The sequence below is a fragment of the Chionomys nivalis genome, chromosome 13 (assembly GCF_950005125.1).
Source record: "Chionomys nivalis chromosome 13, mChiNiv1.1, whole genome shotgun sequence".
Taxonomy (NCBI): domain Eukaryota; kingdom Metazoa; phylum Chordata; class Mammalia; order Rodentia; family Cricetidae; genus Chionomys; species Chionomys nivalis.
The window spans coordinates 326,666-398,754 of record NC_080098.1 but is presented as its reverse complement, the minus strand read 5'-3'; the positions used below and the strand labels follow the sequence as shown (position 1 = coordinate 398,754).

Genomic DNA, 72,089 nt, shown 5'->3' with positions numbered 1-72,089 from the left:
CAAGTAACTCAGCTGCTCACTTTGTGTGGGGCCTGGAACAGGAGAAGGCTCCTCAACAGGTCCAGGCTGCTCTGCAGGCTTCACTATCACTTGGACCATATGATCCAGCTGACCCTATGATACTTATGGTATCAGTGGCAGATGGGGATGCTATTTGGAGCCTTTGGCAAGTCCTTACATATGGAGCACAGAAGAGACCTTTGGAATTTTGGAGCAAGACTCTACCATCACCTGCAGACAACTATTCTTGCCCTGCTATAGGCTTTAGTGGAAACTGAACATTTTAACAATGGGCTGCCATGCAGTCTGAGCTGTCTATTATAAACTGAGTATTATCAGATCCACCAAGCTCTAAAATAGGACATGCACATCAGTAATGCAGTATCAAATAGGTGTGTGTGTGTGTGTGTGTGTGTGTGTGTGTGTGAAAGAGTCCAGGGAGGTCTTAAGGGCACATGGAAGTTACATGAAGAAGTTTCCAAAATGCCTATTGTTTCTGCTCCCATTACAATGCTGTCTGCTGCCAAGCATGCACATGTAACCCCTTTGGCTTGTCCTATGATCAGTTGACTAAGGAAGAGACGATTAGAGCACAGTTACTACTGGTTCTGCACATTATGTGGATACCACCAAGAAATGGACAGTTGGCTGGACAGTGATGGCACATGCCTTTAATCCCAGCACTTAGGAGGCAGAGGCAGGTGGATCTCTATGAGTTCAAGGCTAACCTGGTCTACAAAGCAAGTTCCAGGACTGTCTCCATAGCTACTGGGAAACCCTGTCTCAAAAAACAAGAACAACAAAAAAACAAAAAAAAAAGAAAGAAAAAGAAATGGGCAGCTGCAGAATTACAACTGCTTTCTGGGACAACCCTGAAAGACAACAGCGAAGGAAAATCTTCATAGAAGGCAGAACTTTGGGCAGTACACATGGTCATACACTTTGTTTGGGAGGAAAAATGGGCAGATGGCTGATTGTACACTGACTCACGGTCTATAGCCAGTGAACTGGATGGATGGTCAGGAACTTAGAAAGAGCATGATTGTAAACTGGGAGAGAAAGACATTTGGAGAGGTTTGTGGCAGGATCTCTCCAAACGGGCGAAGGATGTAAAGACACTATGTGTCGTGTAAATGTGCACCAGATGGTAACTTTAGCAGAGGGGTAGATCTGATGGACTGTTTTATGCACCATCAACCTCTTTCCCTGGCCATCCCTGTCATTACCCAATGGGCCCATGTACTAAGAGGCCATGGTGAAAGAGATGAAGGTTGGCTATTCATGAACTCAACAACATGGATTTCCACTCACCAAAGTTGACCTGACCACAGCTGTTGCTGAATGTTACATCTGCCAGCAGGAGAAACCAACACTGAGGCACCAATATGGCACATTCCCCCAGATGATGAGTCAGTAACCTCGTGGCAGATCACCTACATTAGACTACTTCCTCCATAGAAAGAATAAGGTTTTGTCCTTACTGGAGTAGAACTTATTCTGGTTATGAATTTGCCTTTGCTGCACATAATGCTTCTGCCAAAACCATCATCCATGGACTTGCCAGAATGCCTGATCCACTGACATGCTATAACATGCAGCATTGCTTCTGACCAGGAAACTCACTTCACAGCCAGAGAAGTGGACAGTGGGCCCATAATCATGGGATCCACTGGTCTTACCATGTTCCCCATCATCCTGAGGCAGCTGGCCTAAAAGAATGACAAAAAGGCCTTTGGAAGACAAAGTTACAATATCAAGGATGACATTAGCCTAGAAGGCTAAAACAGGATTCTCCAGAAGGTGGCATATACTTTGAATAATGACAGATATATGATATGGTGTTCTGGGATATTTCACACTGTATGAAAATGTATTGCTGTGATTAGTGTAATAAAAAGCTGAATGATCAATAGCTGGCAGGAGAAATAGGTAGGACTTCCAGATAGAGAACTGTGGGAAGAAGAAAGGTGAAGTCCTTGGTTAGACTCAGAGGAAGTAGTATGGGCAATAAGGAAATGAGTGTGTTGTAGGAAGTCTTACAGCTTGTGGTTACCCACCTACTGGGGCATGGCCTCTTTTACTACATACGCTGATGCAGAGCCTGAGTCCACCCATTCTTCCCTGGCTGCTCTTTCAGATTGCTGGATGGCTGGATTCAATCTCTGTTCTCCGTTCAAGCAGAGAATTCTGATTTGTGACTTTACCCTCAAATAAATAACCATCTATTTCTCAATTCTAAGCTAGTGTGGGATTTCTTTTAAGCATCTGTTCCACATAAGTGAATAAACCATGTGCCAGAATGTAGATTGAAAAATATGGGTTAATTTAAATTGTTTCTTATTTTTTATTTTTTATTTATTTATTGAGCTATACTTTTTCTCTGTTCCTCCCTTCCCTCCCCTTCTGCCCTCTCCCATGGTCCCTATGCTCCTAATTTACTCAGGAGATCTTGTCTTTTTCTACTACCAATGTAGATAAGATCTATGTATGTCTCTCTTAGGGTCCTCATTTTTGTCTAGGTTCTCTGGGATTGTGAATTGTAGGTTGGTTTTCTTTGCCTTATGTCTAAAAGCCACTTATGAGTGAGTATATATAATAATTGTCTTTCTGGTTCTGGGTTACCTCACTCAATATGATGTTTTCTAGATCCACCCATTTGCACCCAAAATTCAAGATGTTGCTACTTTTTCTGCTGTGTAGTACTCCATTGTGTAAATGTACCACATTTTCTTTATTCATTCTTCAGTCGAGAGGCATATAGGTTGTTTCCAGGTTCTGGCAATGACAAACAATGCTTCTATGAATGTAGTTGACCACATGTCCTTGGGGTATGGTTGAGCATCCTTCGGGTATATATCCAAAAGTGGTATTACTGGGTCTTGAAGAAGGTTGTTTCATAATTTTCTGAGAAATTCCCATACTAATATCCAAAGTGGATGTACTTGTTTGCACTCCCACCAGCAATGCAGAAGTGTTCCCTTTACCCCACATCCTCTCCAGTGTAAGTTGTCATCAGTGTTTTTAATTTTGGCCATTCGTACATGTGTAAGATGGAATCTCAGAGTTGTTTTCATTTGCATTTCTCTGATGGCTATGGATGCTGAGCATTTTCTTAAGTGACTTTCAGCTTCCTCTGTGAGAGTTCTTTGTTTAAGTCTATACCCCATTTTTAAAATTGGATTATTTGTTCTTTTGATGAGCAATTTCTTGAGTTCTTTGTATATTTTGGAGATCAGACCTCTGTCTGATGTGGGCTTAGTGAAGAACTTTTCTCATTTTGTAGGCTGTCATTTTGTCTTGTTGACCATGTCCTTTGCTTTACAGAAGCTTTTCAGTTTCAGGAGGTCCCATTTATTAATTTTTTCTCTCAGTATCTGTGCTACTGGGGTTATATTTAGGAAGTGGTCTCCTGTGTCAATGCATTCAAGTGTATTTTCCACTTTCTCTTCTGTGAGGTTCAGTGTGGTTGGCTTTATGTTGAGGTCTTTGATCATTTTGTACTTGAGTTTTGGGCCTGGCAATAGATAGAGATCTATTTTCAATCTTTTCATGTTGATATCCAGTTATGTCAGCACCATTTGTTAAATGTGCTTTCTTTTTCCATTTGATATTTTTTGCTTCATTGTCAAAAATCAAGTGCTTGTAGGTGTGTGGATTAATATCCGTGTCTTTGATTTGGTTCTATTGGTCCTTCTGTCTATTTTTATATCAGTCCCAGGCTGTTTTCAGTACTGTAGCTCTGTAGTAGAGTTTGAAGTCAGGGATTGTGATGCATCCAGAAGTTTTTTTATCATACAGGATTGTTTTGGCTATCCTGGGATTTTTGCTTTTCCTTATGAAGATAAGTACCATTCTTTCAAGGTCTGTGAAGAATTTGCTGAGATTTTTGATAAGCATTGCATTGAACCTGTAGACTGCTTTTGGTAAGATTGCCATTTTGCTATGTTAATTCTACTGACCAAAGAGAACAGGGGATTGTTCTATCTTCTGACGTCTTATTCAATTTCTTTCTTCAAAGATTTAAAGTTCTTGCCATACAAGTCTTCCACTTGTTTGGTTAGAGTTACTCTGAGATATTTTATGCTATTTGTGGCTATTGTGAAGGGTAATGTTTCTCTGCTCTCTTTTTAACCCCATTTATCATCTCTGTACAGGAGGGCTACTGAGGTTTTTGAGTTTATCTTGTATCCTGCTACATTACTGAAAATGTTTATTAGTTCTAGAAGTTCCTTGATAGAATTTTTTGGGTTACTTATGTAAAGTATCATGTCATCAGCAAACAGTGAGAGTCTGACTTCTTTTTCAATTTGTATACCCTTGATCTTTGTTTATTGTCTTATTGCTCTAGTTAGAACCTCAAGAACTATATTGAATAGGTATGGAGAGAGTGGACAACTTTGTGTTATTCATGATTTCAGTGGGATCACTGTGAGTTTCTCTCCATTTAGTTTGATGTCAGCCGTTGGCTTACTGTATATTGCCTTTATTATGTTTAGGTATGTTCCTTGTATCCTTGCTTTCTCCAAGACCTTTATCATGAAGGGATGCTGTATTTTGTCGAAGGCTTTTTAAACATCTAATGAGATGATCACGTGGTTTTTATTTTTCAGTTTGTTTATATGATGGATCACATTGACAGATTTTCATATGTTGAACCATCCCTCCATCTCTCGGATGAAGCTGACTTGATCATGGTGGATGATGGTTCTGATGTGTTCTTGGATACAGTTTGCCACTATTTTATTTAGTACTTTTGCATCAATGTTTATGAATGAGATTGGTCTGTATTAGTAATGCTTTTACATGATTTGGGTATCAGAGTAATTGTAGCCTCATTGAAAGAATTTGGCAATGTTCCTTCTGTTTCAATTATGTGGAACAATTGAGTAGTATTGGTTTTAGTTCTTCTTTGAAAATCTTGTACAATTCTGAGCTGAAACCATCTGGTCCTGGGCATTTTTTTGGTTGGGAGACTTTTTATGACTGTTTCTATTTCTTTAACAGTAATGGATATATTTAATTTGGTTATCTCGTCTTGATTTAATTTTGGTAAGTGATATTTATCCAGAAAGTTGTCCATTTTTTTTAAGTTTTCCACTTTTGTGGAGTACAGATTTTCAAAATATGTCCTGATGAGTCTCTGGATTTCTTCCCTGTTTATTGTTATGTCCCCCTTTTCATTTATGATTTTGATAGTTTGGATAAAGGATTTTGTTGATTTTTTTCAAAGAACCAACTCTTATTCTCACTGATTCTTTGTATTGTTTTCTTTGTTTCTATTTTGCTGTTTCAGCTCTCAATTTGATTATTTCCTGCTGTCTTATTCTTCTAGGTGAGTTAGCTTCTTTTTGTTTCAGTGTTTACAAATGTTCTGTTAATTTACTAGTATGGGATTTTTCCAGCTTCTTTATGAAGGTATTTAGTACTATAAACTTTCCTCTTAACACTGCTTTCATTGTGTCCCATCAATTTGGGTACATTGTATAGTCATTTTCATTGAATTTTAGAAAGTCTTTAATTTTTCCCTTTATTTCTTCCTTGACCCATTGATGCTTCATGTGAGCATTGTTTAATTTCCATGTGCTTGTGGATTTTCTGGAATAAGTATTGCTGTTAAATTCTAATTTTAAGCAATGGTGACCCAATAAGATACATGGCATAATTCCAAATTTTCTATCTGTTGAGGTTTGCTTTGTTACCAAGTATGTGGTCAATTTTTGAGAAGGTTCCATGAGGTCCTAAGAAGAAGGTATATTCTTTTATGTTTGGATGGAATGTTCTATAGATGTCTGTTAAGTCCATTTGAGTCATAACATCTGTTAGTTCCTTTATTTCTCTGTTAAATTGTCTTTCTGACATACCTACCCAGTGGTGTGAGTGGGGTGTAGAAGTCTCTCATTATTAGTGTGTGGTGTTTAATGTGTGATTTAAACTTTAGAAGTGTTTCTTTTACATATGAGGGTGCCCTTATATTTGGGGCATAGATGTTCAGTATTGAGATTTCTTCTTGTGAATTTTTCCTATGATTATATGAAATGTCCTTCTTTGTCTCTTTCAATAGATATTAGACTATGACTATCTGAAATGTCCTTCTTTGTCTCTTTCAATTAATTTTAGATTGAAGCCTATTTTGTTAGATATTAGGATAGCTACATCAGCTTGTTTCTTAGGTCCATTTGATTGGAATTTTTTTCTCAACCCTTATCTGAAGCACTATCTATTTCTGAGGTTAAAGTGTGTTTCTTGTATGCAGCAGAGGATGGATTCCATTTTCATATCCAATCTGTGAGTCTGTGTCTTTTTATACGTGAGTGGGGTTCATTTATATTAAGGGATACAGGATATTAATGACCAGTGATTGCTAGCTCTAGTTATTTTAGTTTTTGTTGCCGGTGATGTTATTTTGTCTGTTTTCCTCTTCTTTGGGATTTTCTGCTGTGAGGTCATCCATTGTCTGTGTTTTTGTTGGTGTATTCAACTTCTTTGTGCTGGAGTTTTCCTTCTAGTACTCTGTGTAGGGCTGGGTTAGTAATATTGGATAATTCTGGATCTGTCATGGAACATTTTGTTTTGTCCTTCTATAGTGATTGAAAGTTTTGCTGGATATAGTAGTCTGGACATCTGTGGTCTCTTAATGTCTGCCTAAATGACCTTGTGGCTTTCATTGTTTCCATTGAGAAGACACATGTAATTCTGATAAGTCTGCCTTCATATGTTACTTGTCCTTTTTCCTTTGTAGCTCTTAATATTCTTTATTCTGTATGTTTAGTGTTTTGATTATTATATGCGATAGGGACTTTTTTTAAAATCCACTCTTTTTGGTGTTCTGTAAGCTTCTTGTATCTTTATAGGCATATTTTAGTTTAGGTTAGGAAAGTTTTTTTTTATGATTTTGTTGAATATATTTTCTGTGTTTTTGAGTTGGACTTCTCCATCTATCCCTGTTATTCTTAGGTTTGGTATTTTCATGGTGTCCCATATTTCCTGAGTATTTTGTGTTAAACCTTTGTTAGAATTAGTTTAGATTTTGTTTGCTTTGACCAATGAGTCTGTTTACTCTATTGTATCTTCAGCAGTTGAGATTCTCTCTTCCATCTCTTGTATTCTGCTATTTCTGCTATAAAGATAGATTCTACAGTTTAACTAAGAAAACAAACTCAAGATAAGGGTATGGGTGAGGATCTAGTGTAGTCTAGACCATGTAGGTAGCCCAAAGGTCACCAGGCTATTAATGACATCCATTCACACATTTCTGGGCATAAAACCAGTTATAGCCTATTGTTTTAAGGTCAATAGAAGTCCATAGTGGCCATGGGGAATTCTGAGCTTCCAGTTCAATTGAAGGTTTGCTGTGGCTCCTGGCAGGAGTGCTCCTCAATATGATGCCAATACTTCCAGGCCAGCAAAACTTAAGGGTGTGGGAACAGGAAGGAAAATTTTTTCCTAGGGAGTCACTAGGGGTGTAATGAGTATACATATTTCCTTTTCCATCCTGCCTTGTTTCCTGTACCCATGGATCCTCACTATGGGAAAAATTGTACCATATACTGGATGCTGATTCAAAGCATATAACACATTTTAGAGAACCTTGACCCATAACTCCTTGCTTCTGCCACCTAATTGACTCTGGAACTATGTCTTCAAAAGATCATTCTATCTTTAATCAGGCCTGCTACTTTGGGATATTGGAGAACATGGTAAGACCAGTGGATTCCATGATCATGGGCTCACTGTCATGAACTACACTTTCTACCTCCCCTTACCAGCCTACTATGCCTTAAGTCTGGTTATAGGTCTAGAGGCAACTATTGGTGGGCCCTGAGGGAAATCAGTATTGTGTTGCCTGACATTTCCTTCAAAGAAATCAGAGTTAGTTGAGAAGACAATGAAGAATAAATTTCCTCAATCACAGATGACAATGATAACATTCCAAGGGGGGAATGAGGACAGAGTGGTTACCACACCCAGGTGAGATTAACCTTTGAGTACCTGAGAGTTCACATTTCTGAGCCCTAATATAGTCCCCACCCACATCCCCATCTCAAGTCACAAGATTCCATTCTTTACCAATTAATGCCCTTGCCTTAACTGCAGACACTCTCTGAGGCTGGAACTTGAGTATTTGCTGTAGTTCAGCCAACTTTATAATGTGGGCTTCTCTTTAATTTTCTGTAACTTTGAGGTATATGGCTGCTGGAAAGATTATCTTCCAGGGCACACTTAGAAACTTTTATACTGTTTCCTTTTATGCTGGAGTCTGTTAGTCTTATCACTAAATTCATTTTTGTCCTTCAACAAATGCTGAGAAACTAGAAGTTGGTTAACACAAAGCTTATACCCATATTTTGTTAATTTATCCAAAGATGCTAAGAGCAACTGACCAGCATCATCACTTCCTTATTTTGCCACAAACTGTCCAAAGTTTCGTATACAGAGTCACCAGATGCATTCCTGCTCACAACTGCTGAATCAAGATAATGGATTGAATTTTTATTTGTAAGTTTGTAAAATATTCTCACCATGGGCTCTCAGTTCTCTCTGAGCTCCCAGGAGAGACTTCATTAGCTGTAGCTGTTGGCAAATGGGAAAGCCTAGGCCAGATACTTGAAAGAGTCACCCTTATCCTTCTGCTGCTCTGGAACCACTTCTGGTACCAAAATCTGCATTAGTCAGGTTCTCTATAGTTACAGAATGTATGGAATGAATAACTCTACACACACACACACACACACACACAAGGTATGTATGGTATATGGGAATTTATTAGAATGTCTTACAAGCTGTGGTTCAGCTAATCCAAATCTTGGTGTCTATGAATGGAAAGTCTAACAATCTAGTAGCTGCTCAGTCCACAAGCCTGAATGTCTCACTTGGTCTTCAGTATATGCAGGAATCCCGAAGAAATTGGTCCTAATGCCAGTGAAGAAATGAATCTGCCAACAAAGTGAGAGCAAGAAGGCAAAGAAGAAAATCTTTCTTTGTCCATGACATTTTGTAGGCTTCCAGAGGAAGTTGTGGCCCAGGTTAGATCAGGATTTAAGATCTGGATTAAAAATGTGTCTTCTTATCTCAAGCAATTTTCCACTTCAAATTAAGCAGAAATCTCTCACATTTGTGCCCTCCATTTTTAGGTTTTAGTTAATGCCAGATGTAGCCTAGTTCAGAACCAAAAATAAACATCATATTTCAATTAAGAAAATTCAATGCCAGAAAAATTATTATTGTTTTCCATAAAGGGATTGCTCATGTGGAATCCAGGTGGTGATGGGAAGAGAAATCCAGCTCCTGGCCCAGTTGTGTTCCACAAAATGCCCTTGAGCTCCTCAAGGAGAGAAGCTGGAGGCCCAGGGTTGACCTGTCCTGTTCTTTTTTTTTTTTAAATATTTATTTATTTATTTATTTATTTATTTATTTATTTATTTATTTATTATGTATACAATATTCTGTCTGTGTGTATACCTGCTGGCCAGAAGAGGGCACCAGACCCCATTACAGATGGTTGTGAGCCACCATGCGGTTGCTGGGAATTGAACTCAGGACCTTTGGTAGAGCAGGCAATGCTCTTAACCTCTGAGCCATCTCTCCAGCCCCCGAAATAATTGTCCTGTTCTTCAAAGTTATTCATGAACACACTGTATGCAACCCTAGAAACACAGGAATTTTAAGGAAGGGGAGAATCACAAGTTACAGCTGCAGAGACTGAAAATTCCAGTGCAAGGCAAGCTACAGAAGGAAGAAGACAGGGAGGGGATGGCTCAATTCCACTGAGAGGAAACCATTCCCTCTGCCTAAATCCAGGGTTTGTATAGATTCTTCTGTTGTTTTACATTTGGTCTAATTGATCATGTAACCTGATCTTTGCTCTAAAGCCTAGAACCTGATCTACATCTGCTCCTGCATGCACACAAGACTGTGACATCTAAGGAAGATCAAATGAGTGAGCATAGAGAGAGGCTTACAATTTAGTGCCAAAGACATACCAGTGCCCTACCTGCTAACATAGCCAGGTAGACACTGGGAGGCTTGAAGGTTTTGTGTTTTTTTATGTTTAAATTACTTTCCCAATTTTATTTCTTTTAAAAATTATTTTATTACTTTAAAAACACCAATCCAAATTTCCACTGCCTTCCCTTCTTTCACTCCCCTCCCACTCCCTCTACACACCCTCCCACACCACCCCTCCAATCCTAAGAGAAGGCTGTGCACCCTGATCTGTGGAAAGTCCAAGGCCCTCTCTACTACATCTAGGTTGAACAAGGTTTACGTACAAAGAGAATAGGATCCCAAGAAGCCAGTACATGCCGAGGAGACAAATCCCAGTGGCCGCTCAGTCTGCCCCAATTTTCAACCCCCTTCAGAGTTGACTCCCAGTCCAATTGGAGTTGGTGAGCTACCATTAGCTCAAGCAAACTATCTCAGTGGATGAACCCCTCATGATCTTGGATTCCTTGCTCATACTCTGACTCCTTCCACTCTTCAACTGGATTTTGGGACATCAATCCAGTGCTCTGATGTGGGTTATTGCTTCTGCTTCCATCTATTGTTGGACAATGGTTCTATGGTGATATTTAAGATAATCATTAGTCTGACTACAGGGTAAGGCCAGTTCAGATGCCCTCTCCTCTATTGCTTAGGGTCTTAGCTGGGGTCATCATTGTGGGTTCTTGGACATTATTCTAGAGCCAAGTTTCTTGCTAACTCCATAATGGCTCCCTCAATCAAGATATCTCTTTCCTTTCTCTCATATCTGTCCTTCCTTCATCTCAACTATCTTATTCCCTCAAGTTCTCCTCAACCCCCCTTCTCCCCTTTCTTCTATCCCCTGCCCCCATGCTCCTAAGTTTTTGTCTGTTTATAATTTACGAAGGGTCTATATATGTTTATCTTTGTGTTCACCTTATTTATTAGTTTCTCTAGGATCATGAACTATAGGCTCGATGCCCCCTTTCTTTATGCCTAATATCCACTTATGACTGAGTACATACTATATACACTTTTGGGGGTCTGAGTTACCTCACTCAGGATAGTGTTTTCTAATTCCATCCATTTGCATGCAAAATTCAAGATGTCATTATTTTTACCACTGGGTAGTACTCTAATGTGTAGATTGCCAAATTTCATTATACATTCTTCTGTTGAGGGGCATCTCGGTTGTTTCCAAATTTTAGCTATTACAAATAATGCTGCTATGAACATAGTTGAACAAATGCTTGTGTAGTATGATTGAGCATCTCTTGGGTATATTCCCAAGAGTAGTATTGCTGGATCCTGAGGTAGGTTGACTCCCAATTTTCTGAGAAACTGCCACACTGATTTCCAAAGTGGTTGCACATGTTTGCATTACCACTAGCAATGGTTCCCCTTGCTGCTCCACATCCTTTCCAGCATAAGCTACCATTAGTGTTTTTTATCTTAGCCTTTCTGACAGGAGTGAGATGGTATCACAGAGTTGTTTTGATTTGTATTTTCCTGATAGCCAAGGAAGTTGAACATGCCCTTAAGTATCTTTTGGCCATTTGAAATTCTTCTGTTGAGAATTCTCTGTTTACTTCAGTACACCACTTTTTAATTGGGTTAGTTAGAAATTTAATGTCTACTTTCTTGAGTTCTTTATAAATTTTGGAGATCAGTCCTTTGTCTGATGTGGGGTTGGTGAAATTTTTTTCCCATTCAGCAGGTTTCCTTTTTGTCTTATTGACTGTTTCTTTTGCTTTACAGAACGCACGCCTTTAATCCCAGCACTCGGGAGGCAGAGGCAGGCGGATCTCTTGTAAGTTTGAGGCCAGCCTGGTCTACAAAGGGAGTTACAGGACAGGCTACAAAGCTACAGAGAAACCCTGTCTTGAAAAACCAAAAAAAAAAAAAAAAAAAAAAAAGAAAGAAGCTCTTCAGTTTCAGGAGGCCCCATTTATTTACTGATGCTCTTATTGTCTGTGCTATTGAGGCTATATTTAGGAAGTGGTCACCTGTGTCCATGTATTGAAGGACTCTATCAGGTTCAGTGTGTTTGGAGTTATATTGAGGTCTTTAATCCATTTGGACTTGAATTTTGTGCATGGTGATAGATATGGATCTATTTTCATTCTTCTACAGGTTGACAACCAGTTTTGCCAGCACCATTTGTTAATGATGCTTTCTTTTTTCCATTGTATAATTTTTGCTTCTTTGTCAAAAATCAGGTGTTCATAGGTATGTGGATTAATATCCACTTCTTCAGTTCTATTGCATTGGTCAACATCTCCGTTTTTATGCCAATACCTAGCTGTTTTCATTACTGTAGCTCTGTAATAGAGTTTGATGTCAGGGATGGTAATGCCTCTGGCAGTTCCTTTATTGTACAGATTTTTTGGCTATCCTGGGATTTTTGAAGTTGATTATTGTTCTCTCAAGGTCTGTGAAGAATTGTGTTGGGATTTTGATAGGAATTGCATTGAATCTATAGGTTGCTTTTGGTAAAACCATTTTTACTATGTTGATACTTCCTATCCAAGAGCATGAGAGATCTTTCCATTTTCTGGTATCTTCTTCAATTTCTTTCCTCAGAGACTTAAAGTTCTTTTCAATAGGTCTGTCACATCCTTTGTTAGTGTTAAGCCAAGATATATTATGTGATTTGTGGCTATTGTGAAAGGTGATGTTTCTCTGATTTCCCTCTCTGCTTCTCTATCCTTTGTATATAGAAGGGCTACTGATTTTTTTGACTTGATCTTGTATCCTGCCACTTCACTGAACATATTTATCAGCTGTAGGAGTTCTCTGGTAGAGTTTTTGGGGTAACTTATATACACTGTCATATCATCTGCAAATAACAAAAGTTTGACCTCTTCATTTCCAATTTGAATCACTTTATCTCTTTATGTTATCTTATTGCTATTGCTAAAACTTCAAGAACTATGTTAAAGAGATGTGGACAGAGTGGACAGCCTTGTCTTGTTCCTGATTTTAGTGGAATTGCTTTGAGCTTTTCTCCATTTAATTTGATGTTAGCTGTCAGCTTGCTGTATATTGCTTTTACTATATTTAGATATGATCTTTTTATACCTAATCTCTCCAAGATCTTTATCATGAAGGGTGTTGAATTTTGTCAAATACTTTTTCAGCATCTAATGAAATGATCATATCGTTTCTTTCTTTCAGTTTATTCATACGATGGATTACATTGATAGATTTTCATGTGTTGAACCAGCCCTGCATCTCTGAGATGAAGTCTATTTGATCATGATGGATGATTTTTTTTTATGTGTTCTTGGATTTGGTTTGCCAGTATTTTATTGAGAATTTTTGCATTGATGTTCATAAGTGAGATTGGTTTGTAATTCTCTTTCTTGGCTGAGTCTTTGTGCAGTTTTGGTATCAGGGTAACTGTAGCTTCATAAAACGAGTTTGGCAATGACACTTCTGATTCTATTATGTGGAACACTTTGAGGAGTATAGGCATTAGCTCTGCACTAAAATCATCTGGTCCTGGGCTTTTTTGGTTGGGAGGTTTTTGATGACAGCTCCTATCTTCTTGTGACTTATAGGTCTATTTAAATAATTTCTCACCTGGTCTTGATTTAATTTGGGTATATGGTATCTATCTAAAAAATTGTCTATTTCTTTTACATTTTCCAATTTTGTAGAGTACAGGTTTTTCAGTAGAACTTAATTATTCTCTGATTTTTTCAGTGTCCATTGTTATGTCCCTCTTTTCATTTCTGATTTTATTAATTTGGGTGCTCTCTCTTTGCTTTTTGATTAGTTTGGATAAGGATTTGTCAATCTTATTGATTTTTCTCCAAGAACCAGCTCTTTGTTTCATTGATTTTTGTATGGTTTTCTGTGTTTTTATGTTGTTGATTTCAGTCCTCAGTTTGATTATTTTCAGTCCTTTACTCCCCCTGGGTGAGTCTGTGTCATTTTTTTTCTAGAGCTTTCAGGCATGCTGTTAGGTCACTGATGTGAGCTTTCTCCATTTTTTTTATGTGGACACTTAGTGCTATGAATTTTCCTCTTAGCACTGCTTTCATAGTGTCCCATAAGTTTGGATATGTAGTTCCTTCATTTTCATTGAATCCAAAGAAGGTTTTAATTTCTTTCTTTCTTTCTTCCTCAATCCAGGAGTGGTTCAGTAGTTGACTGTTTAGTTTCCATAAGTTTGTAGGCTTTCTGGGAGTAGTGTTGTTGAATTCTAACTTTATTCCATGGTGATGTGATAAGAAACAGTGGATTACTCCAATTTTCTTTTTGTATCTGTGGATGTTTGCTTTGTTACCGAGAATGTGATCAATTTTAGAGAAGGTTCCATGAGGTGCTGAGAAGAAAGATGTCTGTTAAGTCTATTTGATTCATTACATCTGTTAGTTCTCTTATTTCTCTGTTAAGTTTCTGTTTGTCAGAAAAGGAGTGTTGAACTCTCCTGCAATTAATGTGTGGGGTTTGATGTATGATTTAAGTTTTAATAATGTTTCTTTTACATATGTGGGTGCTCTTGTATTTGGGGCATAGATATTCAGGATTGAGACTTCATCTTGATGAATTGTTCCTGTTATGAGTCTAAAGTGTCATTCTCCACCTCTTCTGGTTGATTTTAATTTGAAATCAATTTTGTTAGATATTAGGATAACCACACCCACTTGTTTCTTAGGTCCATTTGATTGGAAAACCTTTTCCCAACCCTGTACTCTGAGGTACTGTCTGTCTTTATAGTTGAGGTGTGTTTCTTGTAAATGGCAGAATGTTGGATCCTGTTTTCTTATCTCTTAGCCTGTGTCTTTTCATAGGTGAGTTGAGACCATTGATATTAAGCGCTATTAATGACCAGTGGTTGTTAACTCCGGTTATCTTTTGGTGGTGGTGTTTGTGTGTTTCCCTTCTTTGTGTTATGCTGGTGGGGGGTTATGAGATGTCTGTGTTATTGTGGGTGTAGTTAGCTTCCTTGGGTTGAGGTTTTCCTTCTAGTACTTCCTGTAAGGCTGGGTTTGTGGATACGTATTGTTTAAATCTGTTTTTGTTATTGAACATATTGTTTTCTTCAAAACAATGAATGAAAACTTTGCTGGTGTAGTAGTCTGGGCTTGCATCCATGGTCTCTTAGCATCTGCTGCACATCTATCCAGGACCTTCTTGTTTTCATGGTTTTCATCGATAAGTCAGGTGTAATTCTGATAGGTTTACCTTTATATGTTACTTGAACTTTTTCCTTTGTAGCTCTTAATATTCTTTGTTCTGTGTTTTGTGTTTTGATTATTATATGGTGAGGGGATTTTTTTTGATCCAGTCTATTTGGCATTCTGTAAGCTTCTTGTACCATCATATGGATATCCTTCTGTAGGTTGGGAAAGATCTCTTCTATAATTTTGTTGAATATATTTTTTGTGCCTTTGAGCTGGAGTTCTTCTTCTTCTACTCCTTTTATTTTTAGGTTTGGTCTTTTCATAGTGTCCCATATTTCCTGGATGTTTTGTGTTAAGAATTTGTTGGATTTAGTGTTTTCTTTGTCCAATGAACCTATTTCCTCAATAGTATCTTCAGTGCCTGAGATTCTTTCTTCTATCTCTTGTTGGTTATACTTGTCTCTGTGGTTCCTGTTTGTTTACCCAGATTTTCCATTTCCCAAGTTTTATTGGTTTGTGTTTTCTTTATTACATCTATTTCAATCTCCAAGTCTTGAACTGTTTCCTTCACCTGCTTGATTGCTTTTTCTTGGTTTTCTTTGAGGGATTTATCCATTTCTTCCAGCTTTCTCTTTGTCTTCTTCTCTATTTCTTTAAGGGAGTTTTTCACTTCTTCTTTAAAGGTCTCTATCATTTTCATAAAGTTATGTTTAAAGTCATTTTCTTCTACATCTTCTGGCTTAGGATGATCAAGCCTTCCTGTTTTGTTTCCTCAGGGTTCTAGTGTTACCATATTGCTTTTTAGGATATTGGAGGAATTCTTACATTGGGGCCTACCCATCTCTTCTTTCAAATGAGGGCAGTAGTGTCTTGGCTTCTTGGTCCAATCTTTGCTGTGGCTCTCTCTTAAGTCCAGTCAGTATTGAAGCTGGTTCTTAGGTCCACTCAGGATTGGTGCCAGTTGTGTCACAGGGTTCTACGGAGCTTGCAGGGTTGGGGGAGGGTTGGGGGCCAGGTGGATTGAGGGCTAGCAGGAAAGCTCCCTGCTAGCAGCTCTTATGTCCACCAAGTATTGGCTCAGGATGTATTGCTCACAGGGAATGATGGGTTGGGGTTGGGGTGGATTGAGGGCTAGCAGGCAAGCTCCCTTGCTGGGGACTAGGAATACCAGGGGACCTGGAGAGGGGTTCCTGGCTTTTTCCCTTACCTCTTATGTCCCCCAAGTATTGGCACATGATGTGTGACCAGGTTCCATGGAGCAGGGCCCAAATATAGTTTCTAAACCCAATAGTAATAGTAATTTGGAGCAACTCCCCTGTTCTCCAGTGTGTCTTGCTCCCTCTGTGGTTGACTGGCCAGCTTGAAGGTTTTGATGAGGACCCCTTTCCTGGCATTGCAGGTCAGCTCTGGTTTCACTGGGCTCACTAGCAAAAGCAGCATCACAATTGCCTCCTTGAGATATAAAGTACTATGTGACAAGGTAGGGGTATTTTGGCTTTGGTGAGATCTGTGAATCCAAAGAATGGAAGCTGAGTTCTTATTTATGCTGGAATTACGAAGTACGATCTCCCTTAAATATTAGATCCTTACATATTATTGTGTCTCCTCCTTTAGACATTAATGTAATTGAGCCCATCAATGCCCTCCCCAGAATGCCTCTACTCAGAAAAGTGGATTCATTTGAAAACATGATAACTCATGGGAAGAATAATTGTCCCATTAATGAGACACTGGACTTACACTTCTTAGGAAGTCCTTCCTACATGTGGCAGTTTCTACATCATAGTCAAGCCTGCTTGCTTCCTGATCTCCAACTCAAACAAGAAAAATAAGGCATAGCTTTTACTTTTGCCATTCCCATTCTCTTATTCTTTTTTTTTTTCTTTTTGGTTATTCATGACAGGGTTTCTCTGTATAACAGTACTCATTGCCCTAAAACTCACTTTGCACACCAAGCTGGTCTCAAATGCACTGAGATCAGCCTGCCTCTGCCTCCACAGTGCTGGGATTGAAGGCATGTGCCACCACAATGGGCTCTTGTGGGAACTGCAGCCCCAAGTTGGTATGCCTGTCCCCATTTGAGGTGCTTATCTGCAAAGAAAACATGATAAATTCCCTCTGCTCCTGGAGCAGGGAAAGGAATTTTGAGTGCATGGTGACCATTCCTTGATCCCTGCCAGGGTCAGGCTACAGTCCCTTCACAGCCCCCTCCTCATTTGGTGCCATGTTATAAAGCCAGCCCAGCAGACAATAAAGAAGAAGCTGTTCTACTTCAACCTCATGCTCTGTGCATTCATTCAATCTGGACACCTTCCGCCAAGATTCTTGGTTCCAGCCTGTGCTGGCGCGGCAGGCTCTCATTCTTTTTTCATCTTCAAATGTTGGAAAAAATTCTTTAAATGCTTGGATGACCTGCTAAACTGTCTGACTGTTTCTCTGAAACACACACTCGTACACACACACATACACACTCACATAAGCACTGCAAAATCACTAATACTGGTCTTAGCATCAGGATTTCTTCATGAGGGAGTAGGAGTGTCCTGAGCTTTCCTCTGAAGATGCTGATGGAAAACTGGAGTTGGTCCTTAGTCTGTGGTGAAGGTTTAGAGAGACACAGAGGACAAGGGTGAAGAACAACACAAAGCCTGTGCAGATGACATCAGGACCCTCTGACATGCTGTGATTTGTACAAGAGGAGCTTGCTGTAGTGATCCACAGCTCAGGTGCTGTCATTTGCAGGACTGAGCCAGCCAACTTCAGGACTCCAGGACATCCTCAGGGAGCCTGGGATGGATGGATGTTTAGTATAAATCGTGTTATGTGCATACAGGGGCCATAATTTAATAAGGCCCTGTTTAATCTGGAAATAATCTGTTCATAGTATGTAGGTTGTGCTTTAAATGTGCGGGTCATACAACTCTTGCTCTCTCCTCTCAGTGCTCTCAAGGTTGTGGGAAAACAGGACTAAGGATGAGTGGTGTACCCTTCCTGAATCTGGCTCACATAAAATAAACACAGGACGTTGTATATTCCACATGCAGAATTGCTCTTTTCCAAGTTGAGGCTAGGGGAGTTACTGGATAAACATGACTACACAAGGATGCCTTGCCATTGTTAGGTGATGACAGCAGAATTCTTCATGACAGCCAGTAATGCATGTGCCTCACCTGCCCCAGGCTTGACAGGACACCCCCATTAGGACAGGACAAGCCTTCTAGAAAGGGGACCACAGTCACTTAGTTGCCACTGAGATGATACCTGTTGCTTTGTATTTGCTGACGATTTCCGGGTTAATATAGGGCATGAGACCCTGAATGAGCAAAGGCATTGATTATTTCTGGTTACTTTTGGAACTGGTTGACTGTGTACAAACCTGTGTTTATGATTATTAGCTAGATGTTTCATAGTGCAAGGATCCTAAACTCTAGTCAGATGAAAAGAAGACTCTGACTTAAGCAGATGAATTTATGTGTGACAAGTATGAACATGGATTCTGTGCTCAACTGGCCACTGGGACATAGTGTTTTGTACCTACAGTTCCATCCCGACCAGTTCCTGAAACCTTTTCAATTATGATTTGGGTTTTGTGGGTATGTGCGTGCACATGTGCGTGTGCGTGGTGCGTGTGTGCGTGCATGGGTGTGTGTTGCCTAGTTGCCTATGTCTTCATTTCTGAGTGTTCTTCTTGGATCCAGAATTCAACTTCATGTTTCTCTTCTCATTGGCCTTCTAATGTGATTTTTGAGAACAGTCTCTTCCCAATTCTGGAGCTCATCAGCTCTCCTAGACTCCTTCCTGAGAATCTCAAGAGTAGGGATTACCACTGTGTGCTAGCGCTGCTGACATTATATGCTGGTGCTGGAACACAAATCTAGGTCCCACTATTGTCTGACAAGTACTCTGCCAACTGAGGATCCCCCTAACACAATCCCTACTTCCAGTTTCTTAGTCCCAGTGGTCGCCATGAATGTCATTCTCTGTGTATCTCATAAACTGGATGTTCTTCAGAATGTGGAAGTCCATATCTCATTCACCAGGCTAGAGGTTAAGTGGTATCTGTCCATCTGTGTTGATGTGACTTTGGTCTGTACCCTGAAAAAGATGATGACCCAAGATGAAGAACAAAGAAGTTTTCTGCCTGTTGGCCAGAACTCTCACCATAATGCTGGAAGTAACCCTTGTAGACCAGGATGGCCTCGAACTTATGGATATCCACCTTCCTCTGCCTCCTGAGTGCTGGGATTAAAGGCATGGGCCACCACCTAGGGATTATTTAAAAGCTGATGCTGGATGGTACAGTTCAGAGAAACCTCCATTTCCAACCCCTCTCTATGAAATTTGTAAAATGGTTTCAGGAAATACCTTAGTCAGAGAGTGTTGCTCTAGCATGCTACAGTATCTGATATAGATTTGTAGCACTGGACAAATGGAAGAGGGGGCCCAATATCTGTAATGTCAGCAGTTGGTAGTAGAGGCAGAATGAGCAGATGTTTGAGGTCACTCTGAGACACATAGGGCCTTCATTGAACTTCAGAATGGCCACTAGCCCTGTCTCAAAGAATCAAAATTCAAAATACTTTTAGACACACCAATCAGTCCACAAAAGTCCAATTGATTCTTTATAATTCTTTCTCCATCCTATCTCTCTCCTGTCTTTCTCCCCCCCCATGTGAATGTGTGTGTGTATCTGTGATTCTTCGTATATGTATATGGGTACACTCGTGTCTGTGTACACATACATTCCTTTAGGTATATGCATGTGGAAGCCACAGGAAAACCTCATATTCACCTTGTTTATATGACACAGGTCACTCATTCACATTAGGTCTCATGGTTTCTGCTAGACTGGCTACATTCACCTTGTTTATTTGACACAGGTCACTCATTTATATCAGGTCTCAGTGATTCTGCTAGGTTGGCTTCCTTGCCAGTGGTGGGATTGCAAGCATATGTCACCATTCCTTTTTGTCAATGGAGAGGGGGAAGACAGGAAGTCAGAACTCATGCTTGCCTACTAAGCAGTGAATGGACATCACTTTTTCAAGCTTCCTTTGCTTTTTCAGGAGAGGGTTTCTCTGTATAACAGCTCTTGCTATCGTGGAACTCCCTTTGTGAACAAGGCCAATCTTGATCTCACAAAGATACTCCTGCCTCTGCCTCCTTAGTGTGCTTCCTTTGCTTTGGTTTTCTTGTTTCCCTAGTTGCTCTGATATGTTTTTGTGTCTCTGAATTTCCTGAGGTAGATCTGTGCTTATGGCTGAACAGATGAAGCAGGGACATCTGAACTGAAGGCACCTTCTTAAGCCTCTTTTTTCTTGACCTATAAACGCTCTCAAATATGGTTGTGGCTTTACATCTCTTAAGGTCTCCTTTTCATTTGGCCATCCCAGACACTGTCTGTTTTCTTCCCACCAATGAGAGCCCTGGGACCATGTGACCCCGAGCACAGAGGACCTTACTAGCTACTTCCTAGACTACTCATGCCAATGCAGTCAAGAAGCATCAGGTGTCCCTGTGGCCATGCTGCAGACATGACATGTCTGTGTGCTTCAGGCACAGCTACCAATAAGACATAGGTGCTCTGAATCATGGGCTGCTACAAGAGTCAATGCCAAAGTTTTTGTATGAAATAGTTCTGAAAAATACCTGCCACAGTGAAATTAAATAGGATTAGAAAATCCTGACTGAGAAGTTATGTTGTAATATTTCAATTTACTTGGGACTGGATATCATAGGTTTATATCAATGTTAAGAGATGGATCAGGATAAAAATCAAGTGAATATTTAATGAAATACATAATAATAAAATAACAGAGAAATTTCTGTGTCAGGCTTGGAAAACTTTGTTTCAACTCTGGAGAGTGGAACATAGTGCCAACATCCAGCGAAAAGTAGCCATAGAATCCATAGTACTGAGACAGTGTGGGAAAGGGTTCCACACAAAGCTATGAGCTAGCATTCTGCTGTGGTCCCAAAGAGGCAGCTTACAACAGGTTACCCTGCTGCTCTTCACAGATTCAAGTGACACGTGATTTTCAGCAGACTCATCTGAAGAGACAAAAAGGAAGTTGAAAACACAGGAGCTTTTAGCTAGAATGCTGTGAACAAAATCAGAGTTATCGCAGGCTGAGAAATAGATCCTGCACATAAGAGCAATCATTTATGAAAGATGAAACCTTCACCCATGTTTTTTTCTCTTCTCTTCTCTTTTCTTTTCTTTTTTTTCTTTTTTTTTTTGTTAATTAGCCTTTTTATGGGTTTTTTTTTTAAATTGAAGGTTCCTTACTGGTCCTGTTTTCATGAGTGGCTGAGAACAAGGGGAAGCGGAGGGCAACCAGATGGCAAGGGAGGATCATTTCCACATTTCATTTACACACAGAACTAAACAGACAAGCACAGAGTCACTATTGATGTTGTTAAAAGTTCGCAGCATGGGATGGGGGATGAGGAATAGGGGTGCTGTTAAAAAAATAGGTCAGGCTCCCCCCAAACTTGGTGCCTGGGTGACTTGGTCTACTTCAACCCAAGAGGAATCAGAAGATCAAAAGCAGTTTGGGAAGGCCAGAACCATCAGGGTGGAGGGAGAAGGATGGTCCAGGGGGTAGGGGGTTCATTTGGCAACTGGGGTGAAGGGACTACCCTCACCCTGCTGGGATCCCCCAGCCCCTCAGGTCTGGCAGGAAAAGGGCAGCCTGCAACACCCATGAGCAGGTCTGGGGCTGCTAGATGCTCCAGGCAGGGGGCTGGAGGCGGCTCACAAAGGCTTGCCCTCCAGGGAGATGACGGCACTGCCACCTAGTTTCTCTGCCAGGGTGCAGCAGTCCTTGACCTCCTCGTAGCAGTTTCATGCTTGATTCCTGTCAGCTTTTTCTTGATGGCATCCTTGGAGCTGGCGTAGATCATTTTGCTCTTAAGGGGTGCACTCTCTGGGGCCCAGAAGATGAACACCAGGTCCTCCTTCTTGCTCTCCTTGGTCTCCTAGGTGGCATCGTAGAGAGCATAGCGGCAGTCCTTGTCTGGCAGCATCTTGACAAAGGTGGTGTAGGGATCGTCCACAGTCTGCCCCACATCTCCTACTAGGATCTCCTTGCCCTCCTCCAGGATGATGTTCTTCTTGTCCTCACTCAGGCAGAAGAGCACCGCCTTCTTGCGTTTCTTCACTTCTTCTGGCATTGAAGACTTGCGCACTTTTATGTCATTGAACACCTTTATGACATCATCAGAGACAGCCACACCAGAGGCCATGTTTCGGAAGTGAAAGGGAGATGGAGAGAGCTAGAGAAGAACTGAGCCACTGCAGCTGCTACCCGGATCTGACTCTCTTCCCTTTTCTTCATGACTCCCAGCTGTTGTGTATGTCTAGGCTCATATGTGTCTTCTGGAGCACTGCCAGTGTTCACTCCTGTGTGAGTAGGAGGGGTTCTCAAGTCACACTTACTTTGCTTCCTGAGACATTCTCCTTGAACTGGTAAATTGTCAAGAACTCACAAGGATGAAAAGGGGACTTCTCCCTTCCATCTCTATAGAGGTAGGATGGTATCCTCACACTGACATGCAAGGCTTTTATGTGGCAGCTGGCTCTGAGTTCGTGCTTTCATGTTTGAAGACCAACCACTTGGTGGAGTGAATCATTGCTGTCACTAGGAGGCCAATTTGATGGCTACATTCTCATCTTATGATATCTCTCAGGAGCTATTGTCAACAGAACAAATGAATAATTGACCCTGTGTGGTGGTTGATCCCCTGTTGTAGCTCTCTATGGGAAGCAAGAAAAGTTCACGATTGAATATGTTCATGAGTGCCTGCAAAGGTTATTGTCCATTTTCTGCCAAGGTGAGCAGCCTGGGGAATCAGGAAGTTTGCCCAAAGAACAAAAATCATGGTTTCTTGACTTGTGTGAGATGAGCAGTGTGGATTTGCTGTCTGGAAGGGGCAGAGACATAACCACATGCTTTTCTGAGGTAAGACAGAAGGGCAGATGAGGCTGGTGCCTTCAAGTCTTTGAAAGGAAGTGGCCTGGCTTTATTGGAGGGTGTCCCTCAAGGATTCTATAACCTTGTCTATTAGAAACAGATTTCTTTCACATTGTCCCTGGCTAGACAACCTTTGCTTGAGGAGAGCTAACCAGACATGTGTCACATTCTAACCTTCCATGGTACTCAGCCTGAATTCTATGGATACCTGTCCACTTGCCTCCCATTCAGCTTCACCACGACAGGAAACAGATCATGATGTTAGAGTCACACAGTTTGCTATACCCCATGCTTTCCAAGGCCTCATGAGAAAGCTATGAAAATCACCCTTTGCTTGTTTAGATGGCTTTCTCAACACAAGGAGCTGATTGACGGGGCACTCCCTAAATTACATGGTGTCCTGTGATGGTCCAGGACTTATGTTCACATTGACTGCTGTGTCTATGATAGTCAGGGGTTGGAAGACACTAATGTTGAATGTCCCACATCTTTCAGCAAGTTGGCACAGAGGCTGTGGCTTGGCTTGGTTGACAGGTTGCCACTGTAGTCAGACTTCCATTGTCACATAAGGCAGACCACTGATGGTTTTGTGTGTTCTGTCTCCCAATGAGAATTGAGAGGTGTGCCTGTTATTTCTTCTTTTTCTGAGACTATCTAGCTCATTCTGATCTTGTTAGGTTATATCAAATATCCAACTGGGTGCAGAGAGCCAAACAGTGCTCTTCTAGGTGAGGGGCTCCACAAAAGAAACTTCTTTGTGGATAAAATTGGAGTACAAGGGTCTCTTCTGTTCTACAGACAACTTTATGGAAGTTCAGGTTTGCAACTTTCAAGAGAAACAGTGGTGCCAGCTGCTCTCTGAAAATGCAAGGAGAGCAGAAGGGTGGGGACATCAACAGATCTCAGGAGATGCTACCCAAGAGTTTCCTCTGTCCTTATCCTGGTTAATATGTGGCTTAGTTTGAATGAGAATGGCCCCCATGGATGAACATATTTGCATATGAAACAGAAGGTGTCAGGAGCGGGCCATAGAGCTTTCAAGTTTCTAAAGCCAAACCCATTTTAAGTAATCTCTCTCTCTCTCTCTCTCTCTCTCTCTCTCTCTCTCTCTCTCTTGCTTGAGAATCAGTGTCAGCTATCACGTCCAGCTTCGATGCTATGACTTGTTGCTAGATTCCCATCAGGAATCATGTGCTGTGCCCCATCTGTAACTGGGACCCCTAAATAACATGCTTTCACCCATGATGGCCTTGGCCACAGTGGTTTGTCAAGGTAATGGAGTAGAAACAGCAGGAATGGATAAATTCAGTAAATGAATGCTAGAAGAGATATCTGTCTACATAAAGTTCCTATCTCAAAGGCCCTAGGGTATCTGGCAAATGATTCATGACACAGGTAGACAACTGTTGAGCCCTCCTTATGATGACCTGCTGACCCACTCCACCATCAACACCAGTAGAGTTTGGCATTGTAGGCTGCCATAGAGACTTGTGTGTGCAAGCTGTCCTCAGCTGTGGCCAAGGAAGTATATTGCAATTTGCTGAGCAGACACAACACCCGCATTCAGAAAGATCAATGCCAGCATTCTCACCAGACATAAGAAAACCCGATTCATTGATGGATTCCATCAAGACCAGGCTTCAGAAACTCAACTTCCACACAGAGACACTCAGAAAATCAAACTAATTCATCTAAATCAGTGCTTCTCAACCTGTGGGTCTCAGACTCTTTGGGGGTCACATGAGCCTTTCACAGGCTCATCTAAGATCATCAGAAAACATAGATATTTTCATTATGACTCATAACAGACACAAACATACTTATGAAGCAGGAGCAAAGGGGATCTTCACAACATAAGGAACTGTATATTAAAAGGTTGCAGCATTAGGAATATTGAGAACCACTGATCCAAAAAACCACCTCAGACAAGAACCATGGATTCCCTGTCAGCTGGGAAGCCCTCACTAACACAGAGAGCTGTTCACAACCTGCATGGAGACTATGAGGATTCTGCAGACACCTCACTCAGCAAGAACATACACAATAACACTGGCTGACACCTCATAGCTCCACGACAATGAATGTTTTCCCAATCTAGACCCCAGATGTCATCACTCAACACAAAGCAGTCCAAGGATGCTAACCTTGTCTGGCAGTGATGTTCCACAGCCCTCTGAAGAGGATCCTAGTTACCTTTTCACAGTAGCCAGAAAAGTTCTGCAATTTTAGTCAATCAAAGAGAAGGATTCATTCACTGGGATAAAAATACTACCAGTTCCTAAATTTCTGGAACATGGGAAGGGCAGCATGGGCCCTGGTGGCAGGAGGCTGTGAAGAAAAGGACACAGACGCTACCAGATCAGCCTGAGGTTGGTTAGAGCAGAAGGAGAAGGAGGCTTCTGGGAAGGGGTTGGCTTGAACCCCCCCTCCCCCAGGAAGGCGTGCTCTTCTGCTCCTGGGAACCCATGTCCTGCATCCCACATATCTCTTCTTCAGGGAGTTTCTCCCAATCAGCCCACCAAAGATCCCTGTCCCTGCCCTACACACTCATCTCCTTCTCAGCTGCCTGGCTGGAACTGGAATTTCCGATGGGCAGATTCTCCTCCCCTTCTCCAGGGTCATGCCCGTCCTCCTCAATCTCTTATTGATTTTCTTCTCTCTTGCCTTGTACCACAAACCTCTCTCCTCCTCTCTACCCTGTGCCCCTTAACTCCTGGGCCTGAATAATACATGAACTTCTTTATAGCTGTTCATTGATAAGGATCTTTAAAACTAGGGAATGACTTGGTGAAGACCCCATGTTGTGTGGAACATGAAGTTGTATAATGTGGATTGCAGAAGTTGGATGCCTGGCCCTTTAAGATGGGGTGGCCATGTGTCTGACTTCTTTGTCCAGCCATAGTGCTGGGCCAAGAATGAGCTTACTTTGAGGAAGCTAACAGCTTCCATTGCAGGGAGAAGAGGGCTAGAGCACTTGTGCCCATGTTGCTGGAGGTGTCTCACAGGGAACATCATATTTTGGGGTACACATCTCTATGAAGTTCTGGCCTGGCTCCCTCTTGTGGCTGGTGGGTCACCAGGACATAATGAGACCCATGGTTTAAAAACATGGCCCTAGGCCTGTTGTTAAGACCTTGAAGGAGACACAAGCAAAGGACTGCGTTAGTGACTCTGACATCATCAGGACTCACCACTGGGCTAGTCTGCTCTCCCACAGCCCTCTATATGATTTCTCTTGACTATCCTGATCACCCTTCCCCAAGCCCAAAGCCCTCTTCTTTCCTCCATGGCCTTTTGTTGCATCCTTTGCTTGTCTGCTTCGGGCTCAACATTCTCAGAATCCACATAAAGGGGTAGAGTGGAAAAGCTCCTTCTAGGGTCAAAGACTAGGGTTTGTGTCCTATAAATGGTGTGGCATATCGGTGGCAAAAGCACAGATCAAGTACACAAGAAGTCACTGGGTGTGCCTACCTGGCTTCACTGGGACTCCATTTCCCATGTTTCCTCATCCCTCAACTGGGGTTGAGTCTCCTTCCTTTGGGGTTAGGATGCAGTAGGAGAAACAGCAGTACAGATGATGGATTTGCCTCCTTACCCCTTTAAGATGCCTTCTCTGCTTCTTCTTTGAAGATATGGCTGCCTCCAGGGGCTGGCCTTCCCTAGTGGTGGATGGCCACTCTTCAAAGGTGGTTATCTTGATGTTTGATATTCAGTGTTCTGGCACTTAGGGACATGCATGTTGTCTCCATGGTCCACACTCCAGGGATAGTGCCCATGGTGTCTTTGTGGTTTGTGCTCTGGCTCAGGAGAGCACCCACAGTGTCTACATGGTCCATGCTCAGGCTAGCATGAGTACCCAGTGTCTTTACAGTCTGCCCTCTGACTCTGGCAAGTGCCAATGGTGTCTTTAAGGTCTGTGCTCTGGCTGGGGGGAGGGCCCACAGTGTCTTTATGGTCTGTGTTCTGGCTTATTTGGGGAGCATCCATGGTGTTGATAGGGTCATATGAGAACTTCCTGGACTCCAGAGGAAATTCATTCAGGTCTCTAGATGTGCTGATCATCTTGGTAACCTCAACATCATCCTGTGGTCCTAAGATGGGATGACACTTGTCTTCCAGGACAAACAGCACATTGAGGGGTGATGGATGAGCATGATGGTGCTGCCCATCTCCTGGATTTCATCCTCCCCACTGTCATCCAGTAAGTCTGAGTCAGAATCCTCCATGCAGGAGAGGTGATTCTCTGATGTTTCACTATCAGTCTTCTGGATTTCAACCTCACCATCATCATCCCGTGGGTCTGAGTCAGAATCCTTCAGGCAGGAGAGGTAATTCTCTGACGTTTCACTACCAGTCTTCTGGATCTCAGCATTCCCACCATCATTCTGTGGATCTGAGTCAGAATCCTCCGTGCAGGAGAGGTGATTCTCTGATGTTTCACTATCAGTCTTCTGGATCTCAGCATCCCCACCATCATTCTGTAGGTCTGAATTGGAATCCTCCAGGCAGGAGAGGCAGTCCTCATCTGTCTCACTGTCATGATCACTATCAGATGAGCTCTTACTTTCTGTCTCCTCAGAATAAAATCATGGATCAGAAAAACATGGACAGCTTATATCCAGCGCTTGTTTAAATCTGGACAGCTAGATGGTGTACAGGAGCTCTTGTTACTTATTTATTCTTTCCCTCTGTATGGTGTTGATACTTCTCCATCACAGAGATTTTTACACAGAAGTTCTTCCTCCATGACCCCACTGTGACAGGTGGGGGATGGGACCACCACAAGATGCTAGAAGGAAAAAGACAAAAGCAGGACTAGAAGAGAAGTTTATGACTCTCAATGTCTACATCATAACATCATAAAAATAATAGCTACTTCAAACTGCCTAATGATACATCTTACGGTCAGAGGTTAAAAAGAAAATAATGCCAACCCAAACCCCAAAGCAATTATGAAAAAGCATAAGAAAGATCAGAGATGAAATAAGTGGTCCCTTAGAGTTTGAAACAAAGACCAAAAATAAAATAAAATAAAATAAAATAAAATAAAATAAAATAAAACAAGTTCAAAACAAAGATCTGGTGATTTGAAAGGATGAAGTCAGGGCTGGAGATGGCTCAGCACGTAAGAGCATTGCCTGCTCTTCCAAAGGTCCTGAGTTCAATTCCCAGCAACCACATGGAATGAGGTCTGGTGCCCTCTTCTTGTCTGCAGATATACACACAGACAGAATATTGTATACATAATAAATAAATAAATATTTTTTAAAAAAAGAAAGGATGGAGCGGCGGAAGCCCGGCCAGCGGCGGACAGCAGCAGTGGCGGAAGCCCGGCCCGCAGCGGATGGCAGCGGCGGACCCCCGGCCCGCACAGTTGAATCAAATCACCACGGATTAAAGTTAGAAGGCAACAACAACGCTACCCCCAAAAAGCCGACAAACTCATGGAAACTGAACAGTCAACTACTGAACCACACCTGGGTCAAGGAAGAAATTAAGAAAGAAATTAAAGTCTTCCTTGAATTTAATGAAAATAAAGAGACAACATACTCAAACCTATGGGACACGATGAAAGCAGTGCTCAGAGGAAAGTTCATAGCACTAAGTGCCCACTTAAAGAAAACGGAGAAAGCATACATTGGGGACTTAACAGCACACCCAAAAACTCTAGAAAAAAAAGAAGCAGAAGCACCCAGGAGGAGTAAAAGACTGGAAATAATCAAACTGAGGGCAGAAATCAACAAAATAGAAACACAGAAAACAGTCCAAAGAATCAATGAAACAAAAAGTTGGTTCTTAGAGAAAATCAACAAGATCGACAAACCCCTTTCCAAACTAATTAAACGACAGAGAGAGAACACGCAGATAAATAAGATCAGAAATGAAAAGGGGGACATAACCACAGACACAGAGGAAATTCGGAGAATCATTAGATCTTACTACAAAAGCCTGTATGCCACAAAACTGGAAAATGCAAAAGAAATGGACATTTTTTTTTAGATAAGTACAATATACCAAAGCTAAACCAAGAACAGGTGAACGATCTAAATAGACCGGTTAGTCGCGAAGAATTAGAAACGGTTATCAAAAATCTCCCTTCCAAAAAAAGCCCAGGACCAGATGGTTTCAATGCAGAATTCTACCAGACCTTCCAAGAAGAGCTGATACCTATACTTCTTAATGTATTTCACAATATAGAAACAGAAGAGTCATTGCCAAATTCCTTTTATGAAGCTACAGTTACCTTGATACCAAAACCACACAAAGACCCAACCAAGAAAGAGAATTACAGGCCTATCTCACTCATGAACATCGATGCAAAAATCCTCAATAAAATACTGGCAAACCGAATCCAAGAACACATCAGAAAAATTATCCATTATGATCAAGTAGGCTTCATCCCAGAGATGCAGGGCTGGTTCAACATACGCAAATCTATCAATGTAATCCAACATATAAATAAACTGAAAGAAAAAAAAACATATGATCATTTTATTAGATGCTGAAAAAGCATTAGACAAAATTCAACACCCCTTTATGATGAAGGTCTTGGAGAGATTAGGGCTAAAAGGATCATACCTAAATATAATAAAAGCTATTTACAGCAAACCGACAGCCAACATTAAATTAAACGGAGAAAAACTCAAAGCCATCCCACTAAAATCAGGAACACGACAAGGATGTCCACTCTCTCCATACCTCTTCAATATAGTGCTTGAAGTTTTAGCAATAGCGATAAGACATCATAAGGGGATCAAGGGGATTCGTATTGGAAAAGAAGAAGTTAAGCTTTCGTTATTTGCAGATGATATGATAGTATACATAAGCGACCCAAAAAACTCTACCAAAGAACTCCTACAGCTGTTAAACACCTTTGGGAATGTGGCAGGATACAAGATCAACTCCAAAAAATCAGTTGCCTTCCTATACACAAAGGATGAGGAAGCAGAGAGGGAAATCAGAGAAGCATCACCTTTCACAATAGCCACAAATAGCATAAAATATCTTGGGGTAGCTCTAACCAAGGAAGTGAAAGATCTATTTGACAAGAACTTTAAGTCTTTGAAGAAAGAAATCGATGAGGACACCAGAAAATGGAAGGACCTCCCCTGCTCTTGGATTGGGAGGATCAACATAATAAAAATGGCAATTCTACCAAAAGCAATCTATAGATTCAATGCAATCCCCATCAAAATCCCATCAAAATTCTTCACAGATCTGGAAAAGACAATAATCAACTTTATATGGAAAAACAAAAAACCCAGGATAGCCAAAACAATCTTATACAATAAAGGATTGTCTGGGGGCATTACCATCCCTGACTTCAAACTCTATTACAGAGCTACAGTATTGAAAACAGCTTGGTATTGGCATAGAAACAGAGAAGTTGACCAATGGAATCGAATAGAAGACCCTAACTTTAACCCACAAACCTATGAACACCTGGTTTTTGATAAAGGAGCTAAAAGTATTCAATGGAAGAAAGAAAGCATCTTCAACAAATGGTGCTGGCAAAATTGGATGTCAGCCTGTAGAAGAATGAAAATAGATCCATATCTATCACCATGCTCAAAACTCAAGTCCAAATGGATTAAAGACCTCAATATCAGTCTGAACACACTGAACCTGATAGAAGAGAAAGTGGGAAGTACTCTACAACACATGGGCACAGGAGACCACTTCCTACGTACAACCCCAGCAGCACAGACATTAAGGGCATCATTGAATAAATGGGACCTCCTGAGACTGAGAAGCTTCTGTAAAGCAAAGGACACTGTCACTAAGACAAAAAGGCAACCCACTGACTGGGAGAAAATCTTCACCAACCCCGCAACAGACAAAGGTCTGATCTCCAAAATATATAGAGAACTCAAGAAAGTAGACCGTAAAGGGCTAATCAACCCAATTAAAAAATGGGGCACTGAGCTGAACAGAGAATTCTCAACAGAAGAAGTTCGAATGGCCAAAAGACATTTAAGGTCATGCTCAACTTCCCTAGCGATCAGGGAAATGCAAATCAAGACAACTTTAAGATACCATCTTACCCCTGTCAGAATGGCTAAAATAAAAAACACCAATGATAGCCTTTGCTGGAGAGGTTGTGGAGAAAGGGGTACACTCATCCATTGCTGGTGGGAATGCAAACTTGTGCAACCACTTTGGAAAACAGTGTGGCGGTTTCTCAGGAATTTTGGGATCCACCTACCCTTGGACCCAGCAATACCACTCTTGGGAATATACCCAAGAAATGACCTATCATACAACAAAAGTATATGCTCAACTATGTTCATAGCAGCATTGTTTGTAATAGCCAGAACCTGGAAACAACCTAGATGCCCTTCAATGGAAGAATGGATGAAGAAAGTATGGAATATATACATATTAGAGTACTACTCAGCAGTAAAAAACAATGACTTCCTGAATTTTGCAGGCAAATGGACGGAAATAGAAAACACTATCCTGAGTGAGGTGAGCCAGACCCAAAAAGAGGAACATGGGATGTACTCACTCATATTTGGTTTCTAGCCATGAATATGGGACCTTGAGCCTATTATGCGTGGTCCTAGAGAAGCTAATTATGAAGGTGAACCCAAAGAAAAACATTTAGGCGATGAAAGGAGACAGAGACAAAGACCCACATTGGAGCACCGGACTGAAATCTCAAGGTCCAAATCAAGAGCAGGAGACAGAGCACGAGCAAGGAACTCAGGACCGCAAGGGGTGCACCCACACAATGAGACAATGGGGATGTTCTATCAGGAACTCACCAAGGACAGCTGGCCTGGGTCTGAAAAAGCATGGGATAAAACTGGACTTGCTGAACATAATGGACAATGAGGACTACTGAGAACTCAAGAACAATGGCAATGGGTTTTTGATCCTACTGCTCGTACTGGCTTTGTGGGAGCCTAGGCAGTTTGGATGCTCACCTTACTAGACCTGGATGGAGGTGGGTGGTCCTTGGACTTCCCACAGGGCAGGGAACCCGGATTACTCTTAGGGATGATGAGGGAGGGGGACTTGATGGGGGAGGGGGAGGGAAATGGGAGGTGGTGGCGGGGAGAAGGCAGAAATCTTTAATAAATAAATAAACAATAAAAAATAAAAAAGAATAAAATAAATAAATAAAATAAAATAAAAAATAAAAAAAATTAAAAAAAAAGAAAGGATGAAGTCTGTCAAACCCTTGACCTGCGTCACCCAGAGAGAAGATTCAAATTCTTGAAATGTAAGACAAGACATGAAGTATGAAAGAAGGACAAGTAGGATCTAGGGAACCCTGAGTGTGTGTGTGTGTGATGTGCATTGACTCTAGAGAGTTGACAATCATGTAAGCAAGAGAGTGCTTGAATCATAAAAGAGACACTAACATTGATAAGATGTTATTAAGCCTACATATCACTTGCTACCTTCCAGCTACTCCACCCTGGGTGTGAGGATCAATTCCAGATGTTACAAAACATGCAAGTGATCAATTTAGGTATAAGATGAAAAGAGAAACACAACTTCTGTTAGCAAGGACATCTAAGGACCAACATAGTGCATGACGGGTCTTTCCATATAATGGAGACCAGTGCTCCTCGAGAAGCATCAAAAAGACACAAGGAAAGATCATTGCAAACAGAGTCTTGAGCTCGCCAGGCATCCTTGTTAGAGTGACATCATCTTTAAACCCTGCATGGCAATCCCTGATGCCCTACCATGATGCCCAGGGAAGACAGGACAACCTGGAAGTTGAACTACTTCATTAAGATCATCCAGCTTTTGAATGATTATCCAAAATGCTTCACTGTAGAAGCAGACAATGTGGGCTCCAAGGAAATGCAGCAGATCTATATGTCCCTGTGAAGGAAGACTGTGGTGCTGATGGGCAAGAACACAATGATGCAGAAGGGCATCTGGGGGGTGGGGCATCTGAGAACCACCCAGCTCTGGAGAAACTGCTGCCTCATATCTGGGGGAATGTGGACTTTGTGTTCACCAAGGAGAATCTCACTGAGATTAGGGACATGCTTCTGGCCAACAAAGTGCCAGCTGTTGCCTGTGCTGGTGCCATTGCCCCAAGCGAGGCCACTGTGCCAGCCCAGAACACTGGTCTGGGGCCCAAGAAGACCTCTTTTTTTCCAGGCTTTAGGCATCACTACTAAAATCTCCAGGGGCACCATTGAAATTCTGAGTGATGCGCAGCTAATAAAAACTGGAGACAAAGTAGGAGCCAGTGAAGCCACACTGCTGGACATGCTGAACATCTCCCCCTTCTCCTTTGAGCTGATCATCCAGCAGGTGTTTGATGATGGCAGCATTTACAACCCAGAAGTGCTTGACATCACAGAGCAGACTCTGCACTCTTGCTTTCTAGATGGTGTCCAAAATGTTGCTAGTGTTTGTCTGCAGACTGGTTATCCAGCTGTTGCTTCAGTATCACACTCTAACATCTGTGGTTACAAGCGGGTTCTGGCTCTGTCTGTGGGGACTGAGTACATCTTCCTACTTGCTGAAAGGTCAAGGCCTTCTTGGCTGATCCATCTGCATTTGTGGCTGCTGCCCCTGCAGCTGCTGCCACCACTGCTGCTCCTGCTACTGCTGCAGCCCCAGCCAAGGCTGAAGCCAAGGAAGAGTTGAAGGAATCAGATGAGGATGTGGGATTTGTTCTCTTTGACTGATCCTCTCAAAGCAACCAACTCAGAAAACTTAATCTGAGAAACATGGAAATAAAAGCTTACTTTTGTTAAAAGAAAAACCACAAAGAAACAAAACAGGTTTGAGTGTACTCCAATGTCCTTGATGAATATCCACTTATACATCTGTTATCAGATTTCTTACTTCTTCACACTAAGTCAACCAACACATTACAGTGAAAGTTTCCTGTTCACAGAGAGTTCAACAGGGAATCCTAGGACAATTCTATGGGAAAACTATTTAGCAAGCATGTAAGGAGAACAACTGAAGAAGTCCACAGTCAGCCACAAAACATCAACTTTTGTCATTCTCTAAGGAAGAAATAGACATGAGGTTCATACTGTAAGCCCCTGGTTCCAGAGAAATGGTGACTAGAGCTGTGGATCAGTAGCTGGAACCTTAACTGAAATGGGGGACTTTGGGGCAGACACAAGGTGAAGCTGTAATGTCACAGAGCACATGAAAATAATCCCAGGTTACTGTATACATCTATAGAAGTATTATAGAGGATTCCTTATTTCACACAGATAAGGTTTAAAATAAAATTAAACCAAAGTAAAACATGACAAAACATTTTAAACAGAACAATTAAGCAAAATGAACACATAAGCAGAACACATAAGCCTCAACAAAAAGTATTGAGTGTATGTATTAAGAAGAACAACTAAACACAAAATTCAACCAACAAAGAGGAAATTTCCCAATGTCAAGGTCCAAGAGATTAGGAGATTCCAGTTTATCAGGTCAAGTGTAGAAGTCCAGGTGCTCTCTATTCAACAAGAGTTTCTCTGCAGCATCAAGACAAACCGCAGTCTGCTGAAGGGCCTTATAGGAAGAGATTTCGATAACTTCTCACAAAGGCCTTTTGTGATGTCACAGTAAGGAATGGGCCAGTAACAGCAAATGGCCCAAAAGATGATTCTCTACCGAGCTCCAGAGCAAATTCCCAACAAGAAACAACTTAAATGACAAAGAATAACCTTCCTCTCAGGCTCTCACAGGACAGGGAGGGATGGAAGACGAGGAGCAGGGGACTTGGGAAGATAGGTCTAAAGCATTTGGATACAGGACTTTGGCAGGTCCCTGGTACATCCAGTCACACAATTATTTCTGATACCCTGGGCTTTCATGACTTCCCCAAACTACACCTCCCTGCTAGAGCCCAGACATTCAAACACATGATAAGGTGTTAGACCATTCTTGTCAAACCTGAGCAGGACACTTTGACTTTAAGAACATAGTAAGCAGGTAACATAGTAACAAGGAACAAGTGCCATAGTAACAAGGTAGACAGACTCAGCAACTCTGTGCTGACCTTTGCTAGGGACACAGGTATGGACTAGTTAGAGAATGAACCTATGGTCTGCCCCAATGCCCTTTGCACTAGGATGCTGTGTTCTCTAAGTATTCTGACTACACTTCACATATTCAATTCCTTTATCTAAAACTCCTATAGATGGTCATCTAAAGGATGCTAGCCTTCCCTGACACTGGGATGCTGTAATGAAATGGACTTACCTCATGACACACATGACATGTCTTTGGTTCTTTTTTTTTTTTTTTTTTGGTTTTTTGAGACAGGGTTTCTCTGTGGTTTTGGAGCCTGTCCTGGAACTAGCTCTTGTAGACCATGCTGGTCTCGAACTCACAGAGATCCGCCTGCCTCTGCCTCCCGAGTGCTGGGATTAAAGGAGCGCGCCACCACCGCCCGGCTTCTTTGGTTCTTTTTGCAGTGCTGTAGGATGCAACATAGCAAGTATGGAAGATAGTTATCAGGATAGATGAGCATTTAAGTGCTTCAAAGGGTTTATGGGATAATAGCACACGTAGATATGATAATCATTCACATATTCACGAAATATCTGGCTTTTTACAGCTTGTACATACTAATAAAACTTTGAAAGCCAAAAATAAATTAATTAAAAAATTACAAGGAATCATGTTTAAGAACTGAAATATGGGAATAGTATCAACGGGAAGGCCATCACCATCTTCCAGGAGCGAGATCCCGCCAACATCAAATGGTGGGATGCTGGCACAGAGTATGTTGTGGAGTCGACTGGTGTCTTCACCACCATGGAGAAGGCTGGGGTCCACTTAAAGGGTGGGGCCAAAAGGGTCATCATCTCCGCCCCTTCTGCCGATGCCCCCATGTTTGTGATGGGTGTGAACCATGACAAGTATGACAATTCCCTCAAGATTGTCAGTAACGCTTCCTGTACCACCAACTGCTTATCCCCTTTGGCCAAGGTCATTCATGACAATTTTGGCATTGTGGATTCATGACCACAGTCCATGCCATCACAGCCACCCAGAAGACTGTGGATGGCCCCTCTGGGAAGCTATGGCGAGATGGCCATGGTGCTGCCCAGAACATCGTCCCTGCATCCACTGGCGCTGCCAAGGCTGTGTGCAAAGTCATCCCAGAGCTGAACGAGAAGCTCAAGGGCATGGCCTTCCGCTTTTCTGCCCCCAATGTGTCCGTTGTCTATCTGACATGCCTCCTGGAGAAAGCTTCCAAGTATGACGAGGTCAAGAAGGTGGTGAAGCAGGCATCCGAGGGCCCACTAAGGGGTATCCTGGGTTACACTGAGGACCAGGTTGTCTCCTGTGACTTTAACAGTGACTCCCACTCTTCCACCTTTGATGCTGGAGCTGGCATTGCTCTCAATGACAACTTTGTAAAGCTCGTTTTCTGGTACGACAATGAATTCGGCAACAGCAACAGAGTGGTGGACCTCATGGCCTACATGGCCTCCAAAGTGTAAGAAGCCCACCCTGGACCACCCATCCCAGCAGGGATACAGCAAGAGAGAGGCCCTCGGCTGCTGAGCAGTCCCTATCCTAACTAACCCTTGACACTGAGCATCTCTCTCACAGTTTCCAAACCAGACCCCCAGAATAGCAGGAGGGGCTTAGGGAGCCCTACTCTCTTGAATACCATCAATAAAGTTCATTGCACCCCTAAAAAAAAGAAACTGAATGAATATCACAAATTAAATTTAGAACCAATTCAGAGACATAAATCAAAACCAACAAAACAGGAAGCAAACTCACTGTTCTGTTTGGATGTCAAAGCAAATGAGCAGCATCTGTTTTCATAGATCAGTAATATCAAGGTTTACATGAATCAATGTCTGAGCTCAACAACTCTGCAGCCAACCCAGCAACAGCAAACTCTGCAAAGTGAGAAGCACCAGCCAGGGCCTCATGTGGGCAGAGTCTGCAACTTCTCACAGTGGCTCCAGTGAGGCCATAGGAGGTAATGAACCAATCACAGCTATTCACAACCAAAACTGAAGCAACAAAAATCTTCACCTTCTGTCTCCAAGGACTGCATTGGTTTTCTCACTGCCATGACCAATTCCCTGAGAAAGAGCAACATTTGTTCCATAGGTTGTGCTATGGCTCAGACAATCAGGGGACAGGGAAACCATGTTGGGACTTGGGAAGGTGGGTCTGAAGCAGCTGCTCACATGGCTTTTTTATGTCCTGTTGCCTCTAATGACTCCATTTTCCCTGCTGGGTTCCACCACCATAGGGCTTTACAACCTCCTGAACAGCAACCCTGTTAGAGACTGGAAATCCAGAGACATGAGACGATGTGAAACCTCCCCCACACAAACCTTGAGGACATCTGGACTTTAATAACAGCTGCAGTACCTAGAGTGGACTCAGTTGGCTTTGGGCTACCCAGGGTTAGAGACAGGGCTATGGACTAGATAGTGAACACACAAGCTTCCTCAAGGCCCTTTTCACTCAGATCCTCAAATTCTCTGATGACTCCAACTACTGCAGCCTCTTCATCTCTACCCTCATGGCACTTAGTTCCTTTCCCTTAAACTCATAGTTGTGGGCAGAGAAAGGATGACGACCTGTCTGTGACACTGCAAGGCCATGAGGAAATTGTCTTCCCTCAAGACTTTCCAGAGCATGTTTTGTTTAATGAGTAGCATGGTGAGCAGGAGAAAATTCTTAACGTGATAAGGGAATTTACAACCACAGGGAAATGCTGAGAGAAGTAACAAGGCAGGTGTGTATGCTCCAAACACATGACCAAACCAAATCCCTTATCTTTTACAGCTAAGTTAAGAAAACTTAACATAAAGAAATAAACCAATGTACAAAATGTTAAAGATGAATGTGTAGAGCATAGTAGAAAATGATTGATAATAAAATAAACTGAAACACAGACACTAAATTTAAACCACATCAGTCAAAATTCAGGCACAAACACGAAATTGGGAAGCACACTCACAATGTCCAGGTCAGTGGTGATCACAGATATTTAGTTCCAAAAACAAACAACAAATATCAAAGTCTCTCAAGACCTAAGTCCTGATTCAAGTCCTCTGCAGCCAGCCAACAGTTTCACTGCATTCGAAGGACAAGATCTAGGCCTAGCTGGTGACTAATATGGGTGGACCTCTCTTATTCATCCCAGTGGTTCTTTGTGAGGTCACAGAACCATGGACCAATCAGAGTTGATCAGAAGCCATCATTGCTTTGGAGTTCTTTTCTCATGGCTCCTCCCACATTGATGCCAAGACTCAGTGTAAGAGAGGTAGAGGGTAATTTTGGCTCAAGCTTTAAGAGGATCAGAACAGCATGGTGGTGGCTCAGCTGGTGGCACTAGCAGCAGGGCCTCAGGCAACTGCTTTCACTGATAGATATCTCCTCACCCTCGAGCCCATTTAAAAATCCTTGCTATCATGGCCACTCCTGAAATTCTTTTCAGTGTCAAAACCACAAATCCCAATTTGTCCTGAGTCAAGATTCCTAAAAGCTTATGGTACTCCTTAGACTAGGTCTTGTCCAACAGAGGAATCTAAAATGGCTGAAAGACACTTAAGGAAATGTTCAACATCCTTAGTCATCAGAGAAATGCAAATCAAAACAGCTCTGAGATTCCATATTACACCTGTAAGAATGGCCAAGGTCAAAAACACTGATGACAACTTATGCTGGAGAGGATGTGGGGAAAAGGGAACACTCCTGCATTGCTGGTGGGAATGCAAGCTGGTACAGCCCTTTTGGATGTCAGTGTGGTGGTTTCTTAGAAAATTAGGAAACCACCTTCCTCAAGTCACAGTATTACCACTTTAGGGTATATATCTAAAGGATGCTCAATCGTGCCACAAGGACATGTGCTCAACTATATTCATAGCAGCATTATTGTCATCGTCAGAACCTGGAAACAACCTCAATTCCCTTTGACCAAAGAATCAATGAGGAAAATGTGGTACATTTACACAATGGAGTATTACATAGCAGAAAAATATAAGGACAGCTTGAATTTTGCAGGAAAATGAATGGAGATAGAAAACATTATTTTGAGTGAGTTAACCCAGACACAGAAAGACAATTATCACATGTTCTCACTCATAAGTGGTTTATAAATATAAAGCAAAGAAAGCCAGCCTACAAACCACAATCCCAGAGAACTTAGATAACAATGCGGACACTAAGAGAGACATACATAAATATAACCTATGTGGAAAGTAGAAAGTAGAAAAAGACATGATCTTCTGAGTAAATTGGGAACATGGAGACCTTGGGGGAGGGTTGAAGGAGGAAAGGAGAGGCATGGAGGGGACCAGAGAAAAATGTAAAGCTCAATAAATATCAATAAAAAATGTCATTTCAATGGCTGACCTTTCTTGGGGCTTATGCTAAGATCCATCTTGAACCATTGGTGCTGAGTTGCCCTGACTGTCATGGACTGATCTATCGTGTGAGTGTGGGCTACAAAACAAGTTCCAGGACACCCAGGACTATTCTACAGAGAAGGCCTCTCTTGAAAAACAAAACAAAAAACAAAGAAAGAAGAGAGAAAAGGAAGGAAGGAAGGAAGGAAGGAAGGAAGGAAGGAAGGAAGGAAGGAAGGAAGGAAGGAAGAGTAACTGCATGGTCAAGAGAATAGAATGTCTGTGTAGAGTCCAAATATCCCAGGTGGATGGTGTCAGCATGGCCAAGGGGTCACCCTAGAAAGAAGTGTTCCCTTAAGCCATGCTAGAGGTCAAATGATTTTACCTTTAATAAAGCTGCACTGTCCCATCCCAGAACCCTGCTGTCTAGCACAGCATCTTACCATGTGCAGCCATGCTGGTTCATATGCCTGCCCACTTTCTTGAAATACTCAGAACTTGTCACTTTTCTTTCTCCTTCTGATCTAAACTCTTCCCCATCACCTGCTTACTCCTCTAAGCTCTCCTTCCTGCCATGCAGCTGTCTGTCTGTCCTGTGTCTGAGCTCCATGAAGAACAGTATTATATTTCCCACCCTCCAGTCTCCATTCTCTTCCATGAGGTGTTTTTCTGTTAAGTTGGAATAAAATTTTTCTTGATTAATAAAAAAAAAAGACTCCTACACTCTCATCCACATTGCATTTTGGGATCAGATGGAACAAAAATGAATTTTTCAGGGGGCATCATCATAATAGTTGATCCCTCAGATACACAATGCCTGACCCAGAAATTTAGACTGTTAATTGTTTTTACATTTTCTTACAAAACCTGTGCCCACTTAAAATTTTCATTCATTTTTAGTACAATGAAATGTTTTTAATATTTATTACATATTGGTATGAAGAAATCAAATGCATGTGTTCATATTTAAATGTGATTAATGATTTTAAGAGGCCTGGGGACTGCTGATGAGAGGGCTTATACAGTGGTTCTCAACCTTCCTGATGTTGTGACCCTTTAATACAGTTTGTCATGTTGTGGTGACCCCCAAACATACGATTGTTCTCCTTGTTACCTCATAGCATAATTTTGCTCCTGTTATGAATCATAAACATCAGAGTGCTCTGATGGTCATGGCTGACCCCTGTGGAAGCGCTATTTCTCTTCCCAAAGGCCATGACACACAAGATTAAAATCCCTGGCTTGCTGGGTAGAGACGCTTGATGCTGAGCCTAACAACTAGAAATGGATCTCCAGGACCCACAAGATTAAGGGAAGAATTAATTCCCACAAGTCATTTTCTCTCTCTCTCTCTCTCTCTCTCTCTCTCTCTCTCTCTCTCTCTCTCTCTCACACACACACACACACAGGACAGACACACATGCATGCTTATAGTGTTTTTCCTGCATGTATGTACATACACCACCTGTGTGCCTGGTTCCTGCAGAGGTCAGAAGAAGGCATCGAATCCCCATGGACTAGAGTAAGCCACCATGTAGGTTTGGGGATTGAAACTGAGCTAACTTTCCAGTCCCACCATAAACTTTTAAAAGTCTAATACCATAGAGGTTTGGGGGTCAGCAGTTAAGAGCATTTGCTGCTCTTACAGAGCACCTGAATTTGGTTTACAGCACCCATGTGGCAGCCATGTGTAAATCCACATTCATGGGACCCAGTGCTTTCTTCTGGTCTCTGAGGGCATCAGACACCACAAGGAGCATACACACATACACACGCACACTCACATAAGCACTGCAAAATCACTAATACTGGTCTTAGCATCAGCATTTCCTTATGAGGGAATAGAGTGTCCTGAGACTTCCTCTGAAGATGCTGACCAGAAACTGGAGTTGGTCCTTCATCTTTGGTGAAGGTTTAGAGAGACACAGAGGACAAGGTTGAAGAACAACACAAAGCCTGTGCAGATGACATCATGACCCTCTGACATGCTGTGATTTGTACATGAGGAGCTTGCTGTAAGGATCCAAAGCTCAGATGCTGTCATTTGCAGGGCTGAGCCAGCCAACTTCAGGACTCCAGGACATCCTCAGGGAACCTGGGATGGATGTTTAGTATAAATCATGTTATGTGAAATATGGCCCCTGTATGCACAGATATGTTCAATTTATTAGGCCAAAGTTTAATAAGGCTCTGTTTAATCTGGAAACAAACTGTTCACAGTACGTAGGCTGTGCTTTAATCACACAGGTCATACAACTCTTGCTCTCTCCTCTCTGTGTTCTCAGATTGTGGGAACACGGACTAAAGCAGAGTGGTCAAGCCTTCCTGTGTCTTCCCTTCCTTGTCAGGCACATGTGTAGTTCATAGACATACTTGTAGACAAAAAATTAATAGACATAAAATAAATCTAAAAAGAATACATATATTGTGGTGATATTTTGTTTGTGCTCTAAAAATAAAGCTTTCCTGAAGATCAGAGGGCAGAGCTAGCCACTAGTTAACCACAGAGGTCTTGAAGTCTGTATAGACAGACAGGAAGTGATATGGCTGGGCAGAGAGAGAAATATAAGCCATGGGAAACAGGAGCTCAGCTCTTTTTTTTTTTCTGGCTGAGGAGTTAACAAGGTAAGACTTGGCTGTGACTTGTTCCTTTGTTGCTCTGATCTTTCACCATTTACCCTGATATCTGACTCTGGGTTTATTTTATTAAGACAAATTAGAATTCATACTACATTTATAGTCAGGTATAGCCACATATGCCGGTCAGGAGGAGGGTGTGTTTGAGGACAGCCTGAATTAAATTGTGAGGACCTGTCTCTAAAAACCAAGAATAATGGGTCAAGAGAGAGACAGCATAAAAGATGGCAGAAGGAGGAAGTGGGAAAGTGCCATTAAAGGCTTCAGTGAGGGATGAAGCCTAAGCAGTCAACTGAGGGAGGGAAAGGGAACATGTAGGGTCTGGGCAAGAAGCACTGCAAGCAAATGGGACACCCTGAAAGTGACCTGGGGGATAAAGGGGAGGAACACCTCAAAGCAGCTTTGGGGGCCACTGAAACTTGTTCTAACACTAGAAAGGTAAACATCAGCTTTATCATCCTTGAGGCATGGGCAGAAAAATAGAACACCTCTGGCCTGGGTGGGTACTTGGCATTTGATCATCCAAAATTAGAATTTAGTAAGCCAACCTACATTCGGAATGCCATCTTTATTCTCTCAGTACTCCTGAGGCAGAAGCCGGTGAAACACTGTGTTTGAAGTCAGCCTGGTCTACATAAGGAGTTCTGGTCTTGCTAAGAGTACACAGCAAGACTGTGTCTCAAATACAAGGGGGCTGGAGAATGGCTCAATAGTTAAACTTCTCTTACAGAAAACCTGAGTTCAAGCCCCAGTACTCACATTAGGCAGTTCATAACTGCCTTTAACCCTAGCTCTCAGAGAACCAACATCTCTTGTCTCTGCAGGGACCTGACCTGCATGCACATACCCCCACCACACATGCACATACCCCCACCACACAGAGAGAGGGGGGAGGGGAGCATATATAATTTAAAATTAAAATAAGTGGGGTGGTGGTAGTGCACAGTTTTAGTCCCAGCTCTTGAAGGCAGAGTCAGGGGGATCTCTGAGTTCAAGGGCCAGCCTCATCTATAGACTGAGTGCCTGAACTGGCAGGGGTACACAGAGAAACCCTGTCTTGAAAAAACAAAAAAAAACCTAATAAATAAATAAATAAATAAAATATTTTAAAAAAAAACCAACAAAGCCTAGAACATACCATACTGTGTGCAGGGGAAAATTCAGGCATGACCTGGTGCCCAGCCTACTTGGAAAACTGTACTTCTAAATAAGAAGCATGGCACACCATGCTCCTGAAGGCAGAACACTGAATTCTGAAGTCGCTTGAGTAGCCAACAGTTGGCCTATGAATGAGTCTGTATTCTCCTTGTCTCCTATACTGTGCATCTTGCACATGAGACCCTGATGGCATGAACTGTCAATGTCCAGTCAGTGGAAATGCACTAACCAATCACAGATGACAGACTTCTACTATATACGTGGTTGTTCACGTGCAGTAGGGCAGACACTGATCCCTGGAGCCCTGTCTGGAGCAGTTTTTCTCAGCGCCCATAACAGATTCATGGGCATTTTGGTCTTGGGTGGGGGTGGGGTCACCCGCTAAGAATGGCAGGGGTAGTAAGGGAACTGCCTACATGACAACTCTATGTTTAAGGGTTTTATTGACAGAGAGACGGCATGGGAGCCAGCTGACTTTTGGAAAGCACCACAACAATCGGGTGTTCAGTTCCCTGCCTCACACCATCTCTCTAGAGTTGTTGCTGATGTCCTGTGCAGTGGTACATGGGAACCAGTCACAGTGTATACTGGTTATTACACTCACAGATGTGGGTGCACATTGTGTAGAAAGCTGCCAGCATTTGGGGCATCCACTGCATTGGGCAGCTAGGAAAATGTGATAGAGGAGGGGGAGGGGTCTTAGAGGGCCAGAAGTTAAGGTTCATACAGTGACCCATAATTACATTCATTTAGGCAAATTCTGTAGATCTTTTTATTCTTGTGAGAAAGACCTAGGAAGTTAGAAAATGGAACTGGGAATTTCTCAGTTTCTCTGAATTCAAACTCTCTGACGCGTGAGTTTCTGTCTCTGGCTATGAGTATATGTGACCTGTAAGCTTCCGACTCTGTGGGTATCAGTGGAATCTGGGAGTCTTTCTATTAGATGCAAAGGTGTTTCTGAGATGGTCACCCAGACCCACTCATTTGGGGTCATTTATGATGGAGTATACAGTCTCTTTTTGGGGGTTCTCATGGACAGGTAGGTAGGGTGGTGTTCCTGGGGAGGCTGAGCTTGAGAGGATAATGGAGGCATACACGATCCTGCAGGGGTGTGGGGGAGATAAGGCATTAGATAACAGAGCAACTGAGGCTCCCATAAAGCAGCAGTTGCAGCCTGAATGTTCCTCCCACACCTCTGACCTCCAACCTCTGCCTCCATCAACATCCCTTTAACTCCTTCAGACCTGTGTCTGAATTGCTACTTGGGGTTCTCTTTGGGGTCCATATGTTGTCCTAGAGAAAAAGGAACATAGAGTTCTGACGTCACGGCATGTGACAGGAAGGGAGACAGATGGCTGGGAGTTCCAAGTGTGAGATAAAGACCTAGGTTACATGGGAGGGACAGGGTGAGAAGGAGAAGACAAAAACACTGAGGGAATGCTTATGTAAGTGTGGGGTCTTGAGAGAAGAAGGCAGAGCCAAGTATGGAAACTGGGAGATGGCAGAATTCACCCTCAGGTTCAACATCCTCATATTTCTCAGTGTTTTCAATGAGTTCTCTGCATAAGAACAAGATGGGCAATATATTAGAGGCTGGAAAAGAAAGAATAAAGACATTGGGTGCTGGGCTGGAGAGATGGCCCAGGAAGCAATGTTCTTGTCACACAAATGTCAAGTCCTGACTTTAGACCCCAGCATCCACCCACCTAAAGCTGGATGCTGGAGAAACAGAAACAGGCTGCTAAGTCCCAGGAGTTCACTGGCCAGCCTACACTAACAGATGAGCTCTAGATTCAGTGAAAAACCCTGTCTCAGAAGATGAAGTGGAGGGCTGGAGGCATGGCTCAGTTGACAAAGTGCCTGCTTCTCAAACATGAAGACCAAAATTTAGATTCCCAAGGGCTCATGTAAAAATGCTGGGTATAGACATGCAGTAGGGGTGCATGCTTTTAAACCCAGTACTCAGGAAATAGGGGCAAGGGGATCTCTGTAATTTTGAGGCCAACTTGGTCTACAAAGAGAGTTCCAGGACAGCCAGGGATGTTTACACAGAAAAACCCTGTCTCAGAAAACCAAACCAACAACAAAATATTCTGGGTACAATGTGCCTGGAGGGTAGGGGTGGGATGGGTGGATCCCTGAAGCTCCTTTTCTGGGCAGCCCAGACAAACTGATGAGCTTCAGTTAGGAAGAGACCTTACTATACAGGCCTCAAAATAAATATTAAATAAAGGCGGGAGAAGCTGAGAAGAGTCACAGCATAGACATCTGGCCTCCACATACATGCTTAAGTTCACACAGAATCTAGACATCTGGCCTCCACATACATGCTTAAGTTCACACAGAATCACAACATAAATGCATGAGCAACTGAGAAAAGACACCATTGATCTCTGGCTTCTACACACATGAGCACATGAGCATGTGTACTGCACATACACTCATACACACACACAGAGAAACATGTAATAACACACACAGAACTTTGCATGGTGGTGCATGCTTGTATTCTCAGTCCTCAGGAGGTAGAGCCAGAGGAACTCCTGATGTTCACTGGTCAATCAACCAGGTCTAATCGGTGAGTTCCAGACAAGTGTGAGATCTTGTCTCAAATAAAACAAAACAAAACAAAAGCCCAAACTACAACAACAACAACAAAACCCCAAAAGCCAATGGGGTCTGGTGAAATGGCTTAGTAGATCAAGCCTTAACGTTAAGACTGACAACCTGAGCAGGATGGTGGTGACACATGCTATAATCCCAGCATTTGGGAGGCAGAGGCAGGCAGATCTTTGTGAGTTAGAGGCCAGCCTGGGCTGCAAGAGTGAGTTCCAGGACACATTCCAAATCTACAGAGAATCCCTGTCTTGAACAAGAGAGAGAGAGAGAGAGAGAGAGAGAGAGAGAGAGAGAGAGAGAGAGAGAGAGAGAGAGAGAAACTGACAAACTGATATCATCCCAGGGGTTCACATGTGGAAGGAAAAATGTAGCTATCTGAAGCTGTTCTTTGTCTTCCACATGTGTGCCATATGAAAGTCATACCCACATACACATGCACACAAACAAATAAGTAAAATGTAATAAAAATAATGTTTAAAATGTATGAACTGTATGACTCCTGAGAAAAGTCATGCACACACACACACCCCAATGTTATCGTCTCCCATCAACTTGATTAAAACTAGAAGGAAAGTAAGTTTCAGATCATCTGTGAAGGTTCTCAGGCTAAGTTTGTGGAAGAAGGGACCTGAGATTGAACTGGAGGCAGAGAATCTGGCCAGAGAAACCACAGGGAGAAGAAAGAGGGAGGAGCTGGGGATGCTGTGTTGCTCTTAGAGTGCTTGTGTTAATTGCAAAGGTCCTGGGTTTCATCCCCAGCACCTCATAAACCAGGTGTGGTATGACGCCTGTTACTCCAACAATTGGGAAGTGGAGGCAAAAGTGTCAGAAGATCAAGGTTGTCCTTGGCTACATAGAGAGTTCAAGACCAGCCAGGGCTATATGAGACCCTTTCTCAGAAAAAATGGAGAAGGCTCAGAGCAGGCCATGTACAGTAAGGTAAAGAAAAGTCAGAAAAGAAGGGCAGAGAGGTTGGGAGGTGAACAGAAAAGGGCAAGAGATGTGGAAGATCTAGAAGAAAGAATTCCTGGGAGCAGGGCTCACTGAGCATAAAGACAGAGAGAAGAAAGGGAAAGATGGGAGAGCTGGTGGAATCCAGGCAGATGTTCCAGGCTGACAGGAACCAGAGCCACAGAGAAGGAAGCATAGGAAATGAAAGGAGAGAAGGAGAAAGACCCATGAGACCTGAGGGTGGGGACTGTCCTGGGAAGGAGACTCCCTGAGACTCTGCTGCACTCCATGTCGGGGTGTGAAGCTGGTGGCCCTGAAGAACATGGCCTCATAGAGGACATGGAGGAGGCAGACAGGATGAGTCAGGGGTGGGAGATGTGAAGAGCCCTGTGTGTGGTTTTCCTTTGTTCTTCTAAGCTATTTGAAGGGGGTGAAGAGATGGCTCAGTGGTCAAGAGCACTGGCTGCTCTTGCTGAGGACAAGATGGTGCGCACCTGGTTGGGGTTTTGTCTTTAGTCCTCTGACCTGGGGGGAAGAAACAGTGTCAGTGTGACATCCGTGCTGATTGTCCATCTGCCTCTCAGCTGTCTTCTATGTTCAGCACCTTCGGAGGACAGGGGAGTGAAGATACCAGCCCAGGCAGTCAGAGAAGAGCCTGGACTACCTCTGCTGGCTGTTGTCCTACACAGCAACCCCTCCCACAAATCTCTGCCAGGTCCAGGTCCCACCCCTGTCTCCTTTGGTTCCTTCACCTTACCTGGAGTTCCCCCTGGCCCCACACCTGCTTGTCTACTCTGTGTTCTCCCGGCTTCCTTTTGTGCCATTAGAAACTGCATACTTCTGGATTGTAGTTTACTCTACTGGTCTATTTATCTTGCTGCATGCTGTGCTGTTTTAATTACTATAGCTCTTTTATTGCCACTTATTTATTATGTGGCAGGGGCTGTGCCTCAGTTTGTGTGGAGGTAGAGGGCACCTTGCAGGAGTAGGTTCCCTCCATCATCTGGTTCTTAGGAGTGGGCACTGAAACTCTTCACCCTCAGAGCCCACTGGAGCCTTTTGTCTTCATTTATTTTATATTGATTCACCCACTGGACCCTTTTGTCCTCATTTATTTTATATTGATTCACCTACTGGAGCCTTTTGTCCTCATTTATTTTATATTGATTCACCTACTGTTCATGGTTTTTTTGGTTTTTTTAATTTTTAAATTCTGTGCATCTGTTTTGGGGTTCATGCTCATGAGAGCAGGTGCCTGTGGATTCAGGAGAGAGTTTCCGGTAGAACTGGAAGTGAAGTTACAGGTGCTTGTAAATAACCTGCTGTAGCTGCTGGAAGCAGAACTCAGGTTTCCTGTAAAAGCAACCAGTGCTCTTAACTGCTGAGCCATCCCTCCAGCCTCCTATTGCAACTCTGAATAAATTCTGGGATCGGGCATTGGAGTGCTCCGTCATCGGTCATTTCATGTCTGTTGTTGTTGTTTCATCTCATTTTGTCTTGTTTTGTCTTTGAGAAGGCATCTGAATTGGAGAAGATAAATTGCTTTTCCAAAATTGCCATTGTCATTTAGGTGGGAATTTGATATAGATATAAATAATTTGCATTGGTATGGATTTTAAGGTCAATTTTGTTATATGTATATGTATTTCTGATCTTGATTAAGATATTGTGATTGTGTAGTTCATTTAAAATGTAATGTATAATTAGGAAATACAGATTGTTGATGGATAATCATTGATAATAGTCAAGCTTTTAATCATGTTAGTTAGATTTTCTAGATATATATAGAGAGATTTCAGTTAGATAGACATTCTTCATATCTTTCAAAGACTAAAGAACATGGCATTTAAGATGTTTTAATAAATTAGGGTTTTTCATGACAATGAGACTAACACATCTGCTCCTGGCAGTACCAATCTACTTCAAGAGGAAGATGGGCATCAAAGAGGTTCCTTATGAAGTTGGTTAGCCATTTGGGCAAAAAACTGCTCTTGCATGGACTGATGCATAAACTGGTCACAAAGAACCCACAGAGAGAAGACTGCTGAACTTACCTAAAGTGAGATGGTCTTTCAGGGTTCCTGATTCATGAAAGTGTCTGCGAGACATTCTGCAAGACACAAAAAAAGTGACTAAATTGTCTTTATATTTTCCTGTTTCATGGAAAAGTCTGCTGGATACTATGGTCCTGAAGGCCAAAGATGGATGTCCCAATGGTACAGAGGAACTTTGGGTGACTGTACAGGCAGCGAGATGTCTCTGTCATTTCTAGAGTTTTGGATTTCTTGTTTGCTTAGATAATATTATATCCTTCTGGAGTCTTTGATGGAGTTAAAAAATGAATAGACTAGGTTTCGATCCTAATACATGAACTGGCTTTGTGGGAGCTTAGCCTGTTTGGATGCTCACCTTCCTGGACCTAGATAGAAGTGGGAGGACCTTGGTCTTCCCGCAGGTCAGGGAATTTGGACTGCTCTTCAGTATCGAGAGGGAGGGGGAATGGAGTGGGGGGAGGAGAAGAGGAGTGGGGATAGGGGGAGGGTAGTGGGGGGAGGGCGCAATATGTGGGAGGAGGGGGAGGGAAATGGGAAACAGGGAGGAGGTGGAAAATTTAATTAAAAAAGAATAAAATAAAAAAATAAAAAATGAATAGATAGTTGTAATTTCCTTAGTTATGATAAAAGATAAAATAGATATAAATATTGTAACTGTAATTCTTACTTGACAATGGTTTTGTTACATGTAATTGTACTATGTTAAAGTCAAAGCCTTTCTTTTTTGTTTAAACAGAAAAAGGGGAAATGATGGAGGTGGGTCTTGTATATATCTGTTGCTTTCATTGGTTAATTAATAAAAAAAACTGCTTGGCCCTGATAAAACAGAAAATTAGGAAGGCGGAGTAGACAGAATAGAATGCCGGGAGAAAGAAGCCGAGTCAATTATATTGCTGTATAGACAATTATATTGTTGTATAGATATCTTTTTAAAAAATCTTTAATTATTTTTATTGTATAAATGTACACCTGCTTGTATGTCTGTTTGCCACATGTGTACTTGGTCCCTGTGGCAGTCAGAGGAGGGCATCATATGCCCTGGAACAGGGGTTACAGGAGCCTTGAGCCATTGTGTGGGTCCTGGGAATCAAACCCCGGGTCCTCTGAAAGAGTATCCAGTGCTCCTAACCACTGAGCCATCTCTCCAACCACCTAATATAGACACCTTAACTAGTTTTTCCATTTTACGAATGAGAGGTTTCCTACTCACCCACTGCCTCTGTCATTCAACAACATCACTGTTAGTATTCAGGCATCTGTACTGGCCCCTGAGGTTCAGATGAGATGTATTCTCAGTGCATCCACTAAGAGCACCTCCTATATATGTTTGCTATGTTCCCCTTTAAAAAGTGAACCCTGCCCATCTCCAGTCTCTTCCTTTCTCTCTCTCTTCTCTTCTGCAGCTCCTGTCTCAGAAGCTGGTCTCCCTTCACCCATCCTCTCTTTTCCCATTGACTTTCCCTCATTAAAAATCCTCTCCATTTGAGCTCTGTCTCATGGTGTCTTTCTTTCTTGCACTGCTTTTTTAAAAAATTACAACAGTTCCGCCACTGTGTTTTAGAGAAGTTATTCTGCTCCTTAGTTTAAACTTTTTCCCCTAGTGTTTTACATTATAGTTTTAGCTTTAAAGATTTATTTGTATGTGTGTGAGTGTATCTCTGTGTGAGAGATTGTGTATGCCATCTGGGTTTCCAAGCCCAACGAGGCCTGAAGAGAACCCTGGACACCTGAAGCTAGAATTACAGGAGGTTGTGAGTGGTTCCCTAAGGGTGCTGGGAACTGAACTTGGGTCTCTGCAAGAGCAGCACCTGTTCCTAACTCCTGAACCATCTGTCTGTCTTTTCTCTTTTGACTTATAAATACCTGTTTCGTTTTGTCTTGTCTTTTTGACAGCTCTGTCAGATCCACACAGGCACTTCAAATATATTTCTGAGAGACTCAGTCTACCCCTGTGTAAGTTTGAATGAAGAATCTTTGCCACAGGCTCACCTGTTTGTACCCTTGCTCATATTGGGGAGGTTATGGAGAATTTAGGAGGGGCAGCCTTCTGGAAGAGGTGTGTGTCACTGGGGGTGTGTTTTCCCACCTCACTTCCATTTTCTTTCTGTGTTTTCTGCATGTGGTTGAGATGCGACTGCTCAGTGTCCTGTTTCAGCTGCCCCACCATTATTAACCTTCCCTTGGAGACGCAAGCCAGAATGAACTCTTCCTTCCACAAGGTACTTTTGATCATGATGTTTTATCTCAACAGTGGAAAAGTAACCGCTATTGCACACCCTCAGACAGACTTCCTCCTTCAGTCCCCATATGGCATGGTGGTTTCATCAAAGTGTTTTCCAACAAATGAGATTTGTTCCTGTTCTCTGGTACCAGTATCAGTCTAATCACTCACTTTTTGTTTGTTTGAGATCTTCTGCACCCAAGTATGACTTTGAATGTTGATCTTCCTGCCTGCACCTTCCACACACTGACTTACAGACATGCATTACCACACGGGGCTAATCACAGAGTCTGAAAGCTTTTCCCTCAAAATTTTCCTGGTCCTGGCCATTTGTCTCCAGGTGCAGCCCCAGTGGTAAACTGATGCAGCCAGGCCCATGTCCAGTCTGTCCTCTACACCCTACGACTGCAAGGTTAGAGTCCAGCAGCTGCTCAGGCTGCAGCACTACCTTTGACGTCTTACAGATACACTACTGAGACACTGTGACTCTCCAGCTGACATACTTCCATCCAGGCCCAGTGTTTCTCAGCTGGGGAGTGACTTATGTCAGAGGGCATTAGTGGCCACACATCCTGCTCCCTTTCCTCCCTCCTTCCTGGTTTAGGCTTGTGCAGTGAAACTACCGCTATCCTCAGAAGGATGCCATGTTGGTAGGCCCTGAAATCTCCTTATAGCCCCACTCCCATGCTGTGGTTTACAGTTTTGTCTGTGGCATTGATAACTCTTAGTAAACACCTTTCTCCCCAGGAACCTGTCTCAGTGACACTCTTAAACCCTATCTGAGAACTTTCACATATGCTGAAGCCATCATAGCAGGGTGCTGAGGTGGCCACTTCATTCTGCCAGTGGTATCAGAGGCTTGGGGACTTGACTTACAAGGTTCCCTCTTGTCATCTCCTGTCACCTTCACCAGCACCACACTTCTCAAGAGTTCCTGACATGGATTCCCTTTCCTGGAAGGCCAGGGAGAGTCCTCCATGACTTCAGGCACTTTCTTGGCTATTCTGTGGAAGCGAGAGAGTTTGAGATAAATTCTCATGTAATCAAGATCCTTCTGCCTCCCCTTCCCAGGTGCACAGACTGAGGTGTGTATCACAGTGACTGTTATTGTTTTAATTTTTAATTGTATTATATTTATTTATTCACCATGTGTGTGAGTGTGCACAGGTGACGGTGTGTGTGCGTGTGTGTGTGTGTGTCAGAGAACAACATACAAGAGTCAGTTCTTTCCTTTGGCCCTATGTGTTCTAGCATTTCCAGTGTCTTGACCTCCTGAGCCATCTCACTGCATCTGGCTGTCATTACTTATTCTTTGACATTGTATGCAATTTTTCTTCCTCTGAGAGCTCCTCTACCAACCTGTCTCCCCTCTGACTGTGTCTGTCTCCACCACAGCCCTCTCTGAAATGAACACTCAGCCCTTGGGATGTCTCCCCCATCACCCACAGTTACTGGGAAGCCAGACATTCATCTACTTGGAATTCTCCAGTTGCAAGTCAAACTTTGGGAAGTAGAGCAATACTTCTGAGGTGAGGGTACTTCCGGTCCCTTCTGCTTTTCCCTCCCCTGGCTTTCTCCTAGGCAGGCCATTTCTCCTCTGTAAAAGGGGTGGACTGATGATGAAATGACTGAGTCAACAGGGAAGAACTGAGATGTGACTGGACTGTGCAGTTCACAAACTGAACCCTCAGAGGTCTCACTTGGGAAACCGGCTTAGAGCAGATTTCCAGTGGGGTTAGCAGTGCAGGACTCCAGCAAAACTAAACTGAAACAATAGCAACAAAAGACCCCAGCTACTCTAAGCAGAAGCCTCAGAACCCGACTCTGGACTCGAGAGGAGGCCATCAGGGATCTGCCTTGGGGAGGCTGAAAGCCACCCTTAGCTATTACTCCTCAAAAGCTGTCCACCTTGTTGTTTTTAAAGACTGGGTCTCTCACTGGGACCTGGGGCTCAACAATTAGGCTAGTATGAGTAGCCATCAGCCTTGGGGATGATCTTGTCTCCACCTGCTCAGCACTGGAATTACAAGGATTGTGGTGAAAGATACGCAAGCTTGCATGGCAAGCTCTTTACTGACTGAGCCATTACCTGAGTCCTATGATCTGTTCTGTCCCAATCTCAACAGGAAGTGTAAGCAAACATGTGTGTGTGTGTGTGTGTGTAGGTGCATATATCTATACTTATTTTTCACCTTCTTTCCCAGAATGTCCAAAAGAACAAATCAAAGAAATGAAGTTGTTGGAAGCATAGTGGTTGAGTAATGACTGAGAAGGAAAGAGTCACTTCAGCCACTGTCATTGATAAAGTTAGAGTCACTAAGAAAGTGTAGTCCTGAGAGGAGAAAAGGCAGGTCAGCTACTGAGGGGGTGGCTCAGTGCAGAAAGCACTTGCCTTGTTAGGTATTTTGTCAATTTGACAAAGCTGTAGGTATCTGAGAAGGGGAACCTCAACTGAGAAAATGCCTATGTCAGATTACCCGTAGGCAAGTCTGTAGAATATTTTCTTAATTTGATTGATGTGGGAGAACCTAGCTCACTGTGGGTGGTACCGTAGCTGGGCTGGTGGTCCTGGATGCTATAATCAAAGCAGACTGAGAAAGCCACAAAAAGCAAGCTAGTAAACAGCCCTCCTTTATGGCTTCTGCTTCAGTTCCTCTTCCAGGTTCCTGCCTGGGATTCCTGCCCTGACCTCCATTGATGATGGATTGTGATTGGGATGTGTAAGTTAAATAAGCCTTTTCCTCCCTGAGTGCTTTGGTCATAGTGTTTGACATAGCAATAGGAACTCCAACTAGGACACCTTTTAAACACAAATGTCTGAGTCACATCCAGAGGGACTGGTGCCTGTCGCCATGCACTTGTAATCCCAGCACTACAGAGGGAAGATGGGCAGATCCCTGGGCTCACTGCCAGCTGGTATGGCCCACTTGGTGAGTTCCAGGACAGAGAAACACCACAGATAGAAAGAAAGAGAGAGAGAGAGAGAGAGAGAGAGAGAGAGAGAGAGAGAGAAGAAAGAAAGAAAGAAAGAAAGAAAGAAAGAAGAAAAGGCATATAGGGTCCAGGAAAAGGTTTCCAAGGTTGTTACCTGGCCTCCACATGTATGTCCACACAGAGACTTGCTTGTAAATATGTAACCACACTGACATGGACATACACATAAATTAAAAATTAATAAAAATAAGGAACCAGAGTTAATAAATAAAACATCTTAGGTGAGGTTTGATTCCTCAGAACCAATATAAAAAGCCAGATGTTATGAGCATTTGCAACTGCAGCACTGCTTTGTGGAGACAGGAGGCAGAGGTGGGAGAATCACAGGGAGGCTGTCTCAGCAGCCATCTTGTACTCTGTGGTGAGAAGGCACAACAGGGGGAGACCCTGCTTCAAAGCAAGTTGGAAGGAAAGAATTCAACTCCAAAAGTCCTCTGAGCATCCCATTGAGACACCCACGCACACATGCCTGTGCACACACAAACAGTAAGTATAACTAAAAATGAAGACAGTGGAGCAGGATGCGACAGACAGGCCAGAAACGCATGCTTTTCTAAAAACCAGATCTGGATTTGCACCAGGTCCTCTCAGTATACGTTATGGCTGCTAGTTTGGTGTTTTTGTGGGACTCCTAACAGAGGGAGTGGTGTGTCTCTGACTCTTTAACTTGCTTTTGGGACTCTTCCTCCTTTGGGTTGTCTTGTCTAGCCTATCACAATAGAAGGGCTTTTGCCTTGTCTTATTGCATCTCATTTTGTTCTTTTTGGCTGTGGTCTCGTGGAGGTCTGCTCTTTTCAGAAGACCAAACGGGAGTGGAATTGGTGGATCTGGTGGAAAGGAAAGATGGACAATGTCGGGGGGTGAGGGGGGGGGAGAAGAGAAGGGAGGGGAAACTGGTTGAGATTTATTCCATGAGAGAAGAATCTATTTTCATTAAGTGGGGGTGGGGTCATCAGGGGTCTTTTTGCTTAGACATAAAAGAGAAAAATTGCAAAGGAATGTATTATTGAATTTGACTACAAAAATGAAATTATGTGAAAAAAAAAAGAACCGCAGGATTCTTTCTCAATACTTGTTGCAAATATTTCTCTGGTTGTGATTTCTTTACATTAAATGTGGGAATTTTGGTCAGATAAACACATTTCTTGTGGGGTCTTTGGATGTAGCTCAGTTGGTAGAGTGCTTGCCTGGCATGCATGAGGCTCTGAGTCCCATCTTAAGCACTGCACACAGGAGTGGAGACGCACCCTTGTGATCCCAGCACTTGGGAAGTGGTGGCTGGAGAATTAGGAGTTCAAGATCATCCTCAGCTACAGAACAAGTTTGAGGCCAGCCTGGGCTATATGAGACTTATCTTTAAAAATGGAAAGAAAATGTCTTTTTATCATTGATTTTAACATTTTAAAATCAATAGGCAGGAATATTCAGTTAATGAATTAATTTTAAAAATATAATGAAAAGAAAATGTCTTTTTATCATTGATTTCAACATTTTAAAAACAATGGGCAGGAATATTCAGTTAGTGAATTAATTTTAAAAATATAATGGAAAGAAAATGTCTTTTTATCATTGATTTTAACATTTTAAACAATGGGCAGGAACATTCAGTTAATGAATTAATTTTAAAAATACTGATGGGAGAACCCATGGTGACCATGAGGTATAACTCAATGACAGAGCCCTGGTCTCACATGCATGTGGCCTTGGGGAACATCTGAAGTCCTTCTAAAAAAGAACAACATTGCATGTCTGACTGAAGCAGAGACAGGCATGGCTGCTTTAAATTGATCGTTCTGTCAAGCACCTAACAGGTTATCTCGAGGTCCAGGAGAAATTAGGAAAGAAGGGAGAGGGAGGAGGCTGAGAACAGAAATCTCAGAAAAGTTCACTTAGGGAAATATGTAGGGGGCACAGGAAACACAGATGTAAGGTGGCCTGGCCAATTCTGGCTGTGGACTTTATCCTGAACCAGCACAGGGGTTAAGATGAGCAGTGGTTGGCCAGGGAGAGACAGGTGGGTCCAACTTGGAAGGCATAAACCCATTTATCACTGGCACCCTAAGAATTGACAATGCAATTAATGATAATTGATTATTATTTGGTTCTTGATTTTATATTTTATTTTCTAAATGTTTATTTTTTATTAAATTTTTGCAAACACATAATGGTACGTGCATGTGTATGTGTATGTGTCACAGATTAACCTTTGTTGTTCCTTCCTCAGGTATCATACACCTCATTTGTAAGACAGCATCCACCAGATGATCAGGTACCCATATTGAATTGTCAGCATCCTGTGGAAAAACACAAATACCCCCTCTTCCCCACACCAGTACAGGATCTGGACCATAACAGGTGCTGTCTGCTAGATTCTTCCATTTGACATGAGGCATCCTGAAAGAGTCTGGCCACCAATGCCAGTCAGCAGTGGTATGATATTGAGCATCAACTGTCAAAAATTTAAAATGTATAAAATAAAAGATAAATGGTCTCTGGAGATGGAACCATATTCCCCCTTTTTTGTTTTATGCAAAGAGGCTTTGAGCGTACGATGCGCTTGCTCCACTATAGCTTGTCCTTGAAGATTATAGGGTATTTTTGTCTTATGAGAAATGGAGAACTCAGAGCAAAATTTAGCAAAGCCTGTGTTGGTGTAGGCTGGCCCATTATTAGTTTTTACAGTTTTTGGAACTCCCATGTATGCAAAAGCCTGGAGACAGTGACTTCTAACATCCCATAATTTTTTTCTGTATGAGCCGAGGCAAAAATAAATTAGAATATGTATTCGCGGTTATGTGAACATATTGTATGTGCCCAAAATAGGGAACATGGGTAACATCCATTTGTCATAAATGATTAGGAGCAAGCCCACGAGGACTAAATCCCAAATGGGAAACAGTTAAAAGTTCTGTACACAGCATTTTTTTAAACAATATCAGTGGGCTTCTCTTGAGATATCTTAAAATGAAGTCTTAAAGACCCAGCATTGAGATGAAAATGATGAGTTTTTTCTGCAGCTTCATAAGATTCTTGACTAACTGCACAAATTTGGTGATTAAGCTGATCAGACAATTCATTCCCCTCGCTCAAGGGACCAGGGAGGTCAGTATGAGCCTGCAAGTGTCCTACGTAAATGGAAACAGATCGGGCCCAAAGCAAAGTTTGAATAGCCAATCCTGCATCTGGACTCGAGATACAGAGGCAATGTAAGCTGCAGTTTCCAAAGGTGCAAGAATTTTGCTTATATACTGACTGTTAGCAAAAAAGGTTAAACGGAATATCAGCATATTTCTCTAAGGCCATTTGTACAGCAATCAATTTAGCCACCGGAGCAGATTTAGCATTAACAGGCTGAATATCAAAATCAGGAGGGGAGGCTACCACAGCTGTCCCGGTAAAAGACCCTTTAGTAAGCATACTGGATGATTTTTGAAAAAGGTGACCAACTTATAAAAACAAGGTCCAATCTTTAGCAAAATTCTGCAGTCAAGTTATTTCTGCCCGGGTATATGGTGTAATAACCTTAACAGGTAACATTTTAAAGATTGGTAAACTAAGTTCATATCCTTTCAGAATAACACGTAGCACAGCTGATGGATATGAGATAACAATTTTTACAAGTGACATATGTTCATGTACCCATAGGATGGGTCCTTTCTTTCAAAAAACTCCAGTAGGACTATGTTGAGAGGGAAAAATTATCAACAGCAGCAGCTGACTAAAGTCAATATAATGAATATGAGCAGAGGCAAGCTTTTCTTCAGTCAAAGTAATACATTGGATTGCCTGAGGCATCAACACTTGAAAGGAGCTTGGGTCTGGATTCCCCTGCAGAATGTCCATACAACTATTTACTGCTCTAAGATCTCACAGCAACTTCCATTTATGAGATTTTTTTTTAAATAACAAAGATAAGAGTATTCCAGGGAGAAGTGGATGCCACTATGTATCCTGCCTTTAGCTGTTCTAGGAGCACACTCTGTAGACCAGGCTGGCCTTGAACTCAGTTTTGCAAGTCTCTGTCTCCAGAGCTGGGATAAAGGTGTGCACCATCACATTTGCCTTTTTTTTTTGGACTGATTAACTGTCCCTTAACCTGCAGGGCAGTTTTTTTTTTACGTGTCCTGACCTTTTGCATTGAAAACAATTTCTTGATCTAGCTCCACCTTGACCCCCCCAAGGGCAGAAACAATTACCTGACCCATCACGTGTGTAACCGGATAAAGTCATTTAAATTTCCATTTCTACGGGGGCATAAAACCTCTTGCCAAAATCTGTTAGTATTTTTAATAGGCCAATTGCTTTATGATTGCCATAGCTGAGTCCACATCCCCAAAACTGCGACTTCCCATTGGGTCAACAAACTCAGAATAAGGTTCTTGAAGGCCCTTGAAGGATCTTAGAAAGCTGTTCTCCTGCTCCTTTGTTAAGTAAAGCTATCCAAGGTTTACCGCAGCTGAGCATAAACAGCAGGATTGTAAGTGATCTGTGCTGCTAAACCAGCGTACTGTCTTGCACTAGTTAACATGTCAAGGCATTACAATCCTCCTGCATTTTACCTTCCACAGCAATCTCCTCCCAAAAGACAAGCTCTGCAAAGCTGCCTTTCTTCTTTACTAACTTTTTTAACAGTGCAATCTTTTTTTTAATAGTTTTTTTTTCTTTCTCTTTTATATTTTTTAGTACTCTTAAACTTCCTGCTCCTCAAAACTCTTAATAGAACTCACAGATTCTGGATCCTGAATCTCCTCAAAGGTTTTGTTCAAATTCTCTAATTGCTCTTTTACTTTATATCATCACTGAGAAGAGCATCTCTGACTAAATGCCATAGTGAAAATATCGCTATGGAAAATTCTTCTGGCCCTCACTCTTTTAATACTTTGACCTTTACCTACTCCCAATCAGTAATATTAAAGCCCCCTGTGTGTAGAAACCAGGGACTAAACTCTCTCAAATAATTTGGCAACAAGCTACCTTACACAAAAGAAAATTGTCTTAAGGAACTCTTGTGCTATCTTATTTTAATACCAGTGCCTTCCTTGCCTTGCTTCTCTAAAAGCACTATCAACTGGCCCTTTAGTCAGCCATCAATGCCAAAAAAGAAATATTTGCACCCATTACCAATACACCCTCACCACTCAATTTCTTACCTGCTGGCCAGCCTTCTGAGGGCGACCTCTCAGGGATCCCTACTTCCCGATCTCGCAGATGGGTCTTTGACTGTAGTTGCTGATGATCCCAGCGGGACCTCCAATTGTAACACCCGATTCTGTGTTACCCCCTAGTTACAGTTCGTGCACCAATGTACTGTATGCGAGTTGGGAAAGGGCCTGGTGAATGAAAGAATACACAAAGGGACCTGGGTCATTTGAAAGGAGATCAGCCAAATGCCATTTATTTAACCTTGGGGAAATCCTTATATACCTCGCTTCTGCACAAGGATTTCCACCCAGGCAGGTGGGAGATTACCACACAATAGATGGAGTCAACAATGCCCTAAAGCTAATCACCAGGCAGGGCAGAGGGAGCACAGAAACAAACAGAATGTTTTAGCTGGTTGACCAGAAACTTTCCTCAAGATGAACCCTAAGAACAAGGGTAGACCCAGGCCCTACACCCCCCACAAAACCAATGCCCTGTGGACACTTTAGCCCTGAATGCTTGCTGCTGCTGAGTCTGTAAACTCCCTGGGCTTCTTGGGTGATTGTCTCCCTCACCTCGACAGTGACTTCATAGCTACTCCAGTTTCTGAAGGAACCTTTCTGCCTCCCACCAACCTTAATACACACTCCGAAGAGGAAACCAAGGATCAGAGATGCCCTGGCACATGTCACGTGACTGGCACATGGCAGGTAACTGCATTTCAGTAACATTGAGTATTTGTATTCTTCCATTTCACACTGACTCCTGGCTGCCTGCTTGGTGCAGCCTCTGAACTCTCCTCAAAGGCCACAGATCTGCTGCTGGCCCCCTCAGAGGCTGTTCCCACAAAACACTTGAGTGGTTTCTTCTAGCTGTGGCTGTTTCAGAGCCTTCTTGGGATGAAGTGGGCAAAGAAGGCTCAGAACAGCAATGTGTCACTCATGACATATTGCCTTGGACAGCTCTGATAGTGGACACAGCTGGTCCATGATTAGAGTAGATTCATGAGAGATGGGGTGGTGGATGTGGTGGCCAAAGGGCTGGTTCTGTAGGAGCGTCATCCCTACCCCTTTCCTTGACAAGGTGCCATCAGTTCCCTGAAAGGCAGGAAAATGTAATTGTACCAGAGGAAGTGGCATCATTCTCTCTGAGTGACAAGAGCAGAGGTGGCTTCCCATTCCCTTAGATTTTCTGGCATTGATTGTCTTCTCCATGCTTCTCTGCAAGTGGCTATGCAGACTGCCCTCTGTCATATCTGCTTTCTCTAGCTTCCTCACAATTCCCATGGTCCTCATATCCCATGGCCTGAGCTCTCATGGTCATGGGTCTCCTTCTCATGGCCTCACTGTCAGCTGTACATGGACGCACTTCTATATCCATCCATCCTGTCCTGGATACAGAGCATAGAAACTTTGGGATGATTTAGGCCCAAATAGTCCATCAGTCAGGAGAGGGGACAGGGCCTACTGTACCTTTCAGAAAGCCCCACTTTATTGGATGTGGTCTCATGTAGCCCAGGCTGGGCCTTTAACTTGTTATGTAGCCAAGGATGAATTTGAACTCCTACAGATCCTCCTCTCTGCCCTCCTATGCACTGGGTGACAGGTGTGCCCCATCGTGCCCCTTTGTCCCCTGCTGGAAATAGAACCTAGGGTTCTGTGCATGTCAGGCAGGTACGCATTCCACCAGATGAGCCTTGTTTTTAGTCTTAGTGGGACTGAGAGGGGGCCCTCTTGATCATGAGTACTCACCTCTGGGTTTCACCTGGCCTTGCTTTCCAGTCTAGGATCTGTAGGAAAGGTCACTCGATGGCTAAGTTTCTAAAGAAGGGGCTGCCCCCCCATGACCCTGCTTTATGTCAGTTGTTGGTCTCCAGCATTTTTTTTATTATTGAACAAATTTCTGCCTCCTCCCTGCCTCCCATTTCCCTCCCCCTCCTTCTCTAGTACAAAGAGCAGTCAGTGTTCCCTACCCTGTGGGAAGTCCAAGGTCCTCCTCCCCCCTCCATCCAGGTCTAGGAAGGTGAGCATCCAAACAGGCTAGGCTCCCACAAAGCCAGTACATGCGATAGAATCAAAACCCAGTGCCATTGTCCTTGGCTTCTCATCAGCCCTCATTGTCCGCCATGTTCAGAGAGTCCAGTTTTTTTCCATGCACTTTCATTCCCAGTCCAGCTGGCCTTGTTGAGCTCCCAATAGATCAGCCCCACTGTCTCAGTGGATGGGTGTACCCCTCGCGGTCCTGACTTCCTTGCTCATGTTCTCCCTCCTTCTGCTCCTCATTTGGACCTTGGGAGCTCAGTCCAGTGCTCCAATGTGGGTCTCTGTCTCTATCTCCATCCATCGCCAGATGAAGGTTCTATGTTGCTATGCAAGATATTCATCAGTATGGCTATCGGGTAGGGCCATTTTAGGTTCCCTCTCCTCAGCTGCCCAAGGAACTAGCTGGGGAAATCTCCCTGGACACCTGGGAACACCTCTAGAGTCAAGTCTCTTGCCAACCCTAAGATGGCTCCCTTAATTAGGATATATGCTTCCCTGTTCCCATATCCACCTTTCCTTTATCCCAACCATCCCATTCCCCCAAGCTCCCCCCATCCTCGCCTTCTCACTTTTCTCTCCCCATTTCCCCTCACCCCCATCCCACCCCACCCCCTAGTTCCCAGTTTTTGTCCGGCAATCTTGTCTACTTCCAATATCCAGGAGGATGACTATATGTTTTTCTTTGGGTTCACCTTCTTATTTAGCTTCTCTAGGATCACAAATTATAGGCTCAATGTCCTTTATTTCTGGCTAGAAACCAATTATGAATGAGTACATCCCATGTTCCTCTTTTTGGGTCTGGGTTACCTCACTCAGGATAGTGTTTTTTATTTCCATCCATTTACATGCAAAATGCAAGATGTCATTGTTTTTTACTGCTGATTAGTACTCTATTATGTATATATTCCACACTTTCTTCATCCATTCTTCCATTGAAGGGCATCTAGGTTGTTTCCATGTTCTGGCTATTATAAATAATGCTGCTATGAACATAGTTTAACAAAATCTTTTGTAATATGGTAGGGCATCTCTTGGGTATATTCCCAAGAGTGGTATTGCTGGGTCCTGGGGTAGGTTGATTCCAAATTTCCTGAGAAACCACCACACTGCTTTCCAAAGTGGTTGCACAAGTTTGCATTCCCACCAGCAATGGATTGTGTACTCCTTACTCCACAACCTCTCCAGTGAAGGCTATCATTGGTGTTTTTGATTTTAGCCATTCTGACAGGTATAAGATGGTATCACAAAGTTGTTTTGATTTGCATTTCCCTGATTGCTAAGGAGGTTGAGCATGCTCTTTAGTGTCTTTTGGCCATTTGAACTTCTTCTATTGAGAATTCTCTGTTCAGTTCCGTGCCCCATTTTTTGATTGGGTTAATTAGCATTTTAAATAAAATATATTGGGGTAACTCTAACCAAGGAAGTGAAAGATCTATTTGACAAGAATTTCAAGTCTTTTAAGAAAGAAATTGAAGAGGATACCGGAAAATGGAAGGATCTCCCTTGCTCTTGGATTGGAAGGATCAACATAGTAAAAATGGCAATTCTACCAAAGGCAATTTATAGATTCATTGCAATTCCCATCAAGATCCCATCAAAATTCTTCACAGATCTTGAGAGGAAAATAATCAACTTTATATAGAAAAACACAAAACCAGGATAGCCAAAACAATATTATACAATAAAGGACCTCCTGGAGGCATTATCATCCCTGACTTCAAACTCTATTACAGAGTTACAGTATTGAAAACAGCTTGGTATTGGCATAGAAACAGAGAAGTTGACCAATGGAATCAAATAGAAGACCCGGATCTTAACCCTCAATCCTATGAACACATGATTTTTGATAAAGGAGCTAGGAGTATACAATAGAATAAAGAAAGCATCTTTAACAAATGGTGCTGACACAACTGGATGTCAACCTATGGAAGAATGAAAATAGATCTATCACCATACACAAAAATCAAGTCCAAATGGATCAAAGACCTCAATATCGATCTGAAAACACTGAACCTGATAGAAGAGAAAGTGGGAAGTACTCTGCAACATATGGGCACAGGAGATCACTTCCTACGTATAATCCCAGCAGCACAGACATTACGGGCAACATTGAATAAATGGGACCTCCTGAAACTGAGAAGCTTCTGTAAAGCAAAGGGCACTGTCACTAAGACAAAAAGGCAACCTACTGACTGAGAGAAGATCTTCACTAACCCCGCAACAGACAAAGGTCTTATCTCCAAAATATATGAAGAACTCAAGAAATTAGACTTTAAAATGCTAAGGTCTCCAGCATTTTTATGCAACAGGCTCTGGTTGGTTCTTCAGGAACCTAGCTTCGCCTTGTGTTCAGTCTCACCGCTGCCACCTGCTGACCCCTCAATCCCAAGTCATGGGTTCTGTTCAGTTTCAAGCCCTGAACTCAAGTAGATGCCCATAGGGACACTGCTGTGGGATGTGATTTCTGTCCAGGATGCTGTAATCAGACTCCTGCAGTTAGAACCCCGTTTCCCCTAATAGCAGTGGCTGGGCCCTGCAGTCATGATGCTTTCGCAGGGGAGGAGCACTTTTGGTGGAAGAGCAGCCTGGGGCTGTAGTGTGCATACATGGAGCTTTTACATACATGTAACCATGGGGAGTGTCAGACTGCAGTGTTAGAACCTGGTTGCTGCTCAGGCTATAGCACAAGTGTGCCCTGCACTCACAGAAGAAATAAGCAAAATTTTGAAAGTTAAAACAAAGTGAGCTAGGCATGGTTGTGCATGCCTTTCATTCCTTTGGGGAGGCAGAGGCAGAGTCAGAGGCAAACATGAGTAGATCTCAGTGAGTTAAAGGCTAGCCTAGTCTATATATCCATTTCCATGCCAGCAACGTCTATACAGATCTTGTCTCAAAAATATAAACCAACCAAACAAACAAACAAATCCAAGAGGAATATATCCTGAGTAGTAACACCTAAGGTTGTCCACTGACCTCCACATTGGTGCACACACGCTTGAACACATATGCTCCTCAATACAGACACAGACATATGCAAGGAGACATTCATAGCTGATGTGCCACCACATGTTTGTTCAGTCCTCATCCTGAGTAAGCATGGCCTCCCGAGGCCAGTCTGCGACTCTTCAGACTTCAGTTCCTGATGGTGTCCCCAAATTCAGACTCTGGTTTTATACCCAGCTGTGTTTTCCCATGACAGTCGTGGCAGAGAACAGGCACAACCCTTCCTATTTCTGTCTGACCCATCCAACTCCAAAAACTTCCCTCAAATAACACACAGTGAAGGGCATATGGGCCCTGACCCAGCAGATAACTCATAGATGAAAACTGCCCATCTGATGGAGGTAGGTCATTGGCTAATAAAGAAACTGCTTTGGCCCACTTGATAGACCAGCCTTTAGGTGGGTGGAGTAAACAGAACAGAATGCTGGGAGGAAGAGGAAGTGAGGTCAGATGCAGGGCAGATCCTCTCAGAGACAGATGCCATGCTCCCCTCTCCCGGGCAGACGCGATGCCACTCCTCTCCAAAGCAGACGCAATGAAGCAAGCCGCCAGGTCAGACATGCTGAATCTTTCCTGGTAAGACTGGTGCTACACAGATTATTAGAGATGGGTTAATCGGGATATGAGAATTAGCCAGTAAGGGCTAGAGTTAATGGGCCAAACAGTGTTTAAAAGAATACAGTTTGTGTGTCGTTATTTTGGGTCATAAGCTAGCCAGGAGACCAGGAGCTGGGGCGGCAGGAACACAGCCCACAGCTCCCCACTACACCCATCTGTCCCCCAATCTGTCCCACCATCTACTCTCCCACTCCTTGAATTCTTTTCCCCAGTGACAACTAAGACAGCCCAGAAGGAATCCAGAGTAGCTGCCCAGAGTGGGTCCTGAAGAGAGATGAGGAGATGCTAGAGTGGGCGGAAGGATGGAGGCTGGTGGTAGTTGCCCTGGACCCATCTGAGCCCTTCTTTCTCCCTTAGGATGACACAATCATCTTCATCTCTGTCATGTGCTGCCCAACCACAGCAGGAGCATCTCCCTCCATCCCTGTAGAGGAAAGCCACCAGAAGAGACTATGACTAAAGTCCAGTGAGTGGTGGGGTAACCAGGTCTGTCACCTACTCCTGTGGTATGAAATCCCCCATGATGACACACTTCCTCCAACAAGGCCACACCTATTCCAACAAAGCTATGCCTCCTAAGAGTGCCACTCCCTACGGGCACATGGGGGCCAACTACAGCCACACTGCCACATTCCCATGCACCACCTCTGGCTGTCCTTATTGGTCAGTGTGGATGCTGTCCTTACGTCCCAGTGGGCCCTTTGGTAGAAACTGACCCACTGACTATAAAATGTTAAGACAGACTGGACTTGGGAAGGAAGTCTTGTCCTAGGGGAGACCCCAGATGTCAGAATATCATCATGGCAGGAAATAAGGAAAGCGAGTGTTTTTTAGATGGGCCTGTGAGGAAAGGAAGCTGAATATGAACCCAAGAAAGCCATGGCCTGTCACCTGATGAGGAGCATGGAGGGCTTGGGGCCTGTAGCTGAGATGATGGTGTCTATGGAATAAGGAAGAAACCAGAATTTTCAGGCAGTAGTTCTCATTGTGGTCCATGGTCCCTGCCACTCTCACTGTCCCTGCTTCTGGACACAGTCTGATATTCTCTAAGATTTCATGTGGGGTACTAAGAGAGACATGAGATGCATTGTTGGAAGGAAGACATTTGTTAAAAAGTGTTATTAACTCCATGGACAGATAGGAAACAGCAGAGTTGGGATCTCAGGATCAGACACAGACAGATTGACCTGAGTTCTGAGGAGAGGAAATCAGAGTTCATACGGCAGATGTGGGGGTTCTCTCCTTCTACCTGTCCAAGGATGTGTGTCTCACAGCACAGGCCCGCAGCCCAGCTCTCTGATCCTGAGGCAGGAAACAAGGAAGCTGGTGAGATGCAGAATGTGTGGTCAGCAAGCCCTACTTTGATGGAAACTCACTACCCTGGTGAGAGATCCTGGCTCCTGGAGTTCTTGTGCTATGCTTAAGAAGGAGAGGACCGCCGGGCGGTGGTGGCGCACGCCTTTAATCCCAGCACTTGGGAGGCAGAGGCAGGCGGATCTCTGAGAGTTCGAGACCAGCCTGGTCTACAAGAGCTAGTTCCAGGACAGGCTCCAAAACCAAGAGAAACCCTGTCTCGAAAAACCAAAAAAAAAAGGAAAGTTTTCCATAGTCAGTTTTCTACTTCCACAATTTGGGTCCACAAAATGAACTCACATCATTGGGCTTGGCTGCAGACTCCTTTCCCCACGGAGCTATCCCTCTGGTGCCCTCTCTTCTTTTATCCCTTAATATGTAATTTTCAAATGCTTTATTTAAAATGAACGTGGAAAATGTCATGGCCATAATTTATGCCCTTGAAGAATCCACATTATTTTTTATGACATGGTCTCTTATTGGCCTTGAACTCAGCAATAATGCTAGACTAGCTGGACAGACATCACCACGACTCTGGATGCCACTTATTTGTCCAGAACTGGGACTACAAATTTATGTATGTGTTCCCAATTAAACTCAAGTCCTCCTACCCATGTACAAGGGCTTTCTAACTCAACTGTCTCTTCAGCTCCCTTGCATGCCTCTTATAACAAACTTCTCCTTGCCTGCTCCATGGGATGACAGTCGCTGACCTAGCTGGGGTTTTGGCTTCATTCTGTTGGCCTGTAGGAGAAGAAACATTGTCAGTGTGGCAGTCATGCTGATCTTCTATCTGCCTCTTTGCTGTTCTCTGTGTTCAGAAACATTAGGGGCCCAGGGCAGCTCTGCAGCAGACATTCAGACACAGGTCTGAGAGTCACCAGGATCTGAGACTGGTTCTCAGCTGTCCTTCTCCAAAACACAACCCATCAGAGGAACACTTCCCAGCTCCATGGTCCCTCACCCACGCCCTTCTTCCTTTGCTTCCTTCTGCTGCCTTGAACTCATGTCCCTTCCCTGCTCTCCCTGCTTTGCACTCACAATGCCTGCTTTTGTCCCCATGGAAACTGGCTTTCTGACTTTCCCTGTGAGTATAAGCTGTTGTACCCTGCAGATTCAATCTAAGGTTTAGAATCCCAGTCAGACTTCTGCTGCCTCCCAGTCTGTTGCTCTCCAGCCCTCAGCTGTTCTTACCTATTGAAGGGCTGAGCCCTTCTGAAAACCAGGGCCTGCATGCTCAAGTCTGTATTTCTGTGCTTTCCATTGCACTCCACTATCTGCTCATCACTGTTCCTATGCTGTGCTCTTCTGCTTACCATGGATTTAAGTCTCTTCTGAATTCAGTCCACACTTTGCTTTTATGTGTGTCCAAGGTCTTGTGGAAGCCAGGGTGACCTTCAATTTTTCATGTAACTTCAGTTGACCTTGTACTCTTAGTTCCCCCTGAGCACTTCCCAATGTTGGTATTAGGGTGTCGCCTACTGTGTCCCCATATTTGTTTCTTATAATCCTTTTGATTTTAGAAGTCAAATCATTTATCTTTACAAAAAAGCATTTGGGATTTGTATAAGATTGCATTGAACTTTGAGACTGTTTTGCATTGTAAGGAGTCATTGTATAACATTTTCCATTATACAAATATCCTTACATATCTCAGCATTTTTCTACTTTTTAAAAATTTATTTTCATGCAGCATGTATATGTATGTGACTCTAGAGAACCCTGAATATACATTTTCCCATCCCCATGTCCCACAACTGTGAAAACTCAGAGGGATAGCTCAGGTGAGGCCCTCTCCTGGGCCATTTACCTTTGTTTCCACCAGAGGAAGCTTATCAGCACATAGACTGGTGTTATGAACACAGCTGCTGCCACTGTGGTTCTCGGGTTCACATGTGAAGGATTCCTCTGGTCCTCTAGTCCAGCTGTGGTGACTGCGGAGGTGACAATGGAGTGGCTCTGCATGGTGGCTTACTGATGGCAAGAGATGAGGAGTGAGCATATCCTCTCTGGATGAGGAGGAATGGGGAACAAAGTTTACACAAAGAGGGGAACAAATGCTGAAGGCTGAGACTCTAGGAGAGCAAGCTCAATGCATGCTTTCCACCTGTCCTGGCTGAGTGTCCTCAGATTTACATTGTTCACAGATAATGAAACCATTGAAATACAGTTGTTTTAGTCATAAGTGTATGGAACAAGCATGTCTCAGTCCATATTGTGCTTGCTATTGGGAACTTGTATTCTGAGCTTGATCCCTAGTATCCATATGGAGAGCCTGGTGAACTGGGCATGGCCTTTAATATTAGCTCTAGATGCATATGCAGCCAGATCAAACAGAGCTGAGTGAATTGTGTTCCAGTAAAAGGAGGCTGAGACAGGTATGTCCCTGGGGCTCACTGGTTAGCCAGCCTCGTGTAGTTAGCAAACCTGAAGCTAATAAGAGACTCTGTCTCAAAAAATAAGGGAATGGCTCCTCAATTTGTACTCTAGCCTCTGCATGCATATGAAGAAATGTCAACATTTGCATACATACATATACACAGAGAGACACATATACACACACACCTGAATTAACAGACCCTCGTGACCACACACACACAAAATACATAACAGAAAATATATAACTTTGATCATAAGTGTCCAGCCCAGTACAGGGCAACACATTCACTTTGTCTTCAAACATCACTAAGGTCACTTTCCACATTTATCTATTTGGAAACACTAGACCAACAGGTCTCAACCTGGGCTTTGCTAACCCCATGGGGGTAGATTATAAGATAACATGCAATCAGATATTTACAGTACAATTCATAACAGTAGCAAAATTGCAGTTATGAAACAGCAATGAAAATAATTTTATGGTGGGAGGAATCACCACAACATGAGGAACTGTACTGAAGAGTCTCTGCATTAGGAAAGTTGAGAATCACTGCTCTAGATCCAAGAAACAGCTCCTTTCTCTCCTTTCCCTGAGCACTGTCAGCTGCAGTTAGACATCACATCAGGTCAATATGGCAGCCGTAGAGAACTGTGCTGTGGGCATCCTCCCACAGGTTGGCTTTAATCCAGTCAAAAGACACTGTTGGGTGTGGTGGCAAAGGCCTTTATTCTCAGCACTTGGGAGAGAGTTAGGCAGATTTCTGTGAGTTCTAGAAGAACCAGCACTAAATGGTGAGATCATGTCTTATAAAAGCCAATATAGCACATGCCACAGAGCAAGGTTTTAGTCACCAATGAAGCCTACAGAGATCCCTGCTTCTGTAGGATAATTTATTTTTCCTTTTTAAATTTTTATTGAGCCCTCCATTTTCTCTGCTCCCCTCCCTGTCTCTCTGTTCCCCTTTAACCATTGCCCATTGTTTTCATGCTCCCAATTACTCAGGAGATCTTGTCTTTTTCTACTTCCCATGTAGATTAGATCTATGTATGTCTCTCTTAGGGTTCTCATTATTGTCTGGCTTCTCTGGCACTGCGGTTTGTTGGCTGGCCTTCTTTGCTTTATGTTTAAAAACTACTTATGAGTGAGTATATGTGATAATTGTCTTTCTGTATCTGGGTTACCTCACTCAAAATAATGTTTTCTAGCTCCAACCATTTGCCTGCAAAATTCAAGATGTCGTTATCTTTTTTTTCTGTGTAGTACTCCATTGTGTAAATGTATCACATCTTCCTTATCCATCCTTTGGTTGAAGGGCATTTAGGTTGTTTCCAGGTTCTGGCTATGACAAACAATGCTGCTCTAAACATAGCTGAGCACCTGTCTTTGTGGCATGATTGAGTATCTTTTGGATATGTACCCAAAAGTGGTATTACTGGGTCTTGAGGAAGGTTGTTTCCTAATTTTCTAAGAAATCACCACACTGACATCCAAAGGGGCTGTACCAGCTTGCATTCCCACCAGCAATGCAGGAGTGTTCTCTTTACCTCCAAACCTCTCCAGCATAAGTTGTCATCAGTGTTTCTGATCTTGGCCATTCTTACAGGTGTAAGATGGAATCTCAGAGTTGTTTTGATTTGCATTTCTCTGGTGACTAAAGGTGTTGAACATTTCTTTAAGTGTCTTTCAGCTATTTTAGATTCCTCTGTTGAGAGTTCTCTGTTTAGGTATGTGCTCCATTTTTTTATTGGATTATTTGTTCGTTTGATGAGCAATTTCTTGAGTGCTTTGTGTATTTTGGAGATCAGACCTCTGTCTGATGTGGGGTTAGTGAAGATCTTTTCCCATTCTGTAGGCTATCATTTTGTCTTGTTGACCGTGTCCTTTGCTTTACAGAAGCTTTTCAGTTTCAAGAGGTCCCATTTATTAATTGTTTCTCTCAGTGTCTGTGCTGCAGGGGTTATATTTAGGAAGTGATCTCCTGTGCCAATGCATTCAAGTTTACTTCCCACTTTCTTTTCTATAAGGTTCAGTGTGGCTGGTTTTATGTTGAGATCTTTCATCCATTTGGACCTGAGTTTTGTGCACGGTGAAAGATATAGGTCTATTTTCATTCTTCTACATGTTGATATCCAGTTAGGCCAACATCCTTTTTAAAATATGCTTTCTTTTTTCCCATTTGATATTTTTTGCTTCTCTGTCAAAAATCAGGTATTCAAAGGTGTGTGGATTATCCTTGTGAGTTCGAGACCAGCCTGGTCTACAGAGCTAGTTCCAGGACAGGTTCCAAAGCCACAGAGAAACCCTGTCTCCAAAAACCAAAAAAAAAAGGTGTGTGGATTAATATCCATGTCTTTGATTTGGTTCCATTGGTCCTCCTGTCTATTTTTATATCAGTCCCAGCTGTTTTCAGTACTGTAGCTCCATAGTAGAGTTTGAAGTCAGGGATTGTGATGCCTCCAGAAGTTCTTTTATCATACAGGATTGTTTTGGCTATCCTGGGTTTTTTGCTTTTCCTTATGAAGATAAGTACCATTCTTTCAAGGTCTGTGAAGAATTTGCTGAGATTTTGATAGGCATTGCATTGAACCTGTAGACTGCTTTTGGTAAGATTGCCATTTTGCTATGTTAATTCTACTGACCAAAGAGAACAGGGGATTGTTCTATCTTCTGATGTCTTATTCAATTTCTTTCTTCAAAGATTTAAAGTTTTTGCCATACAAGTCTTCCACTTTTTTGGTTAGAGTTACTCGGAGATATTTTATGCTATTTGTGGCTATTGTGAAGGATAACTTTTCCTCTGCTTTTTTTCTAACCCCATTTATCATCTCTGTACAGGAGGGCTGCTGATATTTTTGAGTTTATCTTGTATCCTGCTACATTACTGAAAATGTTTATCATTTGTAGAAGTTCCATGGTAGAATTTTTCGGGTTGTTTATGTAAACTATCATATCATCAGCCAATAATGACAGTCTGACTTTTTTTTCTGATTTGTATCCCCTTGATTTCCTTTTAGTGTCTTATTGCTCTAGCTAAGACCTCAAGAACTATATATCATAGATATGAAGAAGGTGATGGACAACCTTGTCTTGTTCCTAGTTTCAGTGGGATCACTGTGAGTTTCTCTCCATTTAGTTTGATGTTGGCTGATGGCTTACTGTATATTACCTTTATTATGTTTAGGTATGTTCCTTGTATCCCTGCTCTCTCCAAGACATTTATCATGAAGGGATGTTGTGGATTGTTGAAAGCTTTTTCAGCATCTAATGAGATGAACATATGTTTTTTATTTGTCAGCTTGTTTATATGGTGGATTATGTTGACAGATTTTCAAATGTTGAACTATCCCTGCATCTCTGGGATGAAGCTGACTTGATTGTAATGGATGATGATTCTGATGTTTTCTTGGATTCAATTTGCCAGTATTTTATTGAGTATTTTTGCATCAATGTTCATGAGTGAGATTCATCTGTAATTCTCTTTCTTAGTAATGTCTTTCTGTGGTTTGGGTATCAGGGTA

General features: G+C 42.6%; 3 pseudogenes; 2 read left to right on the top strand and 1 right to left on the bottom strand.

The window, feature by feature from the left end:
• Positions 1-21,789: 21,789 nt before the first annotated feature.
• LOC130886155 (cofilin-1-like) lies at positions 21,790-22,343 on the bottom strand (annotated as a pseudogene).
• Positions 22,344-32,776: 10,433 nt separating this feature from the next.
• Positions 32,777-33,735, top strand: LOC130886002 (60S acidic ribosomal protein P0-like; annotated as a pseudogene).
• Positions 33,736-34,763: 1,028 nt separating this feature from the next.
• LOC130886074 (glyceraldehyde-3-phosphate dehydrogenase-like) lies at positions 34,764-36,507 on the top strand (annotated as a pseudogene).
• The last annotated feature ends 35,582 nt before the right edge of the window (positions 36,508-72,089 follow it).